A 72,089-nucleotide genomic window follows, 5' to 3' on the forward strand; every position below is an offset into this window, starting at 1 on the left:
AGACCTGCTCTATTATAAAATATTTAAATTTTGGTACATGGCTACAATTTTTCAGTAGTCTATCACATAAAATCTTGAGTACCCTGGATATTTATTTTTGAAACGGGCAAGTCTTTTCTTATTTATAATAAAAAATAATATTTTTTATTTTTTAGCAAATAAAATATATGTATCATAAAATTGATTTATGAGATCGTCTTACAAGAATTTTTGTATAAAATCTTTATTATATAATTTACGTAACTTGTTCTCGGTTATCTCAAAAGGATATATAGCCAACCCAAGAATCTTTTTAGGCAAAAAGATGACTGATAAAGCATTATTAATCTTATTCATTGGGACAACCCATTATGTTTTTGTCTTTAACCCTTTATTTGTACCCTACCGAAGCCATTACAATTTGCTAATTTTTAATTTTAACAATTTTTTTAAATAAAAAAATGGTATTTCTCAGCATTTATTACCAATAAAAATTTGCCGACACATGCCAATTTTAGTAAATAAGGGAAATGGCGAAATTGATGTTGGGAGTTTAAATTGATTTTAGTCCTATATTTATTTAAAATTATATCTTATTAATTCAGTAAATTTGCTTCTTGTGCAGTTTTGGTCTTTTTCGCTGCAACAATGAGATTTGTTCACGATATCAAATGGCTAACGGTAGTGTATCATATCGAAAAATGCATATTATTGTACCGACAATTATGATGTTAAAAATATTTATATTCATATCGTACCGAAAATGATTTTGTATGCATCTTTTTTCGAGAACCACCTAAAGTTCCAACTAAAAAGTAAAACTATTTTTTTTTTTTTTATCTCAATTGAAGTAACATGCTTCCCATGTTGGAAGGCTTATATAATTAGCATACTGATTATATTGAAATGTTGTGATATACCGAGATTTTGCTATGATATCGATATATATCATTTTATACCGAAAAATTACCTTATATTTTTTCATATTTTAGCTTTATTATTTAAAATATTAAATATATATATATTTTAATTTATATAAATTAGTTCGGTATATATCGAATCTTTAAATTTCATTCAATTATCGTACAAAAAATTTCGTTATCGATATCATATCGTACTGAAAATTTCGGTAAATTCAGTGTTTTTCGGTACATTAACCTTTATATACAAAAAATTTGATATTTTTCTCACCCATAGAATCCTTTAACTTTTAATCTAAGAGCTATAAAAGGCTCCTTTTTTTGTATAATATAATTATAATGTAGTGTATGGACTCATGTTATAGCTATACATGTCAAAACGGGCTGACGAGGCATGCCATCCCGCCACCCGCCGCAACCCGCCATTAGGCGGGGCGGGGCGGGGCAGCCCGCCATTTTGGCGGGCCTCTAAATGATCAATCCAGCCCAACCCACCTTAGGCCGCGGGTTAGGCGGGCCAACCCGCTTATTATTTTTTTAAAAAAAAATACTAAACAATATTAGAATAAACATAAAAAAAAATATATTTCAGCCAAATAGTTTCATAAAAAACTTAAAAACATTGAAATAAGACATTGAAAGCATACAACAATCAACATAATCCATAAAAAAATAAAATGCTTTCTAATTCATACAAGATTTCATCGTACACATGTACTAAAAATTAACTCATGTAATATCACCAACCGCAAATACAATGAAACCTTTAAATGTGATTTCCAAATCTTTTTTAGTATACACTTTCTCAGTTCTTAAGGGTTTGTCATCACAAGAAAACAAAAATTAACGATCTTAAGGGTTTGTCCGCACAAGGCACCTAGCTCTTACCATCCAAATTTTCTTAAAAAGTGAGAAACATTGGAAGATAACACAAAGTCGAGAAAACAGACGGTTGTAAATTTCAGAAAATATTATGTGTTCAACAATACACATAATTATTTTATTTACTATATTATTTCGATAATTCTGGATTAATTCGAGTTAAACATTAAAAAAAAAGGGAGGAGACTGGAGAGTATAACATCTTCAAAAAAAATAGAAGCATAGAGATTTTACGAGATTGATTGAAGTTAGGCACATGAGAAAAAATAAGGAAGAAATAGGAATTTTTATATAAAACTTAAAAATATAAAATTCGACCCTAATTTGGCGGGCCGGCCAGCAACCCAAACGGGCTCAACCCGTTTGGCCCGCCTCCAAACGGGCTGCTATTTTATCAACCTAACCCGCTCAATTTTTATGGCGGGGCGGGCCGGTCCGACGGGCCTGACCCAATTTGACAAGCCTAGTTATAGTCCTTGGATAAAGAGTTGGGGGCACTACCTATATGATACAAGGGTAGGTCTCTTGTGAGACGGTCTCACAAATCTTTATCTGTGAGACGGGTCAACCCTACCGATATTCACTATAAAAAGTCATACTCTTAACATAAAAAGTAATACTTTCATGGATAACCCGAATAAGAGATTCGTCTCACAAAATACGACACTGGGGAATGGACCGAGCAAATCAAGAGTAAAAGGGGCGATATATGAGTCGTGTTGGTATGTTATAAACTCAAGATGTGTATCATCTCAAAAAGTTTGTCTATTGGATGATCTAAACTTCTAGAGTTTATAACTTACATTTTTTTAGTTTGATATATGAATGTGGAACACATTTGTAACATTGTCGACCCCTTGAGAAGCCGACATCCACGACGACCACTCTAGACTGCCTTGACTAACTTTGTTCCGACGATAGTCCTTTCTAGATCGCCCCTTCCACTACATCGACTTTCAACGAGAAAACTTGTTGGATCTCGGTTTTCTACATGCCCAAACGCAGCGGAAGTTTTAAAAATTTTGTTTCTATTTTGACAATCAAAATAAGATTTGCTTTGGACGCTCGTATTATTTTAACAAAACATACATAGGATGTCAGAAAAATTATACCTTTGGTGAATAAATCACTGGACACCAACTAATCCGGGTTTAGCGGAGATAGCTCTTGATGAAAATCCCTACGAACTTTCTTCAATTCTCTTTTCTTCAATCTTCGAATCAGGTCCACGACTAGAAGATTTGTCCTTCTTCTAAATTGCACTAGAAATTTAGAAGATATTTTTCTCATAGAGATAGAACACAAAATTGGTTCAAAAACTTTTGAGAGCAACAACAATTGCCGAGAATTTTCTTGCGAAAAATTCCTTGAAACTCACGAAGGAATCATGATGCAATAAAGAAATCTTAATATTTCTTTAATCATTATTTACTTAATTAATCTAATTAATTAAGTAAACTAAAAAATATGGAGGAATAATTATTGTGATTCTCGAAAATCACCGTGACATTAGTGGAGGCTAGGTTTTCGGAATTTTATGAATTTTTTTCTTGTTAACCCTAAGCCTAATATATATAATTAACATTAATGGGCTTGATTTAATTAATTGAGCTAGTCCAACTAGTTTAATTAATTTAATCAAAGCCCATTAAAACTTTAATTATTTAATATGTTAGACTTGTATCCCTACAAGCTCATTAAACATATTATCCACCATATTTAATTTATTAATTAATCAACTCAACTTTTGAGCTTAATAAATTAAATACATTATAAATTCAACATTTGAATTTATTATTTAAATTATAAATTCAACTCCTTGAATTTTTATCACCTCCAAAATTTAATATTTAATAAACCCAACATTTGAGTTTAATAAATTAAATTCTCAAATTTTATAAATTCAACTCCTTGAATTTATTCTCTCAAAATTTAATTATCATAAATTCAACTCCTTGAATTTACTATATAATATAAATTCAACTTCTTGAATTTATTCTCTCAACGGGAACAAATGATCCAGTGCTTGTGTGACCCTCAATGGTTCAGGGATACAGCTAGCCGTGGGTTCACAACTCTTCGTGATTCAGAATAACATTTATTCTTATTCGGGCTTACCCTAGTTGGCTCCATTCTTTTCATCAACACCTTGATCAAGAATGTCAGAACTCATTTCTGATTGCACCCATCGGATCATGGTAAGAGCGTCTAGTAGCATCGCCCCATGATCCCCTAAGTATCACTGATAGTGCCTGCAAGAACCAGTAGATTATGATTAACGTACAGTACGGTCTCTTCATCTCATATATCTCGATCGAATCTGCAACCATTGGTTCATCGAGGGTTGCATATTAATTCGATAACTATGTGATAACTTTAATAGTGGCGTCGCGTGTACTATTGAAGAACTCTTTCTCCAACGTACATCTCATACTCTGGCCAGAGATTCCATGCACTATTATTACATCATATCACATATGATATCCACACCCGCAGGTGAGCGGTGAATCCCCGACTACAATGCACTGGCTCCTATATGTGTCACAACTGTACCCAACCTCACCACATGATGACTCTCCTGGAGCCGGTAAACGAGTCAAAGCACAGCCCTAGCATATAGAGCCTCAGTGTTGTCCCGGGTCGTAAGGACTAATGGTGTACAATCATAACCACGGACTTATCCTCTCGATTAATGATAACCACTTGGAAAGTCCGAGGGAGGGTTGTTCGGTATAATCATCATATGACTACCCATCTGTATGTTTGGACATCTCTATGCCCTTACCAAGAAACGCAGTACACAACATCACAGATGCTAGTCTCGAGCTCAAGCGACCTTTATCCATGTTTTAGGCGGCTGAATCGACTAGGAACAAATTTAGAATATGCAGTGTTTACAAATGAGTTTCAACATCGAATTACGATTCATTTGTATTAAAGCATAATCAAGGACTTTATCTATGATGTTTGCATGAGTATACAGATAAAGTATAACGAAACCATTAATAGTTAAATTATATTAAAATAAAGATTGTTTATTTCACTTGAGTCAATAAATTCCCTAGGCAACCGTTGGCTTGCAGAGCATCTACTCTAACAAAACTAATGTTATGTTAGGTTATAAATCTAATAGAGGTATCATCCCAACAAACTTGTTTACTGAGTGGTGTAACTTTCTTGAATTTATAAGTAACTCTTTATTAACTTAATATATCAATGTGAGACATTTGCATCATAAAATATATAACCAATTTTCTACTTTTTTCGTAAATAAGTATGGGCGATGTTTGTTACACCCGAAACTTCATTCAAAATTTTAAGGTATTGATATCAGATGAACTATAATTTTGAATCCGTCCCTCTCCAGAAAGCACCTGAGAAGGATCAAGGAACAATGCTTACTTTTGTGGGTTGGCAAGGAGTGCTGGCTTCTTTCCCTTTAGGAAGTGGGGATGATGACATATATATATATATATATATATATATATATATATATATATATGCTTTGCCCAGCCAGCAACGTGTTCTTGTTTTTGGTTTGTCATGTCACTTTCTATACGACCTATAATTTAACTTATATTCTCGATAAATATTCACCAGTAGTTTTTAGTATATTATATTATGCTGATTATAAGTGGAATGTAGTTCGATTGTGTTAACGATGGATTCTTATATTTTAATTAGCGATTAATAAATTATTATATTATAAATAAATAAAAAAGAAAACAAAATTTTCTTCCTAAGTTGGCCAAAATAAGTTTTTAGTAACGTAATTCGCCATACGTAGATCAAAAACTGGTTTTTTTTTACTATTAATCTTTTTTCATCGAAATACTGATATGATATTGAATATTACAAACATAATTGATGAAAAAATGACTAAAAGTGTAATGTGTCGAATGATTAAAGTAATTGTGTTGAATACCCGCTACGTTGAAGCGATTTGATTGAACATGGAGCAAATTGTCTGACTGTTGATTAATATTTAGTTCTAGGTTAATATAGAGAATTTATAATATTTTATCATAAGATAAGTCTTGGTGGACACTATAGTAATTAAATTTCTTAGTCTTGCAATAAAAAATTTTTAATGAAAATTTGTATCGAACCGATGTGCCCACCAATTGCCATAAATGGACAAATTCTGTATCGGTTGAAATTTACTATAGTTTTATTGCTAATAACGAAACAATAGAATAAATCATAAATCTATATCTTACCAATGTAGAATGAAATTCAAATGACCGTTTATTGGATGAATTTGAAATACATCATAATTAATATAAAACGATATGAACATGAAATGAGTGGATTTGAACTTTACGGTCTCACTCCTTTAAAATAACAAAAATACATTTGAAATTCATCGATCCAAATGCAATCTAAAATAATTCTTCAGGAAGTTTGAAATTTTTCTTATCCTTTGAATTAAAGATGTCATTGTATATATTAAGTTGATTGGAATAAAATAGATCGTCCAAAAAAGTATATCAAAGAGTATGGAGTGAGATCCAAAGGTTCTCTAGTAACGAGCCTCGTATGATATTATTATAAGCGAATGGTACGAAATCTGGGATCGATTTACATTCTTAGTTAACTAATCTCCGATATTTTTTATTATAGTCGTTTTTCATCGAAGTTTTGATACGACACTGGAAAATGATGACGTTATACCTCAAAACGATGATGTTTTATCAAAAATTCCTGATGTGTTTGATATCATGTCAAATTAAAAATGTCTATAATTGAAAGAAAAAAAATTAATAAATGAAAAATAAACAAGTTATATGTCAATAATATAATTTCTACGTGATCATTCAAAGAAGTCGATACTTCAATCCAGAGTTACGGGGAGTTTTGTATCGTCAAATGCTCGTCAAAAAATTCTGGAGAAATGTTTCATTTAATGCGGTGTCGTTTTATATTGATCCATGGCTTAATTGGATTATTCGAGTGATGCTGTAATTAGGGCCTTAGTGTGTAAAGGACAAAAATTGGGCTAACAGTGTAATACTTAAATTAAAGCCCACTAGGATCGAATTTGATTTTTCGCGGTGCGTTTGGGTCAATGACCGATTTGAATTTTAAAAAAATATCCTAAGTTCGATTGAATTTCACGGGCTCATAAGACGAAGAAAAAAACTTGCGTGAAACGATCTCATAGATCGTATTTTGTGAGATGGATATCTTATTTGGGTCATCCATGAAAAAGTATTACTTTTATGCTAAGAGTATTACTTTTTATTGTGAATATCGATAGGGTTGACCCGTATCACATATAAAGATTTTTGAGGCCGTCTCATAAGAGACATACTCATCTCACGGGTATTTTGTGAGACGGATCTCTTATTTGGGTTATCAATGAAAAAATATTAATTTTTATGCTTAAAGTATTACTTTTTATTGTGAATATCTGTTGGGTTGACTGGTTTCACAGATAAAGATTCGTGAGACCAGGGACGGAGTCACCCCAAAGGCTGGGGTCGGCTCCAGCCCAGGCTATTTTTTTGGGCCAACCTATTAATATGGATTGGGTTTTTATATATTAAATCTTAGCCTTATATTTTCAACTTGGTAAATTTTTCAGCCCATTTTTTAGCCCATCTCTTTGAGCATATTTCATAGCGTCTCACAGGGGCTATTCTCTACACAAAAAGCTTCGTCTCCAACAAATGGATACTGAGGGGAGTGAGATTCATATGCGAGATCTTGGTTGTTTATCGATTCATTCAACCCAGGATCAAAATATTACCTGGCTACGTCCTTGCGTGAGACCGTCTCACAAGAGACCTACTCATAGCCAAAACTATGACATAATTTGCATGAACTTTCGGTGAAAAAATTTGCGAGTGGATACATATTTTGGTGAACATATGCGTGAAGAATGAATGCACTATGCTTCCTGCATGGCATCATGAAGACTTACCATAAAATAATCCCACCACGCAAAAATAATCCTGCAGCCGTTAACTCCCAGCTTCAGCCACCGCCACCGCCACCCGCGACACCAGAAACTCCACATACGGGGTTCGTCGTCCGAGATCATGAGAAAGTTGGATGAGATTGATGACTTCTTCGAATTCAAGTCTCCGTATCTGGCAATATCCACCACCAGCCCACCACCTGAGGAAGAACAACAAAAAACGACATCAGAAGAGGTCTACGATGATTGCTACGAGTATTTTTCGAAGTCGGAGGTTGTCAGAATCTTAGCTTTATTCGATTTGATGAGTGAAATCAAAATTAATTAAAGAATTCTAAGGGATATAATGATTAAAATCAAGTTCCCCGCATCATTATTTCTGTTTATTACGGATAATTTTACAAAATAATTTTACATAATTTTACAAAATTATCACATGATCTATTTTTTTGTCCTTCGTGGGTTTTTGTCACTCAATTCGGAGTAAATACCAAAAAAATTCATTGCAATCTGTTACTATTATTATTACTGAAGAACATAACATATCAACCATCTTCAATATTTTGAGTTTTTTCCCAATTTTTTAAAGCACTTAATTCATATGATTTATAATAGGGATAATTACACTTTTTTTGTTAACAATAAATTTATAATTTTAGTCATTAAATTATATGTTTTTTAAAAAAATTGGTTATGTTAATGTAAATTTACATTTTTAGTCCTATAAATTGTATGTATTTTTTAATTTTGGTTATGTTTACAATGAATTTGCATTTTTAGTTTTGTAATTTGTATTTTTTTTCCATTTTGGTCCTCTATGACGGACGTGGATGTTGACATAGATTTTTGTAATAAAACTTCCATATATTTCGTGGTTTTTTAAAATATTATTTGAAATAAAATCTACAAAATCCAGTTAAAAAGAGGACAAAAAAAAAACATGCAAGTTATAGGACTTCAACTGCATATGCACCATTAACAAGACCAAAAATATAATAAACATGCAAGTTACAAGACTAAAAACATAAATTTATCTTAACATGACCAAAAACAAACATTCAAATTACAAGAATAAAAATATAAATTCATTGTTAGCATGTCAAAAATCTTCAATATTTGAGTTTTTGCCTAATTTTTTATAGCACTTAATTCATATGATTAATAATATACCATGTCAGTTTCAAATTTTAAAATATAAAAAATATATAATAATTATATATTTATATTGTATTATTATAAGAAAAACCCGAATTGGCTAAATTAATAATTTCAATTAATTCATAAAATAAATAATTTTGAAAAACATATATTTATATATATATATATATATATATATATATATCTATAATCCCTTCAATATCATAAATTAATAATAATTTTTTAAAATTATAAACGTAATAGGACAACCTATTAAACCATGATTCTGATATTTTTGTTTTTCTTAAAATTTAAATTTTGGTGGATTCATCTCTAACTATTTTTATTACATCTAAAAGGTCTGATATTGCATTTTTAAAATTACAACAATAATTGTGAAGATTATTGTTGTTTCTTTTCGCATAATTAGTTCTAGAGTTATTTGTACTCACATTAAATAAATTTTATTTGATTAGAAAATATACTATAATATAATATTATTTAATTATTAAAATTATACCAATCACTTTTTTTTACAAATATACATGATTAGATTTAAATGGAACAAGAAAGTGTTAATTTATCAATTAATTTAATATTATCTTACAAATAAAATTTCACGGTTTTAAATTAGAGTAAGTTTCTTGTGAGAGAATCTCACGAATATTTATCTGTGAAACGAGCAAACTCTATCGATATTCAAAATAAAAAGTAATATTTTTTCATAGATGATCCAGATAAAAATATATCTTATAAAATATAACATGAGATCGTCTCAGACAAATTTTTCACTGTTATCTATGCCAACACACACTGTGGGCAAAACCACCAATAGAAACGAATGGCTAGATTTCAGCCTCAGCAAAATCTAACAATGGCGACGCTCTCCTCCCTCCAAACAAACCCCAATTCTTCGTCGAATCGAATCTACGCCATATCCTGCGAGCCCCTTTCACCATCTTTTCTCTGCTTGCGCCGCTTCTGCAGAGCTCCGCGCACCCGGCGCAAACCCAGTGGCGGTTTATTCCTTATTCGCGCCTACATGGAGGAATCCGCCTCCATTTCTGGTTTCGTCAGCAAATTAATCGGCGCACTTCCGGTAGTTGGGCTACTCGCCAGAATCGTCAGTGATGAAGGAGGCGTGGGAGGAGATCTCATCGATTTTGCTGAGTTCAGAAGGAGAGTGGGGAAGAAGTGTTCGGTGAATGATTCCAGAGCTTTCTATGACTTCCAGGATCGACACGGGAAGGTACTTTGTTGCTAACTCCGATTTCGGGTTTTGGTTTTCACTTGATTTTATGGTGAAAAACAGGAGAAATTGAGGTGGGATTGGTTTAGACAGGGGAGCCTCTGAATGTACTGATGTGCTGCTGGCTAGCTGCGGTTGGAGCTGGTTTGCTCAAATCTGAAGAAATACTGGAAGGAGTAGCCAGGCTTCGGATTTCGGATGATATCGAATTCGAAGAGGAAAATTTCATTGCAATGATGAATCAAGCAAGAGAGGTTAGTATTCTCTTGTTACTTCATTAGTTTGAATCGAAAGTCATGATCAAATCAATATGAAGTTTGAATTTTTCCCCTTCTAAGGGATTGGTTGTGTTCACTTGCAGAGGCGAGCGAAGTCGAGCGGCGTCCTTGTCCCCACAATTCCTATGGAAATTCGAGCAGAGAAAGCTGTAGAAGCCATTTACGTCTGTTGCTTAAGGGGAGATCCTATAGAAGAAGAGGACGTAGCAGATCTATCTATAATCCTCAATGCTGTCTTCCCCGCCGTGGGGCAACGAGAGATGGATAGAATTGTGAAAGAGAAGGTCAAAAGACTCGCGGAAGGAACCGATGAAATCAATGTTCCAGAGGCTAAGCCATTACCAAAAGAAGCTGCGCAGCTGCAAATGAAGGACTTGCAGTTTCTAAGAGAAGGGGCAGATACGACTTAAGGGCTTGTGTTCACTGAATTCGATGTTAAAGCCAAAATATTTTGGAAATGAATGTAATGTTGCGGATGAATAACTCGAAAATGGAGCTTAGAATGAGGGGAAAAAAACTGTGTTTCTGCTGAATTAAGAGTTTCGATTCTTAGATATTTGATCCTCAATGGCCCAAAATGGTTTCATGGGATTTATAATTCTTGGGACCAAGTTGCAAATGTCAAAACAGAAAAAGAATTGAAATAAAAGTATCTCGCCTTGTATGCTGAGGATCGGAAGAATGGAAGATCCATTATTATCATGAGCACTTCATGCACGAGTAAAGACTCGAAAGATATCAGCACACACGATCTAATAATTAAATTGGAGAAATATCACAAATTGAGGTGGTACAATTTGATATCTAACAAGATCTGACTAATAATAAAATCATAATCACTTGAAGATAGTAGTCGTTCTTATATTACTAAAAACAATGGTTTGATTAATCCACATTTACGTTCGCGTAGGTTGAGGAAGTAGATCCACGGTGATCGTGGAAGATGGGCCAAACAGTTGGTGGAATGTATACAAAAGCTGAAAGAATCATCAGAAGAGGCCGCCGACAATTTTCATAAACTCAAAATTACAGCAAAAAAACTCTGCCAATTTCATAAAATTTATCCTAATAATGTCGCATATTTCACGTATATTTTCTTTTGTTTCCTTCAAGTTTTAGCATATTCCTCAAGCTTTTCCAATTCTAGTTGTAAAAACTTTATTTCAATTTATAATAGCATAATTAAATTATATGTTGTTCATGGATTTCTTCTGCAAATTTCACCAGATTCTTTTTTCAAATTTTTGGTTTTGTGGCATGTCAAAAAGAGTTCCAAATCAAGATTCACGTCGTTTGATAATAGGAGTCAGGTTATTTCACAACTTTGGCACGATTCAGCCCCTGACACGCTCGCAGTTTTTATGTGCAATGGTTTTGGGACGTTTGTAGGGACATGAAGATACGTTCAAAGCTTATTGAGAAGCATGCAAGAATTCACAATCACAAGGGAAGGATCATGCCGCCAAGGAAGAGAAGAAACACTGAAAATGATAAAAGGAAATTGCAAAGTCCAGCATGTTTATGAACAACTGGAAGGGAATGCAATTAGTAGAAACTTGGAATGAACATATGATTTATGATTATTCAGATTCATATAACGACTTTTTACAAAATAAGATATGGAATTCTCAGGCAACTTCTTTCGAAAAATATTAAAGGAATTAGATGATAAATAAATATTGAGATAGTTCAATTCAACGACTGAATGCACAAATAAATTATTGGGAACATGTAGAATATGCTAATCATAATTTTTTCATATTTATATGGTTGTGTTTCTGGAGATGAAATGCGGATTCCTTAAGTCTTTTTTTATAGAGAAAACGAGGTAAAATTTAGATAAAAAATACGGCAGAAAGATGCTAAGCCACATGAATGTGATGCATTGTTTGATGGGGAATACATGATTTCTGATTCAGATCCATATAATTATGTTTCAAAATAAGTCATGTGTGTTTAACGTGAAAGGCTAGAGCAAAGATTTGGGGAAAAAAAAAGGATCGGGTGGAAGATTTTTTCATAACATGGTGAAATATAAAAAAGAGCACCCCTGAAAAAATTTTATGAGGAACCTTCAGTTCGTCATGTTACTTCAGACCTGAATTATGAGGAAAGAAATTGGATTTTACGATGTCATGATTCATAAAGTGTTTAGAAGAACAAATGAGTTGTATGACAGAAAATGTTAGCAAGATTATGACGACCACGGTGAGGGGATTTGAAGAAGTCATGAATATCAGCAGAATTCTGACCAAGGGAAAGAAGGCCATAATATTGCCAACAAGGAAAACACCATGAGAGGAGAATCATTATGAGATTGTGAGGCATATGATGATTATATTTTTAAGAATTTATTTTTATATGGCACAAATATGAGAGAAGAAATTTGAAATCCAAATTGTGATCATATAAAATTAGATTTTGCCCAGAAAAATGTCTCATAAACAAATATGAAGAGTTAAATATTTCAAAGATTTTATTGAGTAACGTGGATAGCTCGATGACAAAATAGAAGAAAATGATGCATTGTTTAATCAAGAAAACAACTGCAATATATACAAAAAATAGGGAAGAAGAATACAAAGAAATAATAAAAATATATTAGATTTTACAACCCACCCAACCAATTTTTACCCCAATTATAGTTAGTTCATTTGAAACTTAAAAACTGAAAATCAAAATTATGACAGCTCATTTCAGTAGTTCAATAAACTCTCTCCATTTTGCCATATTCTTCCGTCGATCCCAAAATATTTGACCCACCGTCACAGTCATGCCTTCACCAATGCAGTTGTCGTCATCGTCATCGTCACCGTCACCGTCGCCGCCGGGGTTCTTAGCCGGTGAAGGTAACAAAATTTCTCTTTCTATTCCTTTATTTAAAATAAAATTTATCATTTAATATTCAGAAATATTTTGTATTCCGTCGATCCCAAAAAATTTATTCTATCCTCTAGGTGTTATGCTGTACTATGCCACATCACATAATTCTTTTTATGTAATCAGATGGCCCATTAAGATATTTGGTTATTTTGTGTGGGAAATATATTATTCTCTTATTTTTCCTTCGAAAAATCAATCTGAAATGTAGGGGAAAAATTTGACAACGTTGGACTTGAATAAATTAAAAAGATGGATGGGTCAAGACATCTTATGACATGTGAAATTCTATATAAAATGCACAAAAGAATTAGAGGAAAAATGAAAACCAAGAGATGATAATTGCAAGAGGGGGAGGATATATATATATATATATACACTGTTTTATTAAGTTTGAGATATTTAACTAACTTTGGTGTCATGGTCTGTTTTAATAATTATATATATTAATAAAATGTTCAAATTTTATTGCAAATTATATGTAGTTCAGTGGATAGAGTTATTGTTTTTTGAGTTTAGGTTATAGGTTCAATTCTCACTGAGGTCATTTTTTTTTATTCTTTTATTTTTCAATTTATTTTTAAATTTATATACAAAATTACAGTGTAATCTCTCGCTATTTCTTATAATTATATTTTGATCATCATTTAAATATAAATCAAATGAATTATAAAAAATATTATACAAGCACGCAACGCTTGTGTCGATGCACTAATATATATATATATATTTGTAACCTCAGACCCACTTTTTAACCTAATTTAACAAAATGTAACTAATAAATAAAGGTTTTCATGGGAAGAGGTGCTCGACAAATAAGAAACAAATTAGTTCAAACAAACACGTTCATCCTGCCATAAGTAGGGGGCATAATTCGGTTAAAACCCAGAAAACCGACCGAACCGAAAATTACGGTTTAAACGGTTCGGTTTTTCAGCCGGTTTCGGTATTTTTCAAAAAAAGATTAGGCTTTTCGGTTCCCCAAAACCGAAAAAAATCGAACTGATCGAAAATTATTTAATTAAATGCTAAAAATTATATTTTTATAAATTATTTATCATTTTAATAATTTACTCATATTTTATGAATTATGTATCATATATTTGAGCCTTTAACATATTTTTTATATTTAGCAGTAACAAGTTATTTTGTTTAATTATCGGAATGACTTCTTTGATATTGAAACAATTTATGTTTTATTGTCGTTGAGTATATATTTTGTGTTGCATTAATCAAGTGATGTCTCGTATTAATATTAAATCTTAACAAAATTTTGGTATTGATTTTTTATATTTTTTAGTTTTCATTTTAGATTTAAAAATCATAATTATTTTAATCTATTGTTATTTTTCTTTGTCTCGCAAACTAATATTTGCATTTGCAAAGAATCAATTCAATTAATTTCTAAAATCAAACTTAAATGACCAAAATAATCTGGTTCGATTTCGGATCAAATATTTTCAAAACCTAAACTGAACGTGGTAGAGCAAAATCGGACCAAACTGATGCGCACCCATAATCATAAGTGGTAACATTTTGGTTCAACAAAAATATTCTAAAATATATTTACCTTTCACGGCGAAAAAACACTGGTAGCGTCTTCGCCACCGATGATAGAAGCAACGAGCATAACGAAGGCGTGACTGTGACGGTGGCTCAATTGTTTGGAGATCGACGAAAGGCAACGACACAATGAAGAGAGTTTTGAGCTACTGAATTGAGCTGACAAAATATTTCCGAATGATATGATAAATTTTTTTAAATAAAGAACATGAGTAGGAAGAGAATTTGTTTTACCTTCACCGGAAAAGAATTCAGCGGCAACGGCGGTGGCGTAGAGTGATGGTGACGACAACTGCGTTGGTGAAGGCGTGAGTGTGATGGTGGATCAAATATTTGGGGATCGATGGAAGTCAATTGCAAAATAATGTCTCATTTTGTAGGACCGAGCGCTTGCTGCTTTACCAAAAGCTATAATTAGTGGTAATAGTACAGATCAAATCTTTTAAACCGTACAGCAGCTCAAGCACCACGGTTCGATTGATCTACCAAGCAAGAACAATTATTGCACCTTTAAGGCCCGAGATTTTATCATTTTGCCCTAGATTATTTAATTTATGAATTTTGGAATGTTAAGTCATATTCCATAGTGTTACAATTCCATAGGATTGAAATTGAATTAAAAAGAGTTGTGAGGACCAAATTGCAAATAGTAAAGATTTCAGGGGCTAAAGTGCAATTAATGGGATTTGGGTGGGACACTTGTCTTCACCATGCAACTTAAATGTTAATCTTTCATTTCCAACTTCAGAATTCAGCGGAGAAGGCACCGAGATTCCATTGAAAACCCTCAAGCTTCATTTTATTTTAGAATCGTGATTCTGAAAGATCCGGTTATCAGATTTTTGATCCGAACACAGTTCTGTGATTCTCTCGTCGACAGCTACTACAGGACGTAAGTTTTATTGATTTCTGATATGATTTGAAATTATGATTTTGAGGAATTGTGATTTGATTATTATTATGTGTTCTGGTGATATCAGTAATCGTATATTCGAAGTCAGATCGAAGAACAGACTGTTTATGCAATTGTTATGATTTTCAGAATGAATATGATTGAGATATACAGATTTGGTATTGAAATTGCGATTATTGATTAATTATGGATTGTATTGGCTATTGGTTATGAATTGTAATTGATATCTCGTATTGTTGAGTTACCGGGGACATCATTCTAGTGCCGCTATGCCGTTGATTTTGAATCAGATTAAGATTGATCAGAACAGATTTGATTTGGATGGTATACTGATATTGTACCTGTCGAATATGTCATTTCAGATTGTATTGACAGCTTTGAATTCAGAACTTCCATTTCTTCAGACCGAGACTACGAAAAGAAAGGTATAAATCAATGTTGAACCGGGAGAATGACTCGAGTGAGATAGAACTTGAGTTTCCCAAAACCACATACTTATTTGCTATTGTTTTCAGATATTTGAATTCATTGCATTTATATATGCTTGTTCTATTGATTTATAGAAAGCATGGATTAGACGATTGATTTGAGATAGAGTCTTTGGCAGATGTGCCAAGTCGTGATAGAGTTATTGGCAGAGGTTCCAGGTCACTGGATGTTTGGTTTATATCGATGTTGCTTAGAATGCAGATCAGCTTCTATTGCAGATATTCGATATAGTGTACCAAAGTCTGGGAATAAGAACGTACCACCATCTAGCTGAGGAGAGTAGGTGAATTGTTGCGTTCTTATTCAACCGGGATCCCTAGACTAGGCCAGATTGAGTCGAGTCAAAGAATAAGAGTCAGAGCTTGATTTACAAACTTGTATCGATTATGTTTCATAGATTATGTTACATGTTTGTATCGATTTATGTTTCAGATTATGATTCATGATTTTAATAAATGTTTATGATTTTATACATTGCATGCATACATTGTTTATACTGAGAATTCTATTCTCACCGGAGTTATCCGGCTGTTGTTGTGTTTGTATGTGTGCATAACAACAGGTGGGACAGGATCATGATCAAGAAGAGAATGAGAGATGGTGATTAAAGTGGTGATTTCGGACTTAGACGTAGAATTAGTAGTTTATCACTGGTTATGTGATTGAGATGACAGTAGTTTGTTTATGATTGTACTTTGAACAGATTTTGTACTTTAGATCATGATGTAGATATTTCACTGATCGTGTATTTAAATAAAATAGAATATAACTTGTTGTATAGATTTGTACACTTGTTTATACAGGGCCCAATTAAAAAAAAATTAGACTCGGTTTAATTAATTGATCCAATTATTCCCAAAGAACGATTAAGAAGATGATTAGCGTCTGGGTCTCCACAACAGGTGGTATCAGAGCGATAGATCCTTTAGATTGAGATAGAATAGAGTGAGCGGGGTATATTGAGTTTTCTTTCCTGCTTCTGAATGGCTAGCATGTTTTATTACTTTAAATATTACATGTTTACCTGATTATCTGATTTGATTGGTAACTCGTATTATTGAGAATGAATCAGAACCGATTCTTGATCAGAGGAGGACTGAAACATATTTAATATATATATATATATATATTGATTACTAATCATTTTGATAATCAGATATGCCTCCTCGAAGAGCCACAGTTTCTTTGCGTCCTTTACCAGAACAGGGCAGTACCTTTGCGAATCCGATGGATGTGACAGCAACACCGATGGAAACATTGCTAAAGAGATTTCAGTCATTCCATCCACCGACTCTGAAGGGTACTGATACTTCGGTTGACTGCGAGAACTGGCTTGATGATATTGAGATGTTATTTGATTCACTTGACTATACTGATGAGCGCAGAGTTAGACTGATTGGGCACCAGTTGCATGACGTCGCAAAGAATTGGTGGCTCACAACAAAGAAGGCCTTGGAGTATCGAGGTACAGTGATTACTTGGAAAGTGTTTAAAAATGAATTTTATCAAAGATTCTTTCCAGTATCGTACAGAAAGGACAAGGGTGCAGAGTTTGCAAACTTGAGACAGGGTCAATTGAATATTGAAGAGTATGTGGCCAAGTTCTCTACCCTATTACGATTTGCTCCACATGTAGCTGAGAATGACGAAGCTGTTGCTGGTCAATTCATTAATGGCCAGAATCCTGAAATCTTTACATTGGTGAACACTGGGAGACCGAATAACTTTGCTGATTCCTTGAACAGAGTAAAGGGAGCCGAAGCCAGTCTGATTAGACAGAACGGAGCTTCGTATATCACACTAGCACCGAGACCACAGCAACCACCCTCAATGCAGTTCCAACAACCCCCTCCCAGATTTGAGAGTGGCAGCAGCAGCAGTGGCAAGAGAGATCAGCTGAAAGCCAGAGGGAAACATTTTAAGAAGTCAGGGAGCAGTTCATCTAGCTCCAGTGGTTCCCAACAGAGTTATACAGGGGCCTATTGCAGAACTTGTGGTGGAAGACATCCCACAGAACAATGCCGAGGAGTTTTTGGCGTTTGCAACATTTGTAAACAGCTAGGACATTTTGCCAGAGTCTGTCCACAGAGAGATTCTCAGAGATCCCAGGGTGCAGAATCATCTGGATCAGTAGCTCAGACTGGTAGACGACCATCTGCTGTTCACTCTTTCCAGCCAGCACCATTTACCCAGTCACAGCTGAGGCCTGGAGGAAGCCAGACTGTTAGCCAGCCTCCTAGACAGCAGGCCAGAGTTTTTGCTTTGAATGAAGAACAGGCCCAGGACGCACCTGATGATGTTGTTGCAGGTAACTGTTCTCTTTGTGGTTAACCTACTTATGTATTGATAGATACTGGTGCATCTCATACATTCATATCTGAGCGATTTGCATTAATGCATTCCTTGCCTGTTGAGTCATTATTTACTGTAGTAACTGTCTCTTCGCCTTTAGGGAGAGGTCTTATATCAGTGATATCTGTTAGATCTTGTATGCTGCGGTATGATGAGCATGAGATTGAGTTAGATTGTATTGTACTTGGGTTGTCTGATTTTGATTGCATTATCGGTATTGATATGCTAACCAAGTACAGAGCTACCGTTGATTGTTTCCATAAGATCGTGAGATTCAGACCTGACATGGCCGATGAGTGGAAATTCTATGGTAAGGGTTCTAGAGCTAGAATTCCTTTGATATCTGCGTTATCTATGACTCGATTGTTACAGAAAGGAGCAGAGGGATTCCTTGTGTATTCAGTAGACGTACTGAAATCGAGCCCCGCATTAGCAGATTTGCCAGTGGTATGTGAGTTTGCTGACGTCTTCTCAGATCAGATTCCGGGCTTGCCTCCAGTAAGAGAGCTAGACTTCAGTATCGAATTGGTACCAGGTACCGTTCCGATTTTTAGGGCTCCATACAGAATGGCACCGATAGAATTGAAAGAGTTGAAAAATCAGTTGGAAGATTTACTGGCCAATGGTTACATCAGACCGAGTGTTTCTCCTTGTGGTGCTCCAGTACTGTTTGTGAGAAAGAAAGATGGTTCAATGAGACTTTGCATTGACTACCGGCAACTGAACAAGGCTACGGTAAAGAACAAATATCCCTTGCCTCGCATTGATGATTTGTTTGATCAGTTGCAGGGTTCTTCTGTATATTCCAAGATCGATCTGAGATCTGGATATCATCAGCTGAGAGTCAGAAACTCTGATATCTCAAAGACAGCTTTCAGAACCAGGTATGGACACTATGAGTTTATTGCCATGTCATTTGGTCTTACAAATGCTCCAGCTGTATTATGGGATTGATGAACCGTGTGTTTCAGAAATATCTTGATGAGTTTGTGATTATTTTCATTGATGATATTCTGATATATTCGAAGAATATGATTGACCATGCTGAACATTTGAGAATTGTTTTGAGAACATTGAGGGCTGAGAAATTATATGCCAAACTGTCCAAATGTGAGTTTTGGTTGAAATATGTTGTATTTCTGGATCACATCATATCTGATGATGGGATTTCTATTGATCCTAGTAAAGTCGAGGCCATGATCAGTTGGCCGAGACCGACATCTGTGCCAGAGATACGTAGCTTTATGGGTTTAGCAGGATATTATCGATGATTCATTAAAGATTTCTCCAGTATTGCTAAACCTATTACGCAGCTGACTCAGAAGAATGCTCCATTTGTTTGGTCAGAGAAGTGTGAATCCAGTTTTCTAGAGTTGAAGAAGAGATTGACCAGTGCTCCGGTGTTGACGATTCCTTCAGGTACTGGTGATTTCGTTGTTTATTGTGATGCTTCTCACAGAGGATTGGGTTGTGTTTTGATGCAGCGAGGGCATGTTATTGCATATGCTTCGAGACAGTTGAAGCCACATGAGACTTGATACCCGATTCATGATCTTGAATTGGCTGCTATCGTGTTTGCATTGAAGATATGGCGACACTATCTGTACGGTGAGAAGTTTGAGATATATTCTGATCATAAAAGCTTGAAATATCTGTTTTCACGGTCTGAATTGAATATGAGGCAACGAAGATTGCTTGATTTGTTGAAAGATTTTGATTGTGAAATCAAATATAATCCGGGAAAGTCGAATGCAGCAGCTGATGCACTGAGTCGAAATGTATGTTCTTTATCCTTATCGACTATTGGTGTTTCAAATTTGATTGAAGATTGTTGTCTTTCTAGATTAGTATTTGAGACAGATTGTCAATCTTTGAGATTGTATGCTATTCAAGCTGAGCCAAAACTGATTGTTAGAATCAAAGAAGCACAGAAAGTAGATCAGAATGTTCAGAACTCGATGTTGATGGTCAGATCAGGTCATCAATCAGAATATCAGGTTCGTGATGATGTACTATATATGAATAATCGTATTGTTGTGCCGGATGTTTCAGAGTTGAGACAGCAGATATTGACAGAAGCGCACAACAGTCGATTTAGCATTCATCTTGGTGGCAGAAAAATGTATAATGATTTGAAAAGACAGTTTTGGTGGAAACATATGAAATCAGATGTCACAGATTTTGTATCTAAATGTTTGAATTGCCAACAGGTGAAAGCAGAGAGAAAAAAACCAGGAGGTCTACTGCATAGCTTATCGATTCCAGAATGAAAATGAGATCACATTTTCATGGATTTTGTGACGCAATTACCGCGATCCTCCCTAGGTTGTGATGCGATTTGGGTTGTTATTGACAGATTGACCAAATCAGCATGTTTTATTCCGTACAGAATGATGTACAGATATGACCAGATGGCAGAGATTTATGTCAGAGAAGTGGTCAGATTGCATGGTGTGCCGAAGTCGATTGTATCAAATCGTGATCCTCGATTTACTTCACACTTTTGGCACAGTTTGCAGCAGGCTCTGGGTAATACATTACATTTGAGTACTGCATATCATCCTCAGACAGACGATCAGTCAGAGAGGACTATCCAGACATTGGAGGATATGCTTAGAGCTGTAGTGCTAGATTTTGGCACTAGTTGGCAAGATTCTTTGCCACTTTGTGAGTTTTCTTATAAGAACAACTATCAGACGAGTATAGAGATGGCACCGTTTGAAGCGTTGTATGGCAAGAAGTGCAGATCCCCTCTCCATTGGGATGATATCTCTGAGGTACCTGAGTTTGGACCCGATATGATTAGAGATATGACTGAAAAAGTGAAGCTGATTCAGAAAAGAATGAAGACAGCTCATGACAGACATGCCAAATATGCGAATATTCGACGCCGACCTCTAGAGTTTGAGCAAGGAGATAGAGTATTTTTGAAGATTTCTCCTTTCAGAGGCGTTATCAGATTTGGCAAACGAGGGAAGTTGTCTCCTCGTTACATTGGTCCTTATGAGATTCTGGAGAAGATTGGTACTCGTGCTTATCGACTTGCTCTTCCACCTTCTCTATCTGTAATACATGATGTCTTTCATGTATCTATGCTGCGGAAATATCTCCCTGATGATTCTCATATTATTCAGCCAGACGAGGCCGAACTTGATGAAAGTCTGAGTTATGTTGATAAACCTATTCAGATTCTTGATCGTAAAGAAAAGCAGCTCAGAATGAAGACTATTCCGCTTGTGAAAGTCCAGTGGAGTCGTCATGGCATTGAGGAAGCTACCTGGGAGACTGAATCAGATATGAGACAGGAATTCCCAGAGTTATTTCACTGATGTGAGTATTTTATTTTAGCTTCTGTTATATCTTCTTATCTTATGTGATTTGATTGTCTGCAATTTCGAGGAAGAAATCATGTCTCAGAGGGGGAGAATTGTAAGGCCCGAGATTTTATCATTTTAACCCGAGATTATTTAATTTATGAATTTTGGAATGTTGAGTCATATTCCATGGTGTTACAATTCCATAGGATTGAAATTGAATTAAAAAGAGTTGTGAGGACCAAATTGCAAATATTAAAGATTTCAGGGGCTAAAGTGCAATTAATGGGATTTGAGTGGGACACTTGTCTTCACCATGCAACTTAAATGTTAATCTTTCATTTCCAACTTCAGAATTCAGCGGAGAAGGCACTGAGATTCCATTGAAAACCCTCAAGCTTCATTTTATTTTAGAATCGTGATTTTGAAAGATCTGGTTATCAGATTTTTGATCCGAACACAGTTCTGTGATTCTCTCGTCGACAGCTACTACAGGACGTAAGTTTTATTGATTTCTGTTATGATTTGAAATTATGATTTTAGAGGAATTGTGATTTGATTATTATTATGTGTTCTGGTGATATCAGTAATCGTATATTCGAAGTCAGATCGAAGAACATACTGTTTATGCAATTGTTATGATATTCAGAATGAATATGATTGAGATATACATATTTGGTATTGAAATTGCGATCATTGATTAATTATGGATTGTATTGGCTATTGGTTATTAATTGTAATTGATATCTCGTATTGTTGAGTTACCGGGGACATCATTCTAGTGCCGTTATGCCGTTGATTTTGAATCAGATTAAGATTGATCAGAACAGATTTGATTTGGATGGTATACTGATATTGTATCTGTCGAATATGTCATTTCAGATTGTATTGACAGCTTTGAATTCAGAACTTCCATTTCTTCAGACCGAGACTACGAAAAGAAAGGTATAAATCAATGTTGAACCGGGAGAATGACTCGAGTGAGATAGAACTTGAGTTTCCCAAAACCAAATACTTATTTGCTATTGTTTTCAGATATTTGAATTCATTGCATTTATATATGCTTGTTCTATTGATTTATAGAAAGCATGGATTAGACGATTGATTTGAGATAGAGTCTTTGGCAGATGTGCCAAGTCGTGACAGAGTTATTGGCAGAGGTGCCAGGTCACTGGACGTTTGGTTTATATCGATGTTGCTTAGAATGCAGATCATCTTCTATTGCAGATATTCGATATAGTGTACCAAAGTCTGAGATTAAGAACGTATCACCATCTAGCTGAGGAGAGTAGGTGAATTGTTGCGTTCTTATTCAACTGGGATCCCTAGACTAGGCCAGATTGAGTCGAGTCAAAGAATAAGAGTCAGAGCTTGATTTACAAACTTGTATCGATTATGTTTCATAGATTATGTTACATGTTTGTATCGATTTATGTTTCAGATTATGATTCATGATTTTAATAAATGTTTATGATTTTATACATTGCATGCATACATTGTTTATGCTGAGAATTCTATTCTCACCGGAGTTATCTGGCTGTTGTTGTGTTTGTATGTGTGCATGACAACAGGTGGGACAGGATCAGGATCAGGATCAAGAAGAGAATGAGAGATGGTGATTAAAGTGGTGATTCCGGAATTAGACGTAGAACTAGTAGTTTATCACTGGTTATGTGATTGAGATGACACTAGTTTGTTTATGATTGTACTTTGAACAGATTTTGTACTTTAGATCATGATGTAGATATTTCACTGATCGTGTATTTAAATAAAATGGAATATAACTTGTTGTATAGATTTGTACACTTGTTTATACAGGGCCCAATTAAAAAAAAATTTAGACCCAGTTTAATTAATTGATCCAATTATTCCCAAAGAACGATTAAGAAGATGATTAGCGTCCGGGTCCCCACAGCACCCAACAATCTCCTCCCAATAATTGTACTCTTCGCAATCAATGGGAATCGAACCCGTGACCTTGGCTCTGATACCAATTGTAGGACCGAGCGCTTGCCGTTTTACCAAAAGCTATAACTTGTGGTAATTGTGCAACTCAAATCTTTTAAATCGCACAGCAGCTCAAGTATCATGGTTCGATCGCTCTACCGAGCAAGGACAATTATTGCACCCAACACTTTTGAACTAACGAAATGAACCGTCATAGATTAATTTTGATTTTCAATTTTTAGGTTGCCAACTATGATTGATTGGTGAGCTGCTTAAAAAATATAATATAACAAGTTTTTTGTGAAATCATCCGTAAAACAAGTTAATTTTATTATATTTTTAATTATAAATAATATTTTTTCATAATTCATTCATATAAATGATCTATTTTATAAAATTGATTATTAAAATTTTAAACCAAGATTTTCATATGGAGAATTTTTATACGAATATATCTAACTCTAAAATAAAATGTGAGAAATTGTCATGTAAATTGAGAAATATCGAATGAATTAATAGTAAATTAGATAATATCACAAAAAATTGTGAATAAAATATTGACACGTGCCAAAATCCACATGCTATTAAATGTTATGTCATGAAAGGAAAATAGAAAAGCTTCGAGAACTCGGAACGGAAAGGGGCCGCGACCGTGATTGACCGTAGTCATCAGAGTCGGCACGGCGTCGGCGCCTTCGATGGAGAGCATGGTGGCTACCAAATCACAGGAAGAGCAGTGGATGGTACAGGATCAAGTTTTTCGGATTTACGATCTCATCTGCAACCTTCCGCCCCACGCTCAATCAGTAAAGTTAGCTCCCTGCTACTCTCTGCGGTCAACTTTAGGGTTTATTTTACCTCAACAGCGTAATGATCATGCTTGTTTCTCGAAATTTCCTTACTTTTTAGTTTTCTGATTTTGTTTCTTCGTTTTGACATGTGAAATCAACAGCTTTGAGATTCGACGCGACAATCATGTTGAGTATCTCACCAAAAGCCTCAAACAACTTGGTCCCAATTTTGCAGTTTTGGATGCCAAGTACTCACCTCTCTCTTTTCCCTCTGACTTCTCAATCTCTCACTCTCGTCTCGTCATGTTATGAGTTGGCGCACCCAGCGGGGTTAGCGGGTGGTAACCCCACGAAAGGAAATCGATTTTGCTACCGTAATCTTGCTAAAAATGCGAAATTGGTCCCTTTATTGAGTTTATGGTCCGCCCCTTTAGTGTTGTGTGTGTGTTTGGCTGAAATGGTCTTCCGCTCTCACTTATATACTGAGTTTACTGTCAAGAGTGTTGTCAAGCAAGGACCAATTAGTTTAGTTAAAATTACTCCTCGTTTTGACTCTGGATATAGTTGATGGGTAACTTGCTCTTGGGAGCATTTTGAAGAATTTAGTTCCCAATCCGAACTGGAGTTTCTGAACCATGTTTCTGTTGCTTATTGCTAGTCGGCCTTGGCTATGCTATTGGATCATTCACTCGATTGCTTTAATGGGCGATGGTGTTGATGACAAACTGGAAAATGATGTTGTTGAATTTCTCAACCGTTGCCAGGTTCTGGTTTTGTTTAGTTTGTTCTTTTATTCTTATTACATTGACTTTGTTATGATATATGCATGCTGGTTATGATGAGATTTAGCCACAGATTTATAATAGTCACTAGCCTGTTACTGCGGCTACCAACTTTTCTTATAATGTGTTTGTTTTGTGATTCTATGCTGAAATATTCTAAATTTCTCTAGTACAATGTGGAAGAACGAACTTAGTGGAAATTCTATTGAAGGATTCCTGCTGTTATACAGAAATAATAAGTGGTCAAGTGTTGATTTTCATCATGAAACGAAGAAGAAAAATCAATGAAAAGTAGCATTGATAAAATGACATCCCACTCAAATGAAGCATTTCTTTCTTCCACAGTACATTGAGTTTTTTTCCCTCTGCGTATGTGGCTTGAGTGTCGTATAGAGAAAGACATCAATGATAAAACAGGATAAAATATCATTTAAATGTAGATGATAATATAATAAGGGACATAACATAATGGCGCTGGAGCATTCGTATAGCAACCCCATTAAAGGATAATGATTTCTCCTTGTTGTATGTGTAAATGTCGGATTCTGTGTTTTCTTTGTTTCTATCAACTTTCTGATTATGCTTCTTGGATTTTCTGGATGATGATTTCACTGAATTGCTTTTTTCCCGTTTCATCTGTTATTAATGACAGGATCTTAACGGTGGATATGGTGGCGGCCCAGGTCAGGTATAATTACTCTTTGAAGCTTCAGATATAATTTTGTGCATCTCATATTCAGAGGTTAAATGATATTATGAGATTTACACTGATTTGACGTTCTTATTTTTTTAGAATAATTCGCCTACCTTATTTTCCTCTCAATGTCTGTGGAAATAAATTTTTAACTTGCTGCATGCACGAGTGGTTATTTATTGAGAACAATGGTATTTACGAAAGATCCATGCACTCGAAATATGGTTTTTGGGTGTCCTAAACTATCCAAGCAACGCAAGCTGTGAAAATGTTGTGCTTCAAACAAATTTTGTTCTCTTTTTCTGTGACAAACACAGTTTACTCTATACAATAAACATTAGCCTTTCTGTTATTGTAATTATGGTAACTAATTAAGGCTTATATTTATTTGATATAAACATTTTGCTGTTGAATTTTCTCTTATGTCAGATGCCTCATTTGGCAACAACTTATGCTGCAGTCAATACGCTTATTACTGTGGGTGGTGACATATCTTTGTCATCAATAAATAGGTGATCAAATTTTATTTTGTTGTAAAGTTTATTTTACTTATTTTTAATTTGTAATCAATTTTTACCTCAATGCGATTTTGTATTTCAGAAAAAATATTTACGAATTTTTCCTGCGAATGAAAGACAAAAGTGGTGGCTTTAGGTATGACACAATATCCATGATGTATCATTTGATAATAGTTTCTTTAATTTGATATCAGAATCTTCAGATCTTGAAAAGTTTTGTACTATAATGTGTGTCTGTGTATTGCTTGAAATTTTCCTTTTTTGTACTTCAGTTTCTCTAGAGTGATTCGTTATCTGTAAGTTTCATCTCCTCTCTGTTTTAATATCTTCAGGATGCATGATGGTGGAGAAATAGATGTTCGTGCTTGCTACACTGCTATATCTGTAAGTTTGAGAGTTCAACATGCCTGTGGTCAAAGCATTGGGTATCAGTAACCGGGATGCTCAAAATATAGTAAAAGTACATAGTGTGTACTATAAAAATGAGAATGTCAATAGAAGTCGCATCCTCACGTCCATTAATATGAATTATATCAATTATAATGCCATTCAGAGAAAGAAGATTTTTATTAATCACTTCTTTATTTGTGTGGTCAACTTCGATATTTTCTTTCTTTTAGGTGGCCAGTGTTCTTAACATTTTGGATGATAGGCTGATTGAAAATGTCGGAGATTACATCTCAAGGTTTCACTTCGACTATTTATTTAACCTTACTATGTACTCATTTCTGAGGCTAAACACGTTGTTAACTCAGTTGTCAGACTTATGAAGGTGGAATTGCTGGTGAACCGGGTTCAGAAGCTCATGGTGGGTGAGTATGACTGCATAATGAACTACTTGATTTTGTCCACTTCCAGCTGATAGAAATGAAATATTTCATTCTTTTATGTTCCTGTTTATCTGATGAAGCCAACTTGTTTGGTCTTGTTATTTAAGGTATACTTTCTGTGGTTTAGCTGCAATGGTTCTGATTAATGATGTTCATCGTTTAGACCTGCCTAGTTTAATTGTAAGTACCTTGACTATTTACAAGATGATGATGTCATGTCACTCAGCTTCTTCATCTTCAGCTTAGTTAATACCAATATGATTCCTTCTTCATCAATTTATGTTCCAGAACTGGGTGGTATTCAGGCAAGGAGTGGAATGTGGATTTCAAGGCAGAACAAATAAATTAGTTGACGGATGCTATTCGTTTTGGCAGGTAAACGACAAGCCGGAGTTTCCTATATTGAGTCAGCCCACTTTCGAATTTTATCTATGGTTATTTAGTAATTTGTACCACACATGGTCTGCAACCAGGGAGGAACAGCTGCAATAATTCAGCGGTTACATTTGATCGTTAACAAACAGCTGGGCTTACCTTATGCCTTCAAACATGGCAGCAGTGTAGAGACTGGCAAATGTTCTGCAGATTCCGATTTTGCTGACAGGGATCAAGTTTCTGAAGGGGCTTCCTCCCCTGTAAATGATGTTTGCAGGCTTGAGCAAGAAGGTATGCAAAACCTTGCAGAGTGCAGACTATATTTTGTATGTGTATGTTTTCTTGTTTGTTGGGTTTTATCTCAGTAATTGTTTCATTTGTTGCGCTTTTTATTCCCTTAGGTGCAGGAATATCTAATGCTTCTCATCCAATGGAGTTGAATAAGAATGGTGATAATTTTATCCGAGGACATATATGCATGAGACCTCTTTTCAACAGCATGGCGTTGCAGCAGTATATTCTTCTTTGCTCCCAGGTATTTTTCAATCATGATTGCATGCATAAGTTGCTTGATTTGACACTACTGCTCACTATATCAGCTGGATAAACTGATAATTGTTGAATAAATTAAACCCCCTGAATTATCTCCCGGTGAACGATCAAATGCTTGAATATAGACCGTAAAAGCCAAAAAAAATGCTAATGCTACAAGTGTAGTACACATTGTTGATCTGATAGAGCATTAAAATCTAATTGTCACCATAAATATTGCGACTGTCAGAAGAGAGAGAATGTCATTACTTTTGTTGATACATGTAATGGAAATCTTTGGTTTGTGCGAAATTTGCAGTTATGATCATGCTGAAATATTTTTCTCCTTGTTGTCATTCTATATTTTCAGTGTCATTACTATTGTGATATGGTACCGTTAAAAATTCAAATTTCATTCATCCATGTTATTTTACTAATCGCTCCCCGTGACCCATCACGCCGCCCTGATGAAATCTTGGGTCTGCCCCTGGGGACACCATACCCTATATGTTATGAGCTGTGATCTCTGATGCGATGAGGTCAATGCAGGAGGAGGCGGGTTTCAGAGACAAACCAGGGAAACATAGAGATCATTATCATACGTGCTATGTTCTAAGCGGATTATCCATATGCCATTATAGTGGAATACAAAATGCCGACTCTCCACCTCTTCCAAGGGATATTTTGGGACCTTATTCCAATCTATTGGAACCTGTTCACCCTCTGTATAACATAGTGCTAGATAAATACTATGAAGCACATGAGTTCTTTGTGAGATCACAATTATAAGGATTTAGGTTTATCATACGCTGCTTTCTTCAGTTCTGTTCAGTATTAGATTGACACGGTAGTCGATAAAAATGTATCAGTGAGTGCAACAGTTCGAAGTGGAAAGCCGTCCCAGATATTAAACATAAATGAGGCGTAGTTCTCATTTAGTTTTTTGTTTTGAATTGGGTTTTTGACGAATTTTATTAAGATAATATATGCCATCTGCTTTTATCCAACCCTGCAAAGTGTGCATGAACTTTGACAAACGAATAATATATTTCAACATAATCCTCCATGTGTTTTTGTGCAGCACTCTTGTTTCTAAAATGTAAGCTTCTCTCGATCCCGTTAACTTCCAATCCCAATTGATTATACTACTAAATGTGCCTGCTAAGTAAGTGGTTTCTAAAAATAAAAATTTTCAAACCGTCGATAGATAGCTTCAGATTGATATATATACACACAGGGAATTGCATCGTTCTCAAGTGTGACCTCCAAAAGTTGTCATCCCGCCAACTTCCAAAAGAGTTATCATACACGAGATTAAACTTTACCGTTTAACTAACAATGAGTCTCGATATCTTGATTTATCCTTTACACTACCCATCTTTCCTGAGTGTCGGATTGACAAATCCCCAGGCGATTCATTCTCGGACCCTCCCAATCCACTCCTTTGAATTCTGTCATGGATCATAGGATTAAATTCAACCTGTAAAGTTCTGTACAATATATATGGTAACAGAGTAGAGACAACGACAAGAAGAGTTGCCAGCCAGTAGAATGGACTCGGGGCACAGGCTTCAACGAGAACTCGGAATGCAGTTGTAGATACTACAGGAGAAAGCGAACCATATATAACTAAAAAAATGTACCAAAAGGCAATGCTGCCCCAGATGAAGAAGTGTTGAATCCATGTAAAGTAGTTGATAGATAGGGCCATTTGACAGTTCACCGTCCAAACCACACATGTATACATAAGAACTCCGAGAACTTCAAAATCAACAACACTGCCATCTCTACGAAAGGCTTGATGTAGTATAGAGTTAGTTGTGAAGAAGAAGATGATCATGGAACTAATGATACCATTTAGCATCCAACCAAGTATGCGCGGCCAACTGAAGAGAATATCATGAACTCCCTCTTCGTATAATTGAGGATGCTGTCAAACATAGGAAAAGGTATTTATTGTTATCTTAATCTTGGCCATGGGGAAAAGATATATTTTAGCGTTTAATTTAGCTTGTTTACCTTCAGACACAGTCGTGCGGAAACATCCTGGTCAAAAACACCAAGAGCAATCACAGGGAGTGAAGTGAAGAAAACGTTGTAGAATGACATGTACCAATCATTATAGGCAGGTTGGCCGGAGAAGGAAGCCCGAGCCTCAAACCAGAATAGTGTGAACCCAAAGGCAATGTTCTTGTAAAAGAAGTAGCATATCTGTGTTTACCGCAGGAAGAGGAGAATTACAAAAGTCGACAGTGAAAACAATTACTGAATGTTTATTGTCCTGTTTTCACTGGTAATGTTTCTTGTCCCACAGAATCGCAGGCATATTTTAATTGTGGTGGGTTATGCTTGTGATATTAGGACGAGTATACAGAAATAAACACCCCTAAATTTCACGAGTCCTCAATTCTAAGATCCAGACATGACTAAAATCATGACGAGTAAATAAACAAGAAAATTGGTGTACCATCATAGATATTCGTCTGTAGCACCAGTGGCCATGAACCAACAACAGGCGTTCCAGGAAACAGAACTGCGCTACCGTAAAATCACTCGACATTGCAGCCTAAATTACAAATTTATATAAACATCAGACGAGTTTTTCCTTGCTTGTTTAATGGAAAAGTATATTCTCCTTGCGTGAATACAATGTTAAAAATTGTTCTTCCAATCAGAGAATTAAAAAGTGGATGAGAAAGTAAAGTAGACCAGGAAGACAGAAAGTTTGTTTTCAACTTTAGTCCTAAAAAAGTTAACTTGGTAATTTTACTTCCTAAAGAAAACCAAGCGAACATGCAAATATTACTTAATCCCTAACTTGAAACAAGAGGTAGGTCTAAACAATAAAAAATTATAAAAGTTGATATTACACATTAACGCCATATGTGAAAGGGAACCAGACACATCAATATTTAAATGCATATTCAGTATTATTTTTAACCGGTAAAACCTGCATGTATTGAACACACAAAACACTACATTAATTAGACAAAAACTTAAGCAGAATAGCATTTTATTGACTAGGACTACCAAATGGCAATGTTGACAATAAAAATAGATGCAGATATTACCTGCATTCCTTCAACGCCGCTGATGCCAACCCCAATATCAGCTTCTTGAAGCATGCCTACATCATTTGCCCCATCACCAATTGCTAGTGTTGTTTTACCCGTACCCTTTTTAACCAACCTTGTAACCTGAATATCTTCAAACAGTAGTGTTACTTTAATTTGCTGCAACCAGATCTACTATATTGAATGATATAAATGGAAAAAACATTAAAATAATTACAAATTAGTACAAGAAAGACACATACAAGGGCTTTCTGTTTAGGTGTGGAGCGACAGCATATAACAGATGCACAATGAACCGCTAGATCCAAAAATGCCCCCTCCAGATTCGAGCTGAGAGCAAAAGATAATGACTTTCCATCAATTATCAGACCAAAGGTAGTCGAACTACCTCCCGAACATAGCTGAGATTTTCCTTTCCTAATTTGCTCTGTAATGCTTTCACTCGAAGCCTAGGATAACCAGATCCATTAAAAGATGTAATATTAAAAACTGACAGCATGGAGTAAAAAAAAACCACCACTACCTTCGTAGCTTCATTCTCGTCCCCTCGTTTTTCTAGATCACTAATTTCTGGGGAGTCTAAAGTGATCACAATCTGCTTCATGTCCTCTCTCAGCAAGCCACAAGCATATCTACGGGAAAGGTGGTAATAGGGTGATCACACAATGCCCAATTATCATAGGTGAAGCAGTGAGAAAGGAGAAACCAAACAATTCAAGTAATTCAGGTGGTCACTGACCCAATATTTATTGCTGTCTCCATCTGATCTCCTGTTATGACCCAAATCTTGATTCCTGCATTTGCAAGTTTCTCGATGCATTGTGGAACCTACATTGCATAGAAGAATAAGATCATTCATTAACAGTATTAATGAATTTTTATATCCCGCAAAATATAAGAGCCTCCACTTAATGCTAAATGGATTCAACGCAAACCATAAAATTCACTTCACAATTTTTATTTTTATTTCTATTTTTTTAAAAAAAGTATCTCATGTGGATTTGATATTGACCCCCTTTTGTAGCTTGTCCTCGACAGCAGTAGCTCCAAGGAGAATTAAGTCTCTTTCAATCTTATCAGTGGCTGCATCCACCAATGCACCTCTATCAGCATTTACAGATGCCTTGGCATCCAGAAACTCTTCTTCCCATGACCTAAACTCATCTTCACTAAGTTCACGGTATGCAACGACCAGAGTTCGTAAACCTGCTTCAGCATATCTTTTGATATGTTCCCTTGTCTTAGCTTCAAAATCTTTTGCTTTTCTAGAGAGCCGTTCAAACATTGCACTGCATCAAAAATACCAGCGTAAATGCAAATATATAAAGACTGTCGGTCCCGAATTCTAAACAAGACATGTTCGAAAGCATTGCTCTTAGAAGAGAAACCTGTCTGCACCCTTGGAGAGGAGCAGTAACTGATTTTCAGCATTCTTAACGATCACAGACATCCTTTTCCTGGCACTACTGAACTCTAAGACATGAAGAAGCTCATAGGACCTGGAAGTAACAGATAAATGCAATTAATTCATGTATGATATAATTCTAGTATCTCCCCACTAATTGCGAGTCTTAGACCCCTATGACAGAATAAGTAATTTAGCCAGAATATGATAGAGCTAATTTCCACAAGCAATTTCCCTACAAAAACAGTAGTCAGTAGGTTCCTCGTTCATCTTGATGGTCTGAATGTAAAAGGAGTTACTATCTTCATAATGACGCAAGAACTCTACGACTCGACAGCCACGGTCTCATAAAGACGCACCTGTCAGTTTTTCTGCCTTTTCCATAATCTAGTTCATGTAAAGAGATACTAGATTGGGTTCTTTCGAAGAACTCGAAGCCAAGCTCTCTAGCAGCAATAACAAAGGCAGCTTCATCTGGCGACTCAGCTTCGTAATCAATTTCACCAGTTTCTTGATTCACCTCGGGAATGGCTGTATGGCAGAGTGCTAGCACTCTAAAGAACTTTTGTATCACATCTGCGTGAGGCTCATTAACCCATCCACCATTCATAATGCGGTCATCTTTGAAATTGAAACCTTTTATTGATTTTCCCAAATCTGTGACGTCATCAGTAGACATTTGTATATTGGAGGAAGAATTTGTGATGTTATGCTTTGCATCAACTTTTCTCTTAGCTAGGGCTCTTTCTACCTCTGTCACACCGAGGCCATATGCTGTGCCAGCTATTGAGCATTTAACAAAATCCATTGAGTTGCACGTCAAAGTACCCGTTTTATCAGAAAGGATAGTATCTACTTGTCCAAGTTCCTCATTCAAATTAGAAGTCCTTGCATGCGCTAGGTTGTCGGTTTCTTCATAATACATATCTTGATCCTGATTTATAAATATGCCCTGTAAAACTTTTACCATCTCAATAGATACATACAGGGATATTGGTATCAGATATCCATACAACATAAGCCCGGTCAAGAAATGAAAAAAAGCAGCCAGTGCCGCTCGTTTTGGATCATAAAACACGGTGGTATGTTCTGGTTGGAGATACCATCTCTGCACTTTTCCATCATGAATGTCATTCTTGGTTGTGATTCCAAAAAAGAAAGATCCCATCAAAGATACTGAAACCAATAGACTAAAAAGGATGTACACTATCTTATCCATTTTTCTCTCAATCTTACTCCTCTTAGGAGGATCTATAGCATTCTGCATGACTTTAGTGTCATGACCAGTAAACACAACCACACCGTACACGTACTCAGTATTTCGAAGTTTAGAATCACGCACAAGAATCTGTTGCAGAGAAAGGGGATGCTGCAGACCATTATACCACATGGTTCCGATGAATGAATAAAGATCCTCATTTGGGTCCTCACACTTAATAATTGCCTTGAATTTTTTATAGTAGTCATCATCACGCAAGGAGGATGTAACATCAAGAGCATGCTTCACTTTGAGATTAGTCTCTCCGTCTAAATTTGTTGTCTCAACATAACAAATCCCGTCCTCATAGCTTGATGAAATAAGAAGCAGATCTGCAGGGAAATATTCATCCTTGTACACCTTTACAAGATTGCCAACTCGTAAATTCTTCCATCTGGTATCTTGAAAAGTATTGCTTCTATCATAAACTTTGACCTTGCGGTTATTAGCCTCTATATCCTAACAAAATTATTCGCACTTACATAAATTGAAAATATGAAAATATAAGGAGGGCGGGGAATGAAGCAGCAACCAGTACATCAAAATCTCTAATAAAACGAAATTGAGCCACAGAATTTTCATCATAAATCATCCACCAACAAAGGATTTTTTTAAATGAATCCAAGCCTGTAAAAGTGTGATAATGGGCACATGATGATCAAACTGTTTGGGATATCTTAACTTCATCAGTCACAGAAGCATTTGTTTACTGTGACATACAGAATATGAATTCTGATGAGCTGAAATGCATGGTTAAGAAGCTGCAATCCCGTGCATATAACTTACGCAATCGAACCTTGTCATCTTGACAGTTTTTTAGTTCAATGAATGCAGCTGATTTTCTATAAAAAGTAATGTCGATTAGGTTAAAATAATGTAACAATTTTTTTTAAGAGGAAATTATGGCCAGTAGACCTACGGTCCCCCCCCCCCCCCCCCTGATAGGACCTTTTAAAAAAATGCCCCTTTTTTTATTTTTCAAATTGTTTGATATAAAGGCTGCTTCAGCATAAAAGAAATGCATACAAATATATAAACATTTAGAAAACTGTACAACCGGAAAGGTGCATCAACATCAGTATCACAACTTTACTACAGATATTGAAATATAACAAATTTATGCAAGAGGAAGAAGCCTAGACAGATACCACCATAGGTAGATGTTCAGACCAATAATGGAAAAGAAATCAATTGGAGGATGCACAAAATGTATTTCAAAACCCCGTTACAAATCAAAAGTTAAAAACCATGAATCATACAAGGTTCTCTTTATTATCTTTAAGTGTGTTGCTAAGGAGTCACTTCTTGTAGGCTTCATGTGAAACCGACATATCTTCATTTACCAACTACAGTGTAATAGACACCTACAGAGGGCATTAATCCAAGTATCCAATTTCTCAGGACACGTTCCTTGGTCTTGTCTCGACTAGATTTCAGACGCTTCTAGTGGTATATGATTCATGCATTCCCATAAAGATATACTAAGAGACCTTAACATAATCACACATGAAAGGATAGATATTTAAGAAAGCACGCATGTGAAAAATCAAAAACCAAAACCTTCAACGTCCACAGAACATAAAAAAGGAATTAAAATGTATACCTGTTTCATACGCCTCCAATCTTCCAAGGCTTCTTTCGCCATTGTCACTCCAATTACCACGACCAAAGGTGCAAGAACACTTGTAGCACTGTAAGGTGCTAACGGACTAAAAGATACACAAGCTACAGCAAGAAAATATATATTTGCAACCCTCCTGAACTGCTCAAACAATGACTTGGGAATAAAATTAAAGGCGGTGTACTTTGTCGTAGAAACATAATTACTCCTGTACCTAAGCTGGAGCTGCTCTGGATTATCAGGGTCATTACAATACACAATTCTGGAATAACCCTTTCCCCCAATTTGACTATGCTCGTCTCTAAACTTAGATTTGAGACATGAAAATGAGTAAAGCCTGCTAAAACGAATCCCTTTTCTACTACCACCAGCCATTTTCCTTAAGTCACGCATATTTCACTTCCACCACCAAATCCTCAAAAACCCGAAACAAAAAAATCACTTCGTATCAATACAACAACAAGAAATGCCACAAAACTGCTAAGAAACCCACATTAACTAAAGTAACAGCCAATCAGCAACTGCTCCATTCCCGATGCATGGCATATTCTAAGCATTCTGCCACTACCAAAAAGGAAAAAAAATCTCATTACAGTCGGAGCTCTGGGAGAGAGATGAAGACAAACAAACAACAAATAAATGCGAACAAAACTGTGTTTTGTTCTGTTCTGCGTAGAAAACCCACAGAACCCTATAATACAAGTTTTCTCCCACCAAATACTTTACTCTTTTAGCAAGCTCCAGAGATCTCTTGCTTCCGCCATTGGATCACGAACATATGCTACGAAATTAGCAAATAGATTCCGCGTAAACGAGAAAGAAACAGCAATCCAATTGTGTGAAAACCCAAGTAGAACTTAGAAGCATAGCCAGCATCTACTTGAAGACCTGGTTAGTTCAGCTACTTTTCAAGTGCACAGACAGAACAGAAGCAATGGTAAGAGTAGATTCGTAGTTGGTTTAATTAATTAATCAAAACAAATCCACCTGCAACTTCTAGTCTCCTCCTATGGGAATTATACAATTTTCCTTATTTTATTTTAATAAAAAAGAATATTTGTTTATATTTTATTACAAGCAGTTCGTTGGAAGTTTATTGACTGTAATTTCTTACTGGGCTGTTCGAATATTAGAACAAAATCAAGGTAACGTAGCGTGACGATGATTTCGGTGTATTTGAACACGTAAAAGGACACGACATGACATTATGACAATAACGTGAGTCATCTTATGGAAGAAATATTTTGGTTTTTTTAAAAAAAGATCAAATTTCATGAAATAAAGAATTAAGAATTACATTATAAATATCAAAATAAGTACTGTGAAAACCATCTCAACTAAGGTATCAATAGCTTTAATTGTTTTGTCTTCTGACATGTGTCAACGTTGAGCGAGTTCTAGTTCCGGATAAATAAATGACAAGCTGGCATAGTGAAATCAAACTCGGTAATGCTTGGTTCATCGGAGTGAATCACAACAACTGGGAAGCTTAGAGATTTATCTCAACAATTACTTTACCAAATCGCATTTTGATCCAACCTAGAGTCTCGTAGATTGCAAGTGTTTTTGTTTCCTTTTACAAGTGTTGTTCCTTGGTGATATTAGTTATATGTTCCTCCTATTATAAAGGAAAATTCACGTCCGTGTTACACTTGATAAACTCTTCCATGAACTTCCTCCACGATACGTTTGCGCACCGCATACAATCTTCCCATAATGTGAAAAAACCATTCCGAAAAATTCTCAATCTCAAGAGGAACTGAACGAACCTCGTTCTTTGGGCATCATGGATTTAATTCTCTTGCATCTCATGTCTATAGCACGGGCAGGCCATGTGTTGCGCTCGGACGACTTGTTTTTTCATATAATTTTTTACATTGAATTTTGTTTTATTTTCCAGTAGTCTGATGGCTCCATTTGTCAATATTAGATCAACTATGATTTAAAAAATTCTAGCCCGAGTACAAATGAAAACCGGCCTCCGCCGCTTGTGTATAGGCTTTGCTTGCTTTATTCAAGAGGTACATTAACAATAGAGACCCACCCCATTTGAGAAGAGAGGGGGCCTTCTTCGATGAAAAAAGAGAGACTGAGAAGGAAACAAAATCAGAGCAAGAGGGAAAAAGTGAAAGAAACGAGGAAAAGGAGCCGGCGGCAATTCATGCAGAAAAATAGAGGAAAAGGGAAAATAGCCGCCTCCCACCTTTATAATCTTTTGGGTCAAGAAAAATCAAATCAAGACAAAAATTTGTGTGAGACGATTTTAATGGATCGTATTTTGTGTGACGGATATCTTATTTGGATCATCCATGAAAAAGTATTACTTTTTATGCTAAGAATAGTCTTACAGATAAAGATTCGTGAGATCATCTCACAATAGACCTACTCTAAAATTAATAAAATACATGTGTGATACTTATAGATTATTTAATCAAAGGCTAGTGATTTTCATAAATATTTAATGTGATATTGTTTGTTAAATAAGTGAAAAAAGATTTACTTCTCGCAATTTAATATTAAGTTTTAATTTTGATAAAACTCGAGAAAATATATTGAATAAACTGGAAGAACTCGTTACCTTGGTAATAGATGGAATTTCAATTAGAATAATATGAGAATTTTAATAAATTGCAACGGTGAACCGAAATCTTGATAATTATCTATTTAAATTTTTTTCCTTGATATTATTAATTGTTTTTGTTTGAATTTGAGCTTTATTTTTTTATTTAGTTTATTTAAATTGTTCATCATCTTTCATAGGTAAAATATAGTTTAAATAATTTTGTTTGGTACTTGCTAGTTAGTCTTAGTGAAACGATAACACTTTGTTTTTCTGTCTATATTAAAATTTGATATCGTACACTTACATGTTGATTTGGGATATTATGTTAAATAGTTGCATTAATATTTATATTATTTTTGAGTTTAAAGAAAAACTGCGATCGCATAGCAAAGTGGTACCCCAATTTCACTATATAAAAAGGTCAGCAACCTTCAAGGATTCCATATATGGAATGATAAGAGATTCCAAGCAAGGCTTAACATTATCATGTAACCAAGGCTCCGAACCAATCGAGATAGTACTGCCATCGCCAATTCTTCGACGATAGCTTCCATGAAGTAGGGATGTCAAAATCAGACACGAACCATCAACCCGACACGGTTCAAATAAAAAAAAAAACCAGGTTTGGATTTGGGGTTTTCGGGTTCGGGTCAGATCGAGTTGTATCAGATAGATGACCCGAAAAAAATAATCGGGGGTTGACCTGATTAATTATATTTTTAAACGGGTTGACCCGGAAATTTTAAATTTTTTTTAAAAAAAATATATAACTAATAAATATTGCCTACATTTTGGTTGACCCGATTAATTATATTTTTAAACGGGTTGACCCGGAAATTTTAATTTTTTTTAAAAAAATATATAACTAATAAATATTGCTACATTTTATATATTGTATGTCTGGAAAAAATATTTATTGTATATTTATATCATAAATTTTCATAATTTAATATTTATTTTGAACATTTTTTTTAACAATTATTTATTTGATATAGTAAATAAAGTTTATTTTTCTACAATTAGATTTATGACGGGAGATTTTGTTATTATGTGTTTAAATTAAAATATAATTATTATTATTTAATTTTATTTACAAAAAAATTTAAAAAATTCAAAATCGAGTTGATCGGGTTGATTCGAGTTCGGCTGAGATTTTTCGGATTGGCTCGGGTGAGCAATTTTTAAATAATACTATTACTAAACTCGACTCAACCCGAATTGATACCCCTACCATGGTCCATGAAGTAAGGTTTGCGAGTATCAAGTACTCTTCCATACAAAGCTAAGGTTACATCTTAATCCAGCTCGAAGAAATTCTGTAGCTGGATAATATTTTGCTTGGAGAATTCGATACAAAAAAAATCTTATAATATTAGATTTTGTGTGTATTTCATAAATAACACATCATTCTGCCTTACTTTATTTATGTTGTAACGCAGATGCATTTGATGTTCTTACATGCAATAAATTATTGAAACACGTGCTAAAATATGGGATAAGGAGGGATAGACGGGTGGGCCATAATACAGTTGTTTAAGTTGCACATGATGTTATGGGCCAAACGTGTCGTTATTGATGGGCCCACAATGGAAAATAGTCGTAATTCACGGCCTAATGGCATCTTTTTATTTTATTTTGTTAATTTTTTTTTTACAAAATAATAATATAATTTTTTTTTTTACAAAATAATAATAATTTTGAGATTAAAAAGTATTTTTTTGAAATAAAAAAATATTATTTTTGACAATTCAAGCATAAGAGAATTATCAACTTGTCATACTATGTTTGATCTGAACTGCCGATGGCTACTTGTTAATTAATTTGAATGTGTTAATTTTTCAATAAAAACAACTTCGAGTTGTAATTATTTTTATAATTTTATAGCTTAAAAATGAAAAATTATCAAGAAAAAATTGTATACATAATTTGTCTAATAGGTCGAACCCTCTAACTTTAGGCACGTGTCGAGGTGCGTTTGGATTTAGTTTTAAACAGATCGGATCGAATATTTGTCGTTCGTAACAACAATGAACAAGAAACGTCTATAATTAACGACTACTTTTTAATCTTTAAATTACTAAACATTTCCTTAAATTCCCTCTCAAAAAATTATCCTATTTTTTCATGGTAAAATAAATATTAGGAAACAATGATTACAACTGATATATATTTTATATAGAAACTAGTGCACATCAAATTATATTTGTACTAAAAACAAGTTATATGCAAGAATTAAGAAATTAGTATACATAATAATGTAATGTAATATGATATAAGATAAAAACATTTTTTTTATCATTACTAATGAAACTAATTTAATACTAGTGACAATGTGCATAATCAATGTCACTCTTGTAAGAATTAGGTATGTCGATTTGGATAATCGAACAACTGATCGACATGAGTCCGATTAACTGGATTTTGTCAAATTGGCCGGAATCCAGAACCACCAAGACGATTTTTCTATATTGTATTTGGAGTGTTTTTCTCTGTACGATATAAAATTTTAGTGATCGGATCGGATCGTTAACAACATGTTGTCAACTTCTATAAAATATGAGAAACTCATATGATATAATGATGTTGAGATACGTAGAGAATTTACTCACGATATTAATGACTCTCTTGGAATATCATTTAAATTAAAGTATAATGTTTTGAATTGTTAGATCATGATGGATGACTACTTTAAAATATCTTATAATATTTGTTTGATCGATAGAAAAAAAACAATTAGTAAAAAATGTTTAAAAGAGTTATAAAGAAATAAAACAAGTTGTTTGACATGTTATAAATTGTTCGAAAAAATAAGTAACATCACTTGTACATTTTTAAATATCTTATGTTACTGGTTTAAAAGAACAAAATATACTTATATATTTCATCACATATAATTTTTTTTTTATAATTATGATAACAAAAGATCTTCCGGTACCATATAAATCAATATATTTAAGCTTTATTGATTATTTTCCCAAACATTTTGAAAACTTTTTTATAATAAAACTCCACATATTATAAGTTTTTAAGACAATTTATAAAATATAAAAAGTAAAAAATTGTTTAAAGTAAATCTAGTCAAACACTATCTTCGTCAAATTTGGAAAATATCAGGTTTTCCCAAAAATTGATTCATCGCTAGGGATAGGTTGGAATGACCAATGACCTAAGTTTATATATATATATATATATATAATTGATTTCAAACGTATAGAAAAACAAAGATAAAAAATTGAAAATTTTATATTTCAAAATATCGGTCAAAGAAATGTAATTTTAATTTGTAAAAATCTCTCCCAAAGGGCACAAGCCGACCGGCATGTGAAAAGGGGTCAAATGATTGGAAGTATTCAAACCAAATTTGAGGAGTTTTATCAAATTGATGACCACTATTTTGGAAATTCAAACATAAAAACTAGGTATTAAATTTCCTCCAACATTACAATGAAAAAAAATTTAAATCTTAGCCCACAAAAAAATATATATATTGATTTTTTTATTATTATTTGGCACATCATGCACATAAACACCATATTTATAAAAAAAAATTTAATCTAAGAGTGGAGAGAATTCGAACTCGAGTCTACGTTGAGAATTCCAGGTGAGACCATTGGACCAAACGCCCGGTCTCCACATAAATACCATTTGGATACGAACAAACATTCAAATTTTCTTACGAATTTTCACTTACTTTATATAAATACTATCGTGTGTGTCTTTTGATTTACTTTAGTTAGCATTTTTTGTTATTTCAGAGAAGTTAAATCAGAAACATCAAATCTACGTTTGCATATTTATATAGTATTTTTCATTAATTATGAAGAACTTCAAATTCACCAAATAATGTTGTTATTGGAATTCATTATATTTTGTGTAACTAAAATGTAAATAAGCAAGATACAAATTTAAAATTTGATCTATTATATACCCACGAAGTACATGCTTAGTTTATGAACTTCGTAACTCCTGAAACTTCTTCGTATTGGCTTCTTTCCATGCCTCATTTCAGAAAGAACCTCAAAGTGGCTCTATTTCATTAGATTTCATCTATATCTCAATTCCATTTATTTAATACTCGTTTGGTACACAATAGATGTCATTTTTAATCTATCTATTTCTATTTATTTTCTATTTACGAAAAGTTATAAAGTAGAAATTACAATAGAAAAGAAATTAAAAAAATCACAATATTTTAATCTTAAACGCAAACAATCGTGGGAAAAATTATATAAATATATACAGTTCTAGATGTTGGATAATATAACATATATTGAGAGCCACGAGTATTGCCAGTAATGTTAGATTCAAATGATTACTGTTAGAATATATTATTGTTAGCGCTCAAGAGTAGATTAGTCATTTTATTCTTTTTGTGTTTACCCTATGTGGGGACCCGGACGCTAATCAAGTTCTTAATCATCATTGGGACTAATTAATCAATTATAAAACAGGGTCTAAAATTTTTTTCTTTTTAAAATGCGGAACGTAGTGAAATCAACTAATATACAACTCAGTATAAAATAAAGTACATGTCCTGTACGGTCTACAAATCAGTAAAACTAAGCTTCAACATCTAAATATCAAGTGTCAAAACCCTATATACATCCAAGTCCGAAGTCTCCACTCTATCACGATCTCTCCTCATCTCCTGGACCCTGATCCTGTCCCACCTGTTGTCATGTACACATACAGACAAGACAACAGCCGGATAATTCCGGTGAGAATAAATCCCAGTATAAATCAACGAAACATGCAATCATATAAACAAATATAAAGCATGTAATCAGGTAACAGATATATGCATCAAAATCTGAAACATAAACAATCGTAGACTGTCAAACATATACGTGACTCCACGTTTCACACTAGACTCCATCCTAGTCTAGGGATACCGGTTTAGAAGGAACTATGTTCCTATTACTCGATATAACCAAATATGGTGTTCCTATATCGAATTCCGTAATAGAAGAATTCAAATCCTATTACTCGATATAACCAACATCCGGTGTCCTGACCTATCCGTCATGGACTGTAGCTCTATTGCTAATATCCCATCTTGAGACATCGTGCAATGTGCCCGTGGCGATCCCGCCACTGTCAGGCACTTCCGTCCCAAGATGTCTACACTATCCTGTAACATCGTGCAATGTGCCCGTGGCGATTCCACCACTATCAGGCACTTCTGTCACAAGATTTCCAATCTGATACCTGCTATCTATAAATCAAGAGAACAAGTATATCAATCAAATCAATGCAATATCACTGCAATAAAGTAAAGTATGTGCTTTAGGGAAACTCAAGTCTAAACCGAATCAAGTCGATCTCCCAATACCACATTGAATTATACCTTCCGTTCTGTCGCTCTAATACAATCGAAGTCTCGACTCAAAGTTATCACTGTTCAATCTGGCAATGACAATATCAATATACTGTATCAATATTCTAATCAAATCACGACATCTCTGTTTTATCAAATTCTGACGGTACAACAGTACAATCTTGCGATACCGGTGATGCCATACCGGTATATACTAATTCCAATAACTTATAATCAACCACAGTGCAAATCTGACATCACATCTCAGTCAATTTAACTCTGAAATTCATAACAATTCATAATCAATCGTTTCTTAATCTGACTTCGATTCTATGATATCTAATATGTCAAGAACACCATATTTGAATCATATTCGATTCTGACAACATCATCATTTAAAGACATGACAAAACGTAACAAAACTTACGTCCAGTTGAAGCCTGCGTCGATAGGAACACAGTACCGAAGTCGAATTCACATCGGACGGACGGATCGAAATATTAAGGCGTAAGGATTTTACCAGCCTTTCTCGTTCCCTTTTCTTTTTTCGTTTTAAGAAATTCTGAAAGATACCTATATATATATATATATATATATATATATCAAGTTGCTCGGTTAATGATACGTGTCTAATTTTTCATGAATTTCAGTCGGCGCTCGGCGGTGCTAAACTACCGCTCGGGGCGCGGCATTCTCTGTCCGAAGCTCCTTCGGATTACACATTGGCGCTCGGGCGGTCACAAACTACCGCCCGGCGCCACATCTCCTGCCCGAAGCATGCTCCGTTGCACATTGGCGTTCGGGCGTTTATTTTCTACCGCTCGGGCGCCAATAATTCTGTCTCAAAATTGCACCATTCATATGTTTTGGCCAATCTGGTCTCCTAATAGCCCGTCTATAATTATATCAATTCATAATCAAGAATCTCATATTAACATGATATAAAATCTCGGACATTACATTTCTCCCCTCCTAAGATATGATTTCGTCCCCGAAATCACAGGCACTCCAATCATATTAGAAGGAAACGTATAACATAATTGTATGAAAACTCGCAAAGAGGCAATGCATCTTGCCAATTAGTACTGAAATCTAGCACTACTGCTCTCAGCATATCCTCCAGTGTCTGGATAGTCCGCTCTGACTGTCCTCGGTCTGTGGATGATATGCGGTACTCAAATGTAACTTCGTACCGAGAGCCTGCTGCAAACTCTGCCAGAAGTGCGAAGTAAACCGAGGGTCACGGTCTGAAACAATAGACTTCGGCACTCCATGCAATCTAACAACTTCTTTGACATAGATATCGGCCATCTGATCGTATCTATACGTCATTTTGTATGGAATAAAACATGCAGATTTGGTCAATCGATCAATTACGACCCAAATTGCATCATAACCTCGGGAGGATCTCGGTAACTGCATCACAAAATCCATGGAAATGTAATCCCATTTCCATTCAGGAATGGACAAACTCTGCAACAATCCTCCTGGTTTCTTTCTTTCAGCTTTCATCTGTTGGCAATTCAGACATTTGGCTACAAATTTAGTCACATCAGATTTCATTTGTTTCCACCAATACTGTGCCTTTAAATCATTGTACATTTTTTCTGCCACCAGGATGAATGCTAAAACGACTTTTGTGCGCTTCTGTCAGTATTCGCTGTCTTAAATCCGGAACATTTGGTACAACAAGACGATTATTCACATACAAAATACCATTTTGAACCTGGTATTCCGATCGATGTCCAGCTCTGACCATAGCAATCGAATTTTGTACGTTCTGATCACCTTTCTGAGCTGCTATAATTCTCAAAATTAGGTCTGGTTCAGCTCGAATCGCACATAATCTCAGAGGCTGACAATCTGTTTCGAAAGCTAATCCAGACAAACAGCAGTCTTCTATCAAATTCGAAACACCTATCGTCGATAAGGATAGTGCACATACCTTTCGACTCAGCGCATCTGCTGCTGCGTTGGATTTCCCTGGATAATATTTAATCTCACAATCAAAGTCTTTCAATAAATCCAGCCATCTCCGCTGTCTCATATTCAATTCTGATTGTGAAAAGAGATATTTCAAGCTTTTGTGATAAGAATATATCTCAAATTTCTCACCGTACAGATAATGTCGCCATATCTTTAATGCAAAGATGATGGCTGCCAATTCAAGATCATGAATTGGATATCGAGATTCATGGGGTTCTAGCTGTCTCGAGGCATAAGCAATCACATGCCCCCGCTGCATCAAAACACAACCCAATCTTCGGTGAGATGCATCACAATAAACAACGAAATCACCAGTACCTGAAGGAATCGTCAACACAGGCGCACTGGTCAATCTCTTTTTCAATTCCAGAAAACTGGATTCACAGTCTTCTGTCCACACAAATGGAGCATTCTTCTGAGTCAACTGTGTAATCGGTTTGGCAATACTCGAAAAATCTTTAATAAATCGGCGATAATATCCTGCCAAACCCATAAAGCTGCGTATTTCTGGTACAGATGTCGGTCTCGGCCACGACATCACTTGCCTCAATCCTTACTGGGATCAACTGATATCCCATCTCTGGATATGATATGTCCCAGAAATACCACCTGTTTCAACCAGAACTCGCATTTCGACAATTTAGCATACAGTTTCTCCGCCCTCAAAATTCTCAACACAATCCTCAGATGATCAGCATGCTCTATCACATTCTTTGAATAAATCAATATATCGTCAATGAATATGATTACAAAATCATCCAGATATCTTTGGAAAACACGGTTCATCAATCCCATGAATACAGCTGGTGTATTTGTCAAACCAAACGGCATGACAATAAACTCATAGTGTCCATACCTGGTTCTGAATGCAGTCTTTGAGATATCAGAATTCCTGACTCTCAGTTGATGGTATCCAGATTTCATATCGATCTTAGAATACACCGAAGAACCCTGCCACTGATCAAATAAATCATCAATGCGAGGCAATGGGTATTTATTCTTTACCAGTTGCCTTGTTCAGTTGCTGGTAGTCGATACAAAGTCTCATCGACCCATCCTTCTTCCTCACGAACAGTACTGGAGCGCCCCAAGGAGAAACACTCGGTCTGATATACCCCTTGGCCTGTAAATCCTCCAACTGTTCTTTCAACTCTTTCAACTCAATCGGGGCCATCCTGTACGGAGCCCTCGAAATCGGAACTGTTCCTGGCATCAACTCAATGCTGAAGTCTATCTCTCGAATCGGAGGCAATCCAGGAATCTCATCTGGAAAGACATCAGCAAACTCACACACCACTGGCAAGTCCGCCAATGATGGGCTCGACTTCAGTAAATCAACTGAATATACCAGGAATCCATCCGCTCCTTTTTGCAATAATCGAGTCATATTTATCGCAGATATCAAAGGAATTCTAGCTCGAGAACCCTTACCGTAAAATTTCCACTCCTCAGCCATCTCAGGTCTGAATCTTACTATCTTGTGAAAACAATCAACTGTAGATCGGTACTTGGTCAACATATCGATACCGATAATACAATCAAAATCAGATAAACCAAGCACAATACAGTCTAACTCAATCGTATGCCCATCGTACTGCAGTATACCAGATTTCACAGTCTTCACCGATATCAAACCTGTCCCTAACGGGGAAGAGACAGACACTACCGTAGACAATGACTCAATAGGTAATGCATGACTCAATGCAAACTTCTCAGATATAAATGTATGTGATGCACCAGTATCTATCAATACATATGCAGGATAACCAAAAATAAAACAGTTACCTGCCACTACATCGTCAGGTGCATCCTGTGCCTGCTCCTCAGTCAAAGCAAACAATCGGGCCTGCTGTCTAGGAGGCTGGCTCGCGGTCTGGCCCCCTCCTTGGCCTATGCTGTGACAGAGTAGACGGTACTGGCTGAAAAGTATGAACGGCAGATGGTCGTCTACCGGTCTGAGCCACTGATCCCGATGACTCAGCTGCCTGCGATCCCTGGGCACTCCTCTGGGGACACACTCGAGCAAAGTGTCCCTGCTGTCTACAAATATGACAGCTGCCACCCACTCCTCGGCACTGCTCTGTGGAATGCCTCCCTCCACAAGCAATACAGTACGGTCCTGTATAACTCTGGCCTTGACTAATCTGTCTCGAGCCACTTGAACTGGACGAGCTAGTTCCTGATTTCTTGAATTGCTTCCCTCTAGCCCTCAAGAAATCCTTCTTCCTGCTACTGCTACTGCCACCTTCAAATCGAGGAGGTGGTTGTTGCTGTCCCGATACTGGAAGCACAAGCGAAGCCTCTCTCTGTCTCATCAGACCTGCTTCGGCTCCCTTGGCTCTATTCAAGGCATCGGTGAAATTGTTTGGCCTCCCGGTATTCACCAGGGTGAAGATTTCAGGATTCAGGCCATTTATGAACTGGTCCGCAATAGCCTCATCATGTTCAGCTACGTGGGGAGCAAATCTGAGCAATGTAGAGAACTTAGCCACATAGTTCTCAATGTTTAGCTAGCCCTGTCTCAAGTTTGCGAACTCGGCTCCCTTGTCCTTCCTATAAGATACTGGAAAGAACCGTAGATAAAATTCAGACTTAAACACACTCCCGATAACGGTCGTACCTCATTGTTCCAATGCCCGTTTCGTCGTAATCCACCAGTGTTTAGCAACGTCATGCAGTTGGTGTCCTATCAGTTTCACCCTCTTTTCCTCCGTATATTCCAAAGATTCAAATATCGATTCAATATCGTCCAACCAACTTTCACATTCCACAGAATTCTCCGTACCTTTCAAAGTCGGTGGATGGAAAGACTGAAATCTTTTCAACAATTGCTCCATTGGAGTAGGGGTCACATCCATAGGAGGATTCGATGTACTCCCCTGTTCTGGTATCCTTCTCGGAGGCATATCTGAAATCAAAGAGGTTAGCAATCCCAGCAATAACCCTGTTTCAATCATCCTCGGATCATCTTACAGCTGATCCATTCCGAATAATGCACAATACCATATCAAAATCAGATATTCAGGCAAATATGTATTAAAACAGGAATTCATGCTAGCAATCAAAAGCAGGAAAGAAAAACACATTCTACCCCACTCACTAGCTCCTATCTCAGTCTAAAGGATCTATCGCTCTGATACCACCTGTTGTGGGGACCCGGACGCTAATCAAGTTCTTAATCATCATTGGGACTAATTAATCAATTATAAAACAGGGTCTAAAATTTTTTTCTTTTTAAAATGCGGAACGTAGTGAAATCAACTAATATACAACTCAGTATAAAATAAAGTACATGTCCTGTACGGTCTACAAATCAGTAAAACTAAGCTTCAACATCTAAATATCAAGTGTCAAAACCCTATATACATCCAAGTCCGAAGTCTCCACTCTATCACGATCTCTCCTCATCTCCTGGACCCTGATCATGTCCCACCTGTTGTCATGTACACATACAGACAAGACAACAGCCGGATAATTCCGGTGAGAATAAATCCCAGTATAAATCAACGAAACATGCAATCATATAAACAAATATAAAGCATGTAATCAGGTAACAGATATATGTATCAAAATCTGAAACATAAACAATCGTAGACTGTCAAACATATACGTGACTCCACGTTTCAGACTAGACTCCATCCTAGTCTAGGGATACCGGTTTCCAAATGTGGTATTCCTATATCGAATTCCGTAATAGAAGGAACTATGTTCCTATTACTCGATATAACCAAATATGGTGTTCCTATATCGAATTCCGTAATAGAAGAATTCCAATCCTATTACTCGATATAACCAACATCCGGTGTCCTGACCTATCCGTCATGGACTGTAGCTCTATCGCTAATATCCCATCTTGAGACATCGTGCAATGTGCCCGTGGCGATCCCGCCACTGTCAGGCACTTCCGTCCCAAGATGTCTACACTATCCTGTAACATCGTGCAATGTGCCCGTGGCGATCCCACCACTATCAGGCACTTCTGTCACAAGATTTCCCGTCTGATACATGCTATCTATAAATCAAGAGAACAAGTATATCAATCAAATCAATGCAATATCACTGCAATAAAGTAAAGTATGTGCTTTAGGGAAACTCAAGTCTAATCCGACTCAAGTCGATCTCCCAATACCACATTGAATTATACCTTCCGTTCTGTCGCTCTAATACAATCGAAGTCTCGACTCAAAGTTATCACTGTTCAATCTGGCAATGACAATATCAATATACTGTATCAATATTCTAATCAAATCACGACATCTCTGTTTTATCAAATTCTGACGGTACAACAGTACAATCTTGCGATACCGGTGATGCAATACCGGTATATACTAATTCCAATAACTTATAATCAACCACAGTGCAAATCTGACATCACATCTCAGTCAATTTAACTCTGAAATTCATAACAATTCCATAATCAATCTGTTTCTTAATCTGACTTCGATTCTATGATGTCTAATATGTCAAGAACACCATATTTGAATCATATTCGATTTTGACAACATCATCATTTAAAGACATGACAAAACGTAACAAAACTTACGTCCAGTTGAAGCCTGCGTCGATAGGAACACAGTACCGAAGTCGAATTCACAATCGGACGGACGGATCGAAATATAAAGGCGTAAGGATTTTACCAGCCTTTCTCGTTCCCTTTTCTTTCTTCGTTTTTAAGAAATTCTGAAAGATACCTATATATATATATATATATATATCAAGTTGCTCGGTTAATGATACGTGTCTATTTTTCATGAATTTCAGTCGGCGCTCGGGCGGTGCTAAACTACCGCTCGGGCGCGGCATTCTCTGTCCGAGCTCCTTCGGATTACACATTGGCGCTCGGGCGGTCACAAACTACCGCCCGGGCGCCACATCTTCTGCCCGAAGCATGCTCCCGTTGCACATTGGCGCTCGGGCGGTTATTTTCTACCGCTCGGACGCCAATAATTCTGTCTCAAAATTGCACCCTTTCATATGTTTTGGTCAATCTGGTCTCCTAATAGCCCGTCTATAATTATATCAATTCATAATCAAGAATCTCATATTAACATGATATAAAATCTCGGACATTACACCCTAACTATATAAACAAATTTTCTTTGTATTCTTTTATTCAGTTTTACAATACTACGACTTGAGCTATACATTTTATTCTTTTTGTGTTTACCCTAGCTATATAAACAAATTTTCTTTGTATTCTTTTATTCAGTTTTACAATACTACGACTTGAGCTTTTCGCTCACTCTCTATTTCTTCATGGTATCAGAGCCTCCATCTCATGGATCTGTCAATCGTAGAGAAGAACTGTTAATCTCATCCATAGCCCCGCACCGCGCCCCCGCCCAGGGTTCGGGGCGAAGCCCCGACTGATTTTTCTGGTGTGTTCATACAACTTTTCGTTCGTATAGTTCTCTTTGGTAATCGATTTCTTCTTTGCATTGTGTTCTGTTTTATTCATTCGGTTTTGTTTGGTTTTTGCATCATGGCTACTCGTAAAGACGATTCTCTTGCAGTCGATTAGTGTTCAATTGGATGTAAAAATTTATTTGTATTGAGTTTATGTTATGAAAAATTTCTTGCGGGGGAAATCGATATGGGGCTACGCCACATGTGTGCGAGACAAGCCTACAGACCAAACGAACCTTGATTATGCTGTGTCATTGGATGTTTGGGAGGTAGATAATTCGAAGATTATTATGTGGATTAATAATTCTGTTGCACACTCAATAGTGCTCAATTGGCAAAATACGAGACTGTTAAGGAGGTTTGGGATCATCTGGCACGCTTGTATACACAGTCTAATTTTTCCAAACAATATCAATTGGGAGACAGATATTCGTGTCCTTCAGCAGAAAGATATGAGCATCCAAGATTTTTATTCTGCCATGTCGTCACTCTGGGATCAATTGGCATTAACAGAATCTACAGAATTGCGAGCATTCTCACCTTATATTGCTCGGAGAGAATAACAGCGCTTGGTACAGTTTTTGATGGCACTTCGGAATGATTTTGAGGGTCTGCGTGGGACGATTCTTCATCGCAATCCCTCTTCCTTCTGTTGACTCGGTTGTAAATGAATTGTTAGCTGAAGAGATTCGTCTTAAGTCTCATGTTGACAAAGGGACAATCCCGACTACACCATCTGTCTTTGCAGCTCCTCAACGACCTCAAGCTAATCACCAAAACATGTCAAATACGAAGGTTTCTCCAGATGAGTGTGATTTTTGTAAAGAGAAGGGGCACTGGAAAGCTCAATGCCCACTATTGTTGAGTAAAGAAAAAGTGCAGCCGCAACAGCAACAACAACGACCACACAACACTCCATGGAAACCACAGCAGCAGCATCAGCCATCTCTGAACACTCCATGGAAATCACAACAGCAGCAACAGCCATCTCATAACACTCCATGGAAACCTGGTAATCCATCAAACCAGTGGACATATCGACCATCCTCAGTCTAACAATGCAGTTGTTGCACCGTCTTTGGATCCGTATTTGTTTGAGCAGTTTCAACAGTTCCTCGCTTCACAGCCTCATGCTATGTCAGCTTCTTCACATATAGGTTTGTCATCCTTTGGCACTTCAGGTTTATCTTCGTCCATCTGGGTCTTGGATTCTGGAGCATCTCATCATATGTCTCCTGATTTTTCATCTTTTGCTTCTTTGTCTCACAATCTTTCCATTGAAATTGTGACTGCTGATGGTACACCGATGCCATTAATAGGCGTTGGTTCTCTTGTTACGTGTTGTTTATCGTTTCCCGATGTATACTATATTCCTAATCTTACACTTAATCTTGTTTCGGTCAGTCAATTATGTGAGTCTGGATACTTAGTCTACTTCTCTTCTTCAAATTGTTATGTGCAGGACCCGCGATCCCAGAGGCTGATTGGGACAGGCCGTAGACAGGGGGGGCTTTATGTTTTAGATTACCTCAGAGTACCAGATGTTGCAACATCTAGTGTGGATCTCTCTTCTTTTCGCTTGAGTCACTCGTCTTCTGTTTTTTATTTATGGCATAATCGTCTAGGACACGTTTCCACGTCTCATTTGAATTTTTTAGCGTCTACATAGGAACTTTGAAAAGTCATGATTTTTCTGATTGTAGTGGTTGAAAACTGGCAAAATTTTCGACATTACCTTTTTATAAAAGTTTATCTTTTTCTCCTACTCCTTTTGATCTTGTTCATTCATATGTGTGGGGACCATCTCCTGTTCCCACGAAAGGGGGTCGAGATATTAGGTTTCTTTTATTGATGATTGCAGCTAGTTATTGTTGGGTTTATCTGATGAAACATATGTCTGATTATCTTGCTATTTTCAATGATTTTAAAGCTCTTGTGAAAAATCAACATTCAGCTGTCATCAAGTGTTTTCGTTGTGATTTGGGGGGTGAATACCCTTCTAATGATTTCTCGCGTTTGCTTGCTTCTGATAGTATCATACGTCAAACCTCGTGTAGAGAAACCCCTGAACAAAATGGTATTGCCGAAAGAAAACATAGACATATTGTTGAAACTAACTCGCTCTTTCTTACTGTCTTCTAATGTTCCTAGTGCATTTTGGGGTGAAGCAATTCTTACTCTTGTTCACGTGATCAATAGAATTCCAAGTTCACACAATTCAGGTTTGTCACCCTTTGAAAAAATGTATGGTCATGCTCCTGATTATTCTTCATTACGTGTTTTTGGTTGTGCCTGTTTTGTTCTCCGACCACAGATCGAGCGCAATAAGTTGTCACCGCGTTCTGCTCTTTGTGTTTTCCTGGGTTATGGTATTGGTCAAAAAGGGTATCGTTGTTTTGATCCAATTAATCAAAAACTGTATGTCTCTCGTCATGTTGTGTTTCTTGAACATATTCCATTCTTTTCTATACCTGTTAGTTCGCATAATATGACACATGCAAATCTTATTTGTATTGACCCTTTCACCTCCGACACCGACGAGACTTTGCCCACGACCACACCTGAGACTCTTGCTCCTCCAAATCCCCCTACGACAACCCAATCATCTCCTGGCATCGCGGATAATCCTCCACTCTGTCAGTCCACTCAGGTTCGTAAGTCTACTTGACTACCTGATTTTGCTTACTCGTGTTATTCTAGCTCTTTCACTTCATTTGTTGCCTCTGTTCGTCGTCTCTCTGAGCCTTTATCCTATAGCGAAGCTGTTGGTAATCCACTTTGGCAGAAGGCTATGGCTGAGGAACTGACTGCTCTTCATCAGACTCATACATGGGATTTGGTTCTGTTGCCACCAGGAAAGCACACCATTGGCTCTCGTTGGGTCTACAAGATCAAGACCAAATCTGATGGATCTATTGAATGCTACAAAGCTCGTATCGTTGCTAAAGGTTACTCTCAGAAGCATGGCATGGATTATGAGGAAACGTTTGCCCCCGTTGCTAAAATGACGACAGTTCGTACTCTAATTGCTGTTGCTTCTGTTCGTCGATGGAAAATCTCTCAGATGGATGTCAAGAATGCTTTCTTGAATGGTGATCTTGATGAAGAAGTTTTTATGGCTCCTCCTCCTGGTGTTGCTCACCAACCTGGTAAAGTTTGTAGACTTCGTAAGGCTCTTTATGATCTCAAACAAGCTCTTCGTGCTTGGTTTGAGAAATTTCTATAGTGATTACTTCGCTTGGGTTTATTCCTAGTCATCATGATTCCGCATTATTTGTCAAGTGTACTCGTGCAGGTCGTATACTTCTGTCTTTATATGTTGATGACATGATAATCACCGGTGATGATATTAATGGTATTGAGGCTTTGAAGTTTGAGTTAGCTCGCTACTTTGCTATGAAGAATTTAGGTTTACTACGTTACTTTCTAGGAATTGAGGTTGCCTATTCTCCAAAAGTTTATCTTTTATCCTAGTCAAAGTACATAGCAGATCTGTTTGATCGTGCACGTCTAACTGATAACATGATATAGGGGTGTCAAAATGCGACACGACCCGTCAACCCGACACGATCCAACACGAAAAAAATCAGGTTCGGGTTGGTGTTTTTCGGGATCGGGTCGGGTTCGGGTTGGGATGGTTCGGGTTAGTGTCAGGTTAGACGGGTTTCGGGTTGGGTCGCGGGTTGACCCGAAAACTTTTTTTTAAAAATATTACCTATATTTTATATATTGTATGTTTGAACAAAATTTATTGTATATTTATATGATAAATTTTCATCATTTAATATTTATTTTGTATATTTTTTATTTTTTTAACAATTAGTTTATTTGATTTAGTAAATATACTTTAATTTTTTACAATTAAACTTTCAAATTTAAATCGAAAATTTTGTTATTATGTGTTTAAATTAAAATATTATTATTTTTTATTTTTTCGAATTTTTTAATTAATTTTTTTAAAAAATAAATAAAATTCGGGTTAGGCGGGTTAGACAGGTTGAGTCGGGTTGTACAGGTTCGTGTTCGGGTTGGGGGTTTTCGGGTTGCTTCGGGTTCGGGTTGGGTTCGGGTCGAAAAAAATAAAAAAATTTCGCGGGTTGACCCGAAACCCGACCCACCCGACCTGATTGACACCCCTAACATGATAGTTGATACTCCTCTTGAGACCAATGCTCGGTACACTCTGTCAGATGGACCTCCTTTGCCAGATCCTACCTTATACTGTACTATTGTTGGCAGCTTGGTTTATCTCACTGTGACTCGTCCAGATATTGCGCATGATGTTCATGTAGTAAGTCAGTTTGTCACTGCACCAACTACAGTTCATTGGGCTGCTGTTCTTCGCATTCTCAGGTATCTTCGGGGAACTCAGTTTCAGAGTCTTTTGTTTTCTTATACTTCCTCCTTAGAGCTGCGTGCATACTCTGATGCTGATTGGGCTGGCGATCCCACGGATCGTAAGTCAACCACTGGCTTCTGTATTTTTCTTGGAGATTCTCTTATCTCTTGGAAAAGTAAGAAACAAGTTGTTATCTCTAGATCTTTTACCGAAGCCGAGTATCGTGCTATGGCTTCAACTACTTGCGAAATTGTTTGGTTACGTTGGTTGCTTGCAGATTTCGGTATCCTTCTTCGTCATCCTACTCCGTTATATTGTGATAATCAGAGTGCAATTCAGATTGCGCGCAATTCAGTTTTTCATGAGAGGACAAAGCACATTGAGATCGATTGTCACGTCACTCGTCATCATCTCCAGCTTGGCACCATCACGTTACCTTTCGTTCCTTCTTCTCTGCAGATAACTGATATGTTTACCAAGATACATTCCGCTTCACGCTTCCGTTTTTTGTCTGACAAACTCTCCATGCTTTTAGCTGTAGTATCGTGAGTTTGAGGGGGATGTTAGAATATATTATTATTAGCTCTCAAGAGTAGATTAATCATTTTATTCTTTTAGTGTTTACCCTAGCTATATAAACATATTTTATTTGTATTTCTTTATTAAGTTTTACAATACTACGACTTGAGCTTTTCGCTCACTCTCTATTTCTTCAAGTACAACTACAATTAGTATTTAAACTAATCCAATATGGAAGAAAAATTTAATGTTTGAATTGAGTTTTATTCGAGTTCAAGTTTGATTCGAAGGTCGATAATTTTAATTTTTTTTTGTTCGAATTAAAGTTTGAAAGATTCGAATATGTCCACGAATTATTCGAATAACTGCTTGGAACTAATTACTCGAAAGACTCGAAATATATGTATTTAATATATATATATATATATATAATAATATTATTATTATTATATTAACAAAATATTAAGATTTGCGGACGGCTCGCAAACTATCTAAAAAATAATTTGAGCTCAAATTCGCCTAAAAAAATGTTCGAATCAAAAATAATATGAAATCGGATATATAAATTTGATATTTCACTTTTAATGCTTTGATATAGCTTTACCACTTAGTAAAATTGATAGAATCGGTTTGGTTCGAGTTTTGTAACAAATCAAAGCAATCAATATGTAAACTGACTACGCCTTGGGGTTCAACCAAGTCACATCACCAATTTTTGGAAAATCTAAAATATATAATTTTATATAAAAAAATATTAATAACTGATACATCTTTAATTTTTTCTAGATCAAAAGACATTTAACATCTATGTCATAAGAACTCGGACATTACCACTAGTAGAATTTTTAGTTTTTACTTTGTCACGGGTTACTTTGGCGATTATTAATTATGAAGTAGTAGATACCAATCAATATCGATAAAAACACAGACGAAGTAAAACATTATTTTTTATTTCAAATTTTAAAAAACACGGGCTTCACTTCTAATTTTTTGTAACATTTTACTTCGACAGAGTAATTTCGATGAAGTACAAAATCAAAAAAAAATTCTACATATGACTTCATTGAATATGCGAAATAAATCAAGGAAATTCTACTAGTGTAACTCTCTTTCTTAAGGAGTTTTATTTCTGATAAGTAGTTTTATGTTTAATTAAAATAAGAACTCAGACACCTAAAAATTATAACTGACTTTAAAAATGGTAAAATACCAATTTAGTCATGTATATATCGATGTGTGACATTTTCAGTCTCATGCAATTATGTTTTTTTTTTAAAAACAAATTTTAGTCCTTATTTCCAAAATCATGCAATTGAGTGACCAATATTACTGTTAAATTTATCTAAGTATGTGATTAAAGATATTTTTCGAGATACGTACGTATATTTGAAAACATAATTATAAATTTTAACGATTATATATAGGGATGTAATCGAGTCGAACTCTTGAATGTTTGAACTTGACTCATTTATAATCGAGAAAAGCCCGATCTTTATTTAACAAATATATTTATAGCTCATGAGCTTATTCAAGTTTTTATCGAGCTTAAACGAGCTTAATAAATACGAATTATGCATTTAAATATTTATTAACTTCATTAAAAAGTAAATTATATATTTAGAGAGAAATTTAATTTTTTTATTAAAATTTGTATATTTATTATAATAAATAAATTGACTAGATTTTTCTATATATTTTATAAGTAATGTTCTAAATTAATAAATTAAATATCAAAACTATTATTTTTTCATCTAAGAGATGACTCATGAACTTACCAACAAACATGTTCACGAGCTAGCGAATCAAATATTATAAAGCTTGAGCTTGACTCGTTTATTTTAACGAGTCTCATAAAACGACTTTTATCGAATCGAATTTTGAATAGCTCATTTACATCACTATTCATATCAGGCATATAGTTACATGATTTTGACCAAAAAACTAAAATTGATAAAAAAAAAATATAATTACAATATTATAATTGATTAAACTAAATATACATCACCAAAATTAATTGATATTTTACCTTTTAAAAACTGATTTTTTTTTTTTTTGAAAACAAAAGTTACTGGATTTAAAATGTTTAATTAGTCCGGTAAAGAATAAACCCAAAGATGTTGACGAGTCTTCGGCTTTGTGAACTCAGTTCAGCACAAGTTCCTGCACTTGTCACCCATTCAAACTTCAATTGATACTTTCACTTTGTATCTTTATCTCGAAGAATTGGAGATTTTTAGCCAGCAGATCGAAAAATCAACCGAGCCAGAGCCGTCACCCCTACCTGTCAATCTCTGCATCCCGTGGATGTTTTTTTTGCAACCACAACTCTCAATCGTTGAATCGATGTTCTTAGACGAAGTACTCAGGTAAAAACATGAATGTAAAGAGTTTATGCTTTAATTCTTAGATATATTGTAGATAAATTCTAAGATTTTGTGTAGGTTACTTAACATTATTTATTTTCTCTTAATTAATCCTTGCATTTCATCCTTCACGTACTTCATTCTTAATTTATGTGCAGTTTTTAATACATGAATTCTCAAAGTTCTGTTTAAGTGAAATTAATTCAGAAACCGAAGAGAAAAATAAATTTTTGTTTTTATTCAGCTCTAAAATTTAGGGGTGATGATTCCATCCGCACGACCTGCAGACGAATAGCTATATCTAACTACATTATTGATATTGTCTATGGTGGACTAGTAGAACGAAAGGTTTTATCCATACCCGCGGAACATTATGTTTTTGCTCACCTGGTCTTCCTCCTCTTTTGGTGGTGCTGCCTCTTTATCCTCCAGAAGTTCTCTGGTGTCAAAAGCCCTATGTAAGTCGACATCAACACCATCCAGTAGGGTGCTGTGCGAAATTTTTATCGGGGATGCGTGAATTTTGATTGTGGATTTTAATTGTTTATGCTGGTGTTATTTTTGTTGGTCTCGTTATTCTGGGATGATATGGTTGAATATGGTATCTTAGCCTTTTTTGGAAAGAAATCCCATTAGCGTTATCAATATATTTTCAGTTGGTCGTGTTTATGTAGTGCTTGGAATTTGTTCTCTCTCCATCAATGTTTGAGGTCTCTTGTATATTAAGTTTGCAAATCTTGTTTGATCAATAATCTACATCAATTGGCTGGATTGATTACTGGACTGGAAGCTCTTTTTTGATTGGATGAAAGTAGGTGTTTATCTCTTGTTGATTAGCTAATCCTTTAATGTTGCACATCATGCTCTGATAATGTGCTACTACATGTTTATTCGTGGTTGTTATGACCGCCATATGAATCTTTTTATCTTGGTAATGCATATGGTGTACTGTTCACATTCGTGGGTTTATTTCCGTTTGTGTACAAAAAATTCCATGTGGTTGTGGTGTGAACTTATAAAGATATCAATTTCTTGGAACTGTTGCTACTTGCTGAGTAGGTAATGGAAGTTTTATGGTGGAGAACTAGATCAAGTGCATCATAATATGACATACAAGTATCCAGGTCCTGATGAAACACAATTGAATAACTAGTATGAGGCAACAATCCAATCTTCATCCCCTAATGTGTTGTTTTAATTTTTGTATTAAGTTTTCTATAACATGATAATCTGTAAACACGAGAATATTTGGTCCTACTATCTGGCCCTCATAAACCTCTCTATGTTAGCTTCAGCATCACGTGTCCCCTTCTCTTCGGCATAAATGCAAGTATTCATAATAAAACAATCCCAGATATCTACTTCTACTATCAAGTTCTGGTATTTGACGATTCCTTTATAGAGTAGAAGATTGCAAAATTTCAGAGTATAACTGTTGGGTTAAGACAAGTAGTATTGAAAATGTGATTTCTAATAAAATTCATGGAAACATTTATTGGAAAATCACGTGATGGCTTCCTGCTGAAAATTATGTATTTCCATTTATTGGCAACACCAGACTATAATGCTATCCAATTTACACGTGTCTATTGCTCTCCTTTTTTTCCAGTTGCACATTTTTTTATCTCTGATATCTAGTGATTATTTCATTTTGCTTGATAGGTTTCCCATCAGCTGTCACCTAACCCATCATTTGGTTGTTTTCTTATTTCTGAACAGTGATCTTCTGGAATTTGGAACTATGAGATGGTCAGGGCACATTTTTGTGTAACTTAAAATATTGGTTAGTGACTGGATAAATAATCACCTTCTAGTGCTGAGTTGCACCACATAACTTCTAGTGATCTACTTGTATCAAGGGACGATTTGCTTGAGACTTGCAAACTTTGGAGGCTGATTTGTCCATTTCTATTTCTTTTTTTTTAATGTTTCATTGTGTAAGAAAGTCATGGCACTAGCCTCACCGAAAAAATTTCCACTTGACGCTAATGATTATGAGTTATATGAGGAAGTTGGAGAAGGTGTCAGTGCTACTGTCTATAAAGCTCGTTGTGTGCCTCTCAATGAGACAGTTGCAATCAAGGTTCTCGATCTCGAGAAGTGCAATAATGACTTGGTATGCCAAATTATATGAGTTTATTTGTAGACAGTGCTATCCTTTTGGTATATATTCTTTTTTGAAATTGTGTATCATTGTAATGTCTTGTCACTCGTACAGTGGCAAAAGTCACCTTTTGAATCCTTCCACACATTTTTAGTCAATGTATGACTCTACTCATATTGGCATATTGCATATTTGGTGCAATATTTGTACCAGAAAAATATCGAGAAGCTTGAATCGGAAAACATGCATCGCAGAAAACACACTTCTGGAAATCATTTCGTTTTCTGATCATTGGAGATATGTCTCCCTCCAGATATGAAGAAATCAGTATTAGTCACATCACTAGTAGGTTGAAAAACGGTCAACAGTACAGATATTATTTGGCCATAAACATTTAGAAAATATTAGGTGCCATGAAAATGCTTGATATGTATAACCATGTGTTAATCACATCCGAGTTCTTAATTTTCCATATTTCATAAAAAAAAGGTGACTATTGCAAATGTTGCTGGGTCTTTAGTTCTATCTTTTATTGTTTTTTATTTTTTTTGCATTTCCATATAAACAGGACAGGCATCAGACGAGAAGTACAGACAATGACCCTAATTGACCATCCAAATGTGTTACGCGCTCACTGCTCCTTCACCACTGGTCATTGCCTATGGGTTGTGATGCCATACATGGCTGCAGGATCCTGCCTTCATATAATTAAATCAGCTTATCCGGAAGGTTTTGAGGAGCCAGCGATTGCTACCTTGTTACGTGAGGTTGTCAAAGCTCTTGTTTATATTCACTCTGACGGGCATATCCATAGAGATGTGAAGGTACATGTTTTTTCAGATGGTTCTTTACTTGTCTTATTGCTTTTGTTTTTGTTTTTAAAAAAACAATTTGTTAAGGGCATTACGGCCCAAGAACAACCCAATGATATTCCGATGAATCCAACCAAAGGGCAGCCCAAACCAGTGGAAGTTGTCTAAACACAATTCATTAAATGGAAGTTTAAAAATACTGACAAGGTTCTACTAATTTTATCTTCATAGAATTTGATTATTATCTTTTAGTTTAGTTATTTCATGATAAATGATAATCATTATCAGTATTAAGGATTATATCTGGAAGTTATTCGCAGATTTAATTTAGTTATTTCCATATAAAATATTTTCTTATCATCGAGGATTGGATTTGGAAGTTATTCAGCAAATTTTTATGAAGTTATCTTTATCATGTTAGAGGACTTTTTGTATTTAAGGAAGTGATCGTAATGAAATAAAACAGCTTCGAAAGTGTTTATCACGAGATTGTGAGGTTTTCTTTAACGAGCCTCGATTCGTTTTTGAGATCGTAAGGTCCTCTCTTCAATAAGCCTCAAACCCCTCATCCCGTTAACCATTAAACACACCATAACACGATCCATAAGTTGGGACCATAACACAATCATACCTTAAATTCATCGTGCTTGTGTAGAAACGTGTTTCAATAATTATATTTCTCACAGATATCCTGACTTGATCTCTGAACATTTTAGTTTCCTTTATTTATCTATGTGCTTTGAGCATGATTCTCTTCATAAATGTTGAGCTTCCTTTTGTAATATCATATATCTGTTTGGCTCTGGGAATTTTTATATGTTCATGGCCTTTTTTCTGGAAGTAAACACATGTTTCAGGTGCTATAGGATTCGTTTAGGGTGCTCCTCCGACCAGCTGTTTCTAAAATGACCTTTTTTTAAAACTCCGATTGCAGGCAGGGAACATACTGATTGATACTAATGGTGCTGTTAAATTAGCGGACTTTGGCGTTGCTGCTTGCATGTTTGATACTGGGGATCGTCAGCGTTCTAGAAATACTTTTGTTGGAACTCCATGCTGGTATGTCAGCTACTGTAAAAGGGATTTTACATGATTGATATTTATAACATGTTTCCATTCATATTGGGTTGGAATAACTTTTTGGTTTAAATTAAACTTATGATACAGGATGGCTCCTGAAGTAATGCAGCAATTACATGGATATGATTTTAAGTGAGTATCTCCTGATAATTTTCCGTGTAGGTATTATCAAATTAAGGTATCCTTCTCATTATTCTCGATTTATATTCGTGTTAACAGAGCCGATATCTGGTCCTTAGGAATAACAGCACTTGAACTTGCTCATGGTCACGCACCATTCTCTAAGTACCCACCTATGAAGGTTGATGATGTCATCTGTCCAATTGTGTTTGCATCTAAATGTTAAGGGTATTGTAGGTCTGAACTCTGAATGTTCTCGTTTTTAACTAAATCCAGGTTCTGCTAATGACCCTACAAAATGCACCACCAGGCCTGGACTATGAAAGAGACAAAAGATTTTCGAAGGTTTATTTTGTTTTTGAGTAGTTTTGCCTCTGAATATGTGTGTTATTTGTAAGTCATTACAATACAACTTCTTGCAGTCTTTCAAAGAAATGGTTGCAGCTTGCTTGGTCAAGGATCCTAAAAAACATCCCACTTCGGAAAAGCTTTTGAAACATACTTTTTTTAAAAATGCACGCTCGAGTGATTATGTTGCTCGAACTATCCTTGATGGAATGTCACCTCTTGGTGAACGTTTTAGGGTGCTTAAGGTCAGGTGAACTGACATTTTATTTTATTTATTCATTTTTAAGCTATAGGTATTTATGTGAGATCAATTTGCCATTGCAGGCAAAAGAAGCAGAGATTCTTGTTCAAAATAAGGCATTATACGAGAACAAAGAACAACTATCACAGGTTAGATGTCTACCATATCAGATGATACAAATTAGTTAAACTCAAAACGGATAATAAACATGACAGAACTTTCAGACATGTTAGTGCCTTTTCTTCTATTAATTATATGAACAGATATTGGAATGCAAACATGTGGTCAAGCCGTCGAGGAGTAAATATGTGTCTTGTCGTGTCCAAATGTTGGATCTGAATATGATGTGATTTTGGATGAGTCAGTTTGTCTTTGTATATAAATGTTATATGCATGAGTTTTGAAGGTTCCATCGAAACTCAATTATGAGCCGTTGCTGTGTTGCAGCAAGAGTACATTCGAGGAATCAGTGCGTGGAATTTCAATCTGGAAGACTTAAAGAATCAAGCTGCCCTTGTATGCAATCAGTGCACTATCAGTTGGTGAATGGGTTCAGTTCTTATAGGTGCTAGTGTCAATCAGGTCATTCACCTTTGTGTTTCGTGCAGATACAAGATGATGCGATTTCAAATTCTGAAGATCGAAGTGTGAGTGGGAATCTCTTGGACAGGCACAACGATGTTGGTTTTCTTGTGGAGAGGAAGTCTTCTCCTGAGCAGGTTAATAATTCAAATATAGACCCTCAATTGGAGGTAGAGTTACTACATGCTATAGGTGTCATCTTCCCTGTTATATTTCTTTTTATTTTTGGCTTTGTCAGTATTCTACGACTTTTTGTTTGTTCTTACTATACCCTTTCAATTTTTAATCTGATGTGTATAGTCTCCTTTTATTGTTTTCCTAAGATGAGCTCAATGATAATCATGTTTTGGAGAATTCACTCACTGCCTTTCCTAGTAAACCTCTTCAGGCGCTGAAGTATGATATCAAATCTATCTATGTTACTGGTTTATACTCTGGTTTCTGCCAATTACCTCGTCAGTTGCTGTTATGCCCATCTTTGAGAGATCCAAAATCATATAATCTGCATATATTTATAATCAATAAAGTGGGAGTGATTTGATGCTTGTGTTCTCTGAAAAGAAAAGGTTCTTTCAAAATGATATCAAACTGTAAATTAATCCTTCACTGTGTTGTGAAGTTTGAAACTTCATTATTTTAACTTTTCTATCCCGATTATCAGTGTCTTGCCACTCTCATACACCCTGTTACACGTTTGAAGATAAATTATTTTTCGTGTGTTTCATGTTTACGTTTGAACCAACCAATGAGAAAAAGAACTTCAGAATTACTGGTTATTTGTTCTTTGAACTTGAATAAATGAAGATCTTTAAACTTGGACATATGAAAATTTTCTGTTTCCATTCTCTTGGTCATTATATCATAGGCCGAATGGTTTGTGAAGTATGTTTCCTTCTATTTATTTATCCTTTGTAGCCTTAATTTGATGAGTTTGACAATCTTCGTTTATGTGCTATGCATCACCATTATTTGTCATGTGCGGATGAGTAGGTTCTGGATATGCGTGAGAGTTGAGACCTATATAAGAAGATTTTATAAAAGACACGAACTTGTGTTTATGCTTGTAAAATTGTACTGGGTGCACACACATAGTAACGGCCCCTGTGAGCATGACTTAGAGGTAAAGTGTTGGGAGAATAATGCGAGTGTCAGGAGTACAAATCCCAACGCGACTTGAAGGGGCCAATGAGATGAAAACTAAATGAAGGTTAGCTTCAAAGATGTATAGAATATTACTACATTCAGATTTACCTGGAGGACAAATTAGGGGGAAAGGTCGCCCACCCGTCCTCCCTAGAATTAATTGGGCGTAACCCGGATTCCTAGGTTACTCAAAAAAATTAAAAAATAAAAGATAATATGCATCAAAACACTCGAGTGTCTGGAGATTTAAGTGCAAAGCAAAGCACACACTTTACCAAAAAAAAAAAATGAAAATCAAAATTCTTTTACAATGCAATAAGAATAAAATATGATGCATGAAATATCAAGCACTGAAATCTTCATCTTAATCACTTGATGCCATAGTTGTCAAAAGTGCATGAAGCGTGGGCCTAAGCACACTCCAAGGTGCACCGCTTCTTCCGTGGTTCGTGGCGATGCATCCAGGCCCACTGAAGCATGATTTCGGAGAATAAGCATGTGATGTCGCCTCTGCACTTTGCCCTCTGCCCACGCCTCTACCCCTATTGTAGCAGGGGTTTTAATTGCCTAAGTTTATATGGTCGTCTTATTTTCTTAGTAATTTTTTACAGTTTATAGTTTTTGTTTAATATTTTTGATTTCTTGATTTTCAGTTTACTTGACAATGTCAAGTATAGCCATTCCACCAAATTGAAAGGATATTGTTCAGAATGTGCAACAGTTTCGGATCCTAAAAATCCAAGTGTTGTAATTTGTGATTTGATATTGTCAAGAGAATTGAAAATCAATAAATAAAAAATCCATGAATAGTAAAAATTACTGACAATATAAGAAGGTTATATGAATTTAGACTGTTGAAGCAAGGAAAGGTGTAGGGCAAAGGGTAAAGGCAAGGGCAGGTTTTCATCTTCTTGTTTTTTTTTTGCTCTTTTTAATAAACAGAAATAAAACGAAAGGTTCTCATGCTTATTCCTCCGAAGCTTGCCAAGCTCTCTTGGATGCACAACGCGAACCACTCGCTTCATGGAAGTGGTGTGCCTCAGAGTGTGCTTCGCTGCTCATTGGGTAGCAAGCCTTCATGCGCTTTTGACAACTACGATACATAGAAATAGTGTTTGTGCTTGTAGTTTGAAATCAAGAATTATGATTTTATGGGATTTTTCCTCTTAGGCTGCATTTGGACGGAAGTATTTGATTTGGATAAAAGGATTTGAAATTTAATCATTTGAAATTCATGGATATCGAAAGGAGGAATTTGAAATGCCTAATTCAATTTTTTACCCAAATATAAATAATGGATTTGAGTATGAATTTGAATTCCACTCATTTTTAAATCTTTCAATCTAAACACAATCTTAGTGTTATTTTGGACGCTGGTTATATGAGTGTAAGTTTAGTAAATGACTTTTCAAATGCACCTTTGAAAGGTTTAACTGATGGGTAACTTCTTCTAAATGCAGCGGTTTCTTTGATGTTCATGAGGATGGCATTGGTGCTGGTAGTCCAAGTCCAAGAGATTCTGCCTGCACATATTCTGAGTTGCAAAGTCAGCAGCAGCCTTTGACAGGTACTGAGCAAGAATCAGGGAGAATTGATGGTTATGACATTGGCCGAAGTGGTTCTGTGCGGCATTCTTTCAGTGCAGGGCCTAAAAAATGTTTGAGTGGCTCACTGTTACAGGACTATGTTTCATCTCCTAAGAATTTGGCTGTTAATGGTGATAGGTATGATATTCTCAAATAAGGTGTAGAATACAAAATACTATTTTGAGAAGGTAAATACTTGTGTGCTGGTAGTTGAATGATATAGAGCTGGGTTGTGGTTTGTTAATATATAGATTTTGAATGTTCACTTATAGAAGTTGCAGGTTTTGTATTTCCTCTTGTGATTCATTCTGTTTTAACTAACTTTATCTTCTTACTAACAAAGTTTCTATCATAAATGTCCTTGCATGATTCTTCCTTCTGTTTTTACCTTACGGGGTATGAGAAAAGGATGTGTTCAAAGGGCACGGGTTAATAGTGCGATTGAAAGATTTTGATCTCCCTTTTTGTCTTCTTCAAAATTTTTTTATATCAGACAATATTATTATGATTATGAGAATTGCATTGCTGGAAGGTCCTACGGCGGACTTGTTCATGTTATGCTTTGAAGATTTTCAGTTTTAAAATATTCATCAGATATACTGCAGAAGCATGCTGATTAAATTTGTGAACTCAAATATTAGTTAATTTATGTCTCTAAATATGATGGTGTCTTAATTTTTATTTTTTGCCCTGGAAATCAAGGAAAATATTTAGAAGAGTTTAAATTTTACAGTGGCAACATGATTACTGAATGTCCTTTATAGTGTTGTGCAGTGTGTTTTCAAGTTTACTGGAGGCTTAATCATCTCTGTCTTCTATTGATTATTTACAGCTCATATCCTATACTTTGACTTGCTTAAGCCTTTTGGCATTTTAGCTAATTTTTCTGGAGTATTTAATTTTTTCCTATAAATATGAAGGGAATATCTGCAACCAAGATATTCGAGTGAGCGGAACTATAGTGGTCCTTTGCATTGTCGTCAAAAGAAAGATGTCGGTAATTCTATTACTGGTAATGCATTTAGGCATTTTGCTGTTTTTGGCGGTGTAGACACGTGTGAGCTTTTTCTTATGTTTCTTCTTCAGTGGTTTGTATGATCTATATGTGTTTAAATATGCATTTCAGAGCAGGAGACATCTGAAGGTGCTGTCGTTGAATGCAAGGGACGTTTTAAAGTCACTTCAGCTGATTTTGTCCAAAGGTGTAGATTAATTTAGTAATGTAATGGCAACTGCAGTATTTGTTTTTTATTTGATTATAGTGAAATGCAATGAGTTACTACTGTCTCCTGTGCTGATTAGGCGGTGATATGTATCTTTTCTTACTCTGAATCAACTGATAGTGTCATCATTAGTTCATTTAATTTGAAGTTTATGAGTTTCAAAATATTTGTATACTTGGCAATGTTTAGTTTTATTTTGGATGTTTTGGAATGAATGTTATGCGGAAATTTATTTGGAGATTGTTTTGGGGGAGTAAGGTATGTTTAATTTTGTTTTTGGAGAGTGCCAGCCTAGCTTTTATGGCTAGAGTAGGAAGTCGCTAATTAGACTGTCTCTTTATTGTCCTTTGCAAGTTTTTGTCTTTATTGGGGATATGTTTTCAATAATTTTGATATGTCCACATAATGGGCTTGTTTCCCATCATTTTAACATGGTGACTAGAAATTGATTCCAAGAGCATGTCAGTAGCCATCACGTGTGCTGGAAATGAGATGTTTTAGAATTGCAGTTTTACCCTTTCTAATGCAAAAGGTTACTACTCTTTTCTACGGCAATTAGTATTCTTATATTTCCATAACTTCCGTGTCTATGAAATCTTGAACTTTAGACCCATAATAAACTCTGGAATATGGTTGCTCATTTCTTGTAGATTGGATTAATTGACATCCTAGGCCTGGGCATTGCAATATTAATATGTGTGTCTCTTTTGTCATCACATTCATATGTTGGATAGTTACTGGATGTCGCTATATGCTTCCAAACTTATACTGTTCTACTAGTTGCATTTAATATCAATAGAGGAGCTTGTAAATTCTTGTCTGGCATTTTAAACTTAATCTGTAAATAAGTTCATATGGTTGGCTAGAAAATATCAACTCATGGAAGATGCATTACAGGTTCTAGTATTATAGGTGCCATTTATTATCATGTATTTAGTATGCAAAACGTAGAATTCCTAACTTTGTGTTTCAGTTGTGCCGTGTAGTATAGCATTTAACACTGCATAATTTACATTTCGATTAGATAATTTCTTATTTTACGAACACTTGCCTTGGAAATCATTTAATCAATTAATTCGCACATGAAAATCAGCAATTTAAGTTTTTAGGCAAGCGCTTTGTAATCATTGCCTTCCTTTCCCATGTATAGGGTCCTATAAACTCCAATAACCACACTTTGGGGCATCCTCTAGCCAAATAGTTCCTAGTGTTATTGCTGCTTCAGTTCTGCCTTCATTACAAGGCATCCTGCTACAGAACACGATGCAAAGAGTGAGAAGCTCTTCTCAAATATATGGCACCTTGTTCTTATTAGATATTACTGATCTGTATCCATTCGTCTTGACAGGAAGAGATGATTAAATTAATCAAGTTCGTAGAGCAAACCTCGGGTAATGTTTTTACACAATATCCTGCATGTTTTTGTTTTCATTTCTCTTTTACCTATTGTATTTTCTTCTAGCTAATCCTTTGTCATTTTTAATTTACACTGTATATGCGAAGTTTTTCCCCCTCGGTTTTGTACCACAACCTTTGGTTTTTCCAATGTGCAGTTAATCCTACTGAGAACTCGGAGGCTGGAATGAATGATCTAATGCAGGTATTATTTCTTGTGTATAAAAAAACCTTTTAACTAGTAGAATTGTCATGTTAATGTTATAAGGAGTTGCATACGTCGTTTTATTTCCCATGACATTATACTAGTTGTCTTCTTATGATCCATGCTCACAAAGTGTTTTCTGGTTATTTTGCAGGCGAGTCCCACTTCAGCAAAGGAGCGAGAATTGCAGGCTCAAGTGATTCAAATGCAACAAAGGTATGTAGTGAAACTCTTCTTTGAGTTCTGAGCTTGTTGTCTTTTTCCCCTATTGTGTTTGAACAAGTTCCAAACCACAGTGTTGGAAGTGTTGTTGAAGAACTCCAGAGGCTGAAGACAAGAAATACTCAGGTATGTCTTTAATTGCCTCACAAAGAATATCGTTCTACTCGATATTCCTGAATGGCATCTTTTATCTCTTCAATTTCTGCACATTTCTTTCCACTATCATGTTTTGAAAGTTGACACATACAGCACAAAAACTAGATAATATTTTACTTTGTAAGCATATTGTTCTGCATGCAAGTGAGACACCATCTCTTTTGGCTTGCAGCTGGAAAGAAAACTTAATTTTTTGCTCAAGAAAGACGATAAGATACAAGAATGACAAATCCCTGAAAAAAGAGAAGGGATAAAAAATTCAAGGACGATGTACCAGCTATCGTGAATATTTAGCTCAAGTCAGTATTCATTTCTAATTTCTCCTCTAATGGGAGCCTGTTTCTCCGAAAGCATATCTACTGAGTGGGATCAAGTTTTTTTGAGCATATATGTATTGTCCAGAATTAGTTGTGTATAATATATGTGCAGTAACGCAGGCGTCCATTTTCTGAGCTGCTATTTCTTAAATTATTGATGTATTTGAGTAACATAATCGCCTCCGTATCGGTGCAGCAGCCGATGTATCCATATTTCACGGTTTATTGTTGTACAGTATGATCAATTCAAGACTTTTTTTTGAAAGTAAAACAAATTCATTACTTCATAATATCTTGATTTACAATACTAAGTAACCAAGCTAGTATATACCAGAGCATCAAACAACAAAAGAAGAAACATCAGAAGCTTCACGAGCTAACCGATGAGCAGCTCTGTTGACCGATCTCGGCATGTGGTTGATAGACAAGAAAGCATCCGTTTTCAGCATATTGAGAATGTCGATTGTGAGCACTCCACTCGGACCAAGGTTAACTAAGGAGCTGATAATGACTTGAACAGCAAGTATCGAATATGAGAAAATATTAACATCGTGAAGACCAAGATTCAAACAAAACTCCATGCCGAACCTGATAGCACATAATTCCGCATCTTTCACTGATCTCGGATGACGAATAATGTGAGCCGAAGCTCCCAAAACTGTACTATTATTATCTCGGATCACAGCCCCAATACTGAACCGGTTACTACCTTCATCAAATCCAGCATCAACGTCTAGTCGCAACTGATTCGGAACTGGAGGCACCCAACATTGACTCAATAAATTGGCCGAAACTAATCTGGTGGACAAAGTCTTACCATGCTGCCGAAAAACGCTCAAGAAGGAGTAAACCCAATCAATACTAATTTCGCTACTAGGCTCCTTCGCAGCGTGCTTACCCTTACAAATTTCTGTCCACAAAGCCCAACTCATAACCACAAACAACTCAAATGCCTCAGTATCAAAATGCTTAGATATCACAGATGCAAGCTCAATAAAATCAACACCCCTCAACTTTTTCCGCACAATCCAAAATACAGTAGATTTCCACACTACTTTAATAATTGGACAAAAGAATAAAACATGACATGTGGTTGCAAAAAGATAATTTACACAAATCACAACAGCCATCAACTGGAACATGATGCGCTAGTAAATTCATCGAAGACAGAATGAAATTTTTTGAAGCACGCCACAAGAAAATGCGTACCTTGGGAGGCAGGTTTAGAGTCCAGATTCTTTTTCACCAATCAAGATGCCGGTGATTCGATTGAAACGGTGGGGGAGCTGTACATTTAATTTCCGAGAGATATCCGGTCTTAACCGAATATTTTCCGTCTTTGCTATTTTTTCAGTATCGAATGTCCTCACTCCCAATCCGATTCAGAAAAGTATTGAGTATGGCCTCTGCTGCAACAGGTGGAAAATTAAGCCTCACTTCCTGTTCATCCCAAACCCCATCATGAATATACCGTGCCACTGTAGAACCGGCAAACAAAAACGAAGGGTGACTGCACAAGCCTGCGGGCATAGTCGGGAGCCAATGATCTTGATGTGCCAATATAGAATTACCATTCCCAACTCTCCAACACAGCCCCTTCTCAATAAGATCCCTGCCCCAAATCAAAGAGCGCCAAACATAAGACGGTCTTGAACCTAAATCTGCCAGCGTGATGTCTTTGCTTCTAAAATATCGGCTTTTGAGCACTCGCGCCATTAAAGAATTTGGATCTTGAATTATTCTCCACACTTGTTTAGCAAGAAGTGCTTTGTTGAAAGCGCTTAAGTTTCTGAAGCCCATACCTCCAACTCCTTTAGGCAGACACATATTATCCCATTTGGCCCAATGCATTCCTTTTTTATCACCATGAGCATTCCACCAGAACTTAGCAAAAACTTGTTCAATATTGCGGCAAAGAGTAATCGGGAGTTTGAAGCATGACATTGCATAGGTTGGGATGGCTTGTAATACTGCTTTGATAAGGACTTATCGACCACCCATAGAGAAAAATTTAGAATTCCAACTTTGAGATTTTTTAAGGACTCGTTCACGCAAATAATCAAATTGGATCCTTTTCTTTCTCAAGGAGAAGGTGGGCAAACCTAAATATAAATCATGGCCCATAACCACTGGAATTGTGAGAGTCTGCCTGATAATATCAATGTCCTGACTTGAGGTGCTCGGGCTAAAAGTTAAGGCTGATTTTTCGAAATTGACCATCTGTCCGGATGCCTTTTCATACGTCTTGAGACAATTCTTTACTTGTAAACAGTCCGTCTTGGAAGCCCGAAAGAAGATAGGGCTGTCATCAGCAAAGAAAAGATGTGAAATAATAGGACATGATTGTGCCACCTTAA

General features: G+C 35.7%; 5 protein-coding genes and 1 long non-coding RNA gene across 7 annotated transcripts; 4 read left to right on the forward strand and 2 right to left on the reverse strand.

The window, feature by feature from the left end:
• The first annotated feature begins 9,657 nt into the window (after positions 1–9,657).
• Positions 9,658–10,922, forward strand: LOC142531793 (photosystem I assembly factor PSA3, chloroplastic). Its single transcript, XM_075638052.1, has 3 exons — positions 9,658–10,090; positions 10,180–10,344; positions 10,452–10,922. Exons 1-3 carry the CDS (start codon positions 9,683–9,685, stop codon positions 10,776–10,778), a joined length of 900 nt encoding a protein of 299 aa, XP_075494167.1. The 5' UTR covers positions 9,658–9,682; the 3' UTR covers positions 10,779–10,922.
• A 2,032-nt stretch (positions 10,923–12,954) lies between these two features.
• LOC142530810 (uncharacterized) lies at positions 12,955–15,149 on the reverse strand. Its single transcript, XR_012816170.1, has 3 exons — positions 15,046–15,149; positions 14,819–14,970; positions 12,955–13,241 (listed from the first exon to the last, which is right to left on the reverse strand). It is a non-coding gene; the product is annotated as an uncharacterized LOC142530810 (long non-coding RNA).
• A 9,270-nt stretch (positions 15,150–24,419) lies between these two features.
• On the forward strand, positions 24,420–29,354 carry LOC142530879 (protein farnesyltransferase subunit beta-like). Of its 2 annotated transcripts, none has more exons than XM_075636774.1 (14): positions 24,420–24,637; positions 24,779–24,865; positions 25,276–25,381; positions 26,052–26,087; positions 26,523–26,605; positions 26,694–26,747; positions 26,944–26,995; positions 27,232–27,296; positions 27,367–27,423; positions 27,549–27,621; positions 27,730–27,816; positions 27,915–28,107; positions 28,224–28,351; positions 28,897–29,354. In XM_075636774.1, exons 1-14 carry the CDS (start codon positions 24,525–24,527, stop codon positions 29,134–29,136), a joined length of 1,374 nt encoding a protein of 457 aa, XP_075492889.1. In that variant the 5' UTR covers positions 24,420–24,524; the 3' UTR covers positions 29,137–29,354. The 2 variants fall into 2 exon arrangements, with proteins under 2 accessions (XP_075492889.1, XP_075492888.1); XM_075636773.1 differs by having other exon boundaries at positions 24,421–24,637; positions 28,218–28,351.
• A 180-nt stretch (positions 29,355–29,534) lies between these two features.
• On the reverse strand, positions 29,535–36,693 carry LOC142530878 (putative phospholipid-transporting ATPase 8). Its single transcript, XM_075636772.1, has 11 exons — positions 35,688–36,693; positions 33,186–34,543; positions 32,810–32,920; positions 32,434–32,710; positions 32,161–32,249; positions 31,945–32,053; positions 31,664–31,870; positions 31,419–31,544; positions 30,815–30,913; positions 30,367–30,558; positions 29,535–30,277 (listed from the first exon to the last, which is right to left on the reverse strand). The coding sequence occupies exons 1-11, from the start codon at positions 36,096–36,098 to the stop codon at positions 29,669–29,671; spliced, it is 3,588 nt and encodes a 1,195-aa protein (XP_075492887.1). The 5' UTR covers positions 36,099–36,693; the 3' UTR covers positions 29,535–29,668.
• An 18,425-nt stretch (positions 36,694–55,118) lies between these two features.
• LOC142530645 (secreted RxLR effector protein 161-like) lies at positions 55,119–55,865 on the forward strand. The gene has a single exon (XM_075636468.1). It carries the CDS (start codon positions 55,119–55,121, stop codon positions 55,863–55,865), a length of 747 nt encoding a protein of 248 aa, XP_075492583.1.
• A 2,093-nt stretch (positions 55,866–57,958) lies between these two features.
• LOC142530646 (uncharacterized) lies at positions 57,959–69,977 on the forward strand. Its single transcript, XM_075636469.1, has 22 exons — positions 57,959–58,201; positions 58,443–58,656; positions 59,918–60,316; positions 60,874–61,126; positions 62,049–62,173; positions 62,282–62,326; positions 62,414–62,495; positions 62,591–62,659; positions 62,737–62,907; positions 62,987–63,052; positions 63,351–63,419; positions 63,512–63,655; positions 63,808–63,881; positions 66,089–66,352; positions 67,135–67,226; positions 67,341–67,416; positions 68,613–68,709; positions 68,786–68,828; positions 68,991–69,037; positions 69,192–69,253; positions 69,334–69,385; positions 69,588–69,977. The coding sequence occupies exons 3-22, from the start codon at positions 60,147–60,149 to the stop codon at positions 69,639–69,641; spliced, it is 2,055 nt and encodes a 684-aa protein (XP_075492584.1). The 5' UTR covers positions 57,959–58,201; positions 58,443–58,656; positions 59,918–60,146; the 3' UTR covers positions 69,642–69,977.
• Positions 69,978–72,089: the final 2,112 nt, after the last annotated feature.

This window comes from Primulina tabacum, chromosome 17 (assembly GCF_025594145.1).
Source record: "Primulina tabacum isolate GXHZ01 chromosome 17, ASM2559414v2, whole genome shotgun sequence".
NCBI lineage: Eukaryota > Viridiplantae > Streptophyta > Magnoliopsida > Lamiales > Gesneriaceae > Primulina > Primulina tabacum.

What these genes read in the sequence shown, in the direction of transcription:
- LOC142531793 (XM_075638052.1), top strand. Translation starts at nt 9,683, where the DNA reads ATGGCTAGATTTCAGCCTCAGCAAAATCTAACAATGGCGACGCTCTCC. An exon ending in TCCAGGATCGACACGGGAAG is followed by an intron (nt 10,091 to 10,179) that starts GTACTTTGTTGC and finishes GGATTGGTTTAG; the next exon opens with ACAGGGGAGCCTCTGAATGT. An exon ending in TGATGAATCAAGCAAGAGAG is followed by an intron (nt 10,345 to 10,451) that starts GTTAGTATTCTC and finishes GTTCACTTGCAG; the next exon opens with AGGCGAGCGAAGTCGAGCGG.
- LOC142530879 (XM_075636773.1), top strand. Translation starts at nt 24,525, where the DNA reads ATGGAGAGCATGGTGGCTACCAAATCACAGGAAGAGCAGTGGATGGTA. An exon ending in GACAAAAGTGGTGGCTTTAG is followed by an intron (nt 26,748 to 26,943) that starts GTATGACACAAT and finishes TAATATCTTCAG; the next exon opens with GATGCATGATGGTGGAGAAA. An exon ending in GTCGGAGATTACATCTCAAG is followed by an intron (nt 27,297 to 27,366) that starts GTTTCACTTCGA and finishes TTGTTAACTCAG; the next exon opens with TTGTCAGACTTATGAAGGTG.
- LOC142530878 (XM_075636772.1), bottom strand. Translation starts at nt 36,098, where the DNA reads ATGCGTGACTTAAGGAAAATGGCTGGTGGTAGTAGAAAAGGGATTCGT. An exon ending in CACCTAAACAGAAAGCCCTT is followed by an intron (nt 31,545 to 31,663) that starts GTATGTGTCTTT and finishes GAAGATATTCAG; the next exon opens with GTTACAAGGTTGGTTAAAAA. An exon ending in CCGCACGACTGTGTCTGAAG is followed by an intron (nt 30,278 to 30,366) that starts GTAAACAAGCTA and finishes TATGTTTGACAG; the next exon opens with CATCCTCAATTATACGAAGA.
- LOC142530645 (XM_075636468.1), top strand. Translation starts at nt 55,119, where the DNA reads ATGATAGTTGATACTCCTCTTGAGACCAATGCTCGGTACACTCTGTCA.
- LOC142530646 (XM_075636469.1), top strand. Translation starts at nt 60,147, where the DNA reads ATGGCACTAGCCTCACCGAAAAAATTTCCACTTGACGCTAATGATTAT. An exon ending in ATATCCATAGAGATGTGAAG is followed by an intron (nt 61,127 to 62,048) that starts GTACATGTTTTT and finishes CTCCGATTGCAG; the next exon opens with GCAGGGAACATACTGATTGA. An exon ending in GAGACAAAAGATTTTCGAAG is followed by an intron (nt 62,660 to 62,736) that starts GTTTATTTTGTT and finishes AACTTCTTGCAG; the next exon opens with TCTTTCAAAGAAATGGTTGC.